Raw genomic sequence first — 72,089 nt, 5'->3', positions numbered from 1 at the left:
GCAGGGATGGAGTCTTGGATTCCCAGCTTGATTTTGATCAAGGATTTGTGTATGTAGTGGTAATTCATCCTGGGGGATGTTTGGAGGCATAATCAGTGCATTGGGTTTTCCCAACCCGAGGATTTTAGAACCAGTCCGGCAAGGGTATGAGATTGCGGAGGAGAACTCATGGGAGTTGCTCTGAGACTGAAGGATGTGTCCTTCTGTCAACCTGGAGTGGATAAAGTTGGACTCAGATCGGGATTCCGATGGTTCAGGGTATTTCTAGCTCATATGAGCCAAGTGATTGTTGTGTTGGATCGAGTGAAGTATCGTGGAGTGGTACTCGGTTGATAAGTGTGGTTACCAGAGGATAAGGCCGGTGGCCGGCTTGAAGCGGTGGTCAGGACACCGCAAGAGGGAAAGTTGGGTTTTGGGTTTCGATGGCTGTGTTTTGAGGAACCTGGTCTGGATAAAGCCAGGAGGTCCATTGCAAGAGTCGTTCTGGAGTTGTGTTGCTGCAGGCTTCGAGGACGAAGCCTAATTTAAGTGGGGAAGAATTGTAACCCGAGTTCAGGAGTGCAAGTTTAGGGTTCAAAGTGTAAATGTGAAAGGGCAACTCGACGAGTCCATAGGTGGACTCGGCGAGTAGGGTCGTGACTCTGGTCACGTGTTAAGTGGCCAACTCGGTGAGTCGGAGGCTGGACTCGGCGAGTAGGCGCTGAGTGGAGAAAACCCTAATTTCGGAGGATGAGCCCTATATAAAGGACATTATACCCTCTCCCCAACCTCTTTACCCTCTATTGAAGTCTAGAAAACCCTAAGACGTGATTGTGAGGGATTTGAGTGCCTTTGAGCCTTGGAGAAGAGATTTTGGAAGAGATCTTGGAGAATTAGGAGGCTTGGAGGAAGGGGCTTTTCTACGATTTGGATTTCTCTTCTGTTGGAGCTTCCTTTTGACATATTATTTAGTTGCTTGGGTTTTTATTTATTTAGATTCATCATTTTGGAGTATTTGGAAAGAATAACTTGTGATATTTTGAGTTAGGAGGTTAGATCTGGGGTTGCTACCTTAGATCTAGAATGGAGAAGGTCTAGAGTGCATTAAAGTCGCTGTTCTTGAGTGATTGGTGAAGCCATCTTGTCCCAAACCCTAACCCTAGAGTGTTATATGCTTAGATCTCTTTGGATTCACGTAGAGTTTGCCACTTTACGTGATGGATGGATTGTATAAGGGTAGATCTATGTTTTGGATCATCTGCATGGCCTGGAAAGCTTCTACATAGGTTAAGATCTAGAGGCACTCGGCGAGTCACAAAGGTGTACTTGGCGAGTTGCTTGAAGATGGACTGGCACTCGACGAGTTGGATGAACAACTCGGCGAGTAGGTTGAAGATGGCCTTGGACTCGGCGAGTCTGTTCTTGGACTCGACGAGTCAGGTCGTGAGGTCCAAACTTCGTCTGGTGGAGCCATGAATTAGTGAGTCAAGGGAGGACTCGGTGAGTGAGTTCAAGGGGACTCAGAGTCATGTGACTCCCTCGGGCTGACTTGACGAGTCGAGTCGTGGATTGGGGATGTTCTGAGCGTGAGGACTCAGCGAGTCATCAGGTTGACTCAGCGAGTAGAGTTAGTCAGGAGGTTGACTTTGACCAAGGGTTGACCAGTTGATTTCCAGGGGCGTTTTGGTAATTGTTGGCTTTTGTTTGAGTTCAGTGTTGGTGTTGGCTAGTGGTGGAGAACGTATCAGTGGTCGGAGCATCGTGGTCTTATCTTTCAGACGGCAGTTGCGAGGTGAGTTATCCTCACTATATCAACATGGTGTAAGGCACCATGGCCGGCCCTTTATCGGATTGTAATCCAGGTATTGTTGTTATCTTGTTGCTTTACTATGTTTGCATCCTAGTAGTTAGGATGGTATATGTTAGAGACCTGGTTAAGGTCGGTATCCTGGTATATAGGATGATGTTATGCTAGTGACTGGTTAGATCGGTATCCTGTTTGGAGTATGTCATGTTATGTGATCTGCTAGATCGGTTTGATTGGATGTGAATTGTTATATGATTGTATGTTTATGTGCACATGGTTGTTTGACTAGGGATGGGTTGAGGTGGGTCCTGCTTTGTGCTGTAGACCAACATACCCAGGGTGGACCAGATATCCAGAAGGCCCAGCGAGCCGTCCGGATAGGCTGTAGGCCCCATGAGGGCGAACCAGACGTGCCAATGATCGGAGATTGGACCAGGCCGACTGAAGGCCCGGTGCGGGCAGATCAGTCATACTGCAGACTCAGAGAGTGGACCAGGTGGGTTGAAGGCCCGGTGCAGGCGGACCAACAATACTATAGACTCGATGGATAAGGCTAGACTCGGAGGGTGGACCAGGTGGACTGAAGGCCCAGTGCGGCGGACCAGTCACACAGTAGACCTGAAGTGCATGGTTGTTCTGTTCGGTTATGATATGTTATGCGTGGTATATGTGGTTGGTATTTTGGGGGTATCATCAATAAGCTTTTGGGCTTACATTTGTGGTTTATTGTTTTTCAGGTTCTTCAGGAGACCGTGGCAAGGCAAAGGCGTGATCGTACCGCTCATCATGATTATGATTTATGATGTGGTTCTGGGAAGACTCTGATAATAATTGTATTGAAAACCTTTTTGTAATAACATTATGAAAATGGGTTGTTTTTGAAAAGTTAAAATTGATTGAAATTTTTTATGGTGGTTACACAGTTCTTGCAGTACAGGAATATTTATAGGGAAAAGTGGTACTTAGAGTACAGATAAGAAGGCTATTCCTTGAACCAAAAGAAAGGACAAGTAGAGCATCCCATATCGGTGATGGGAACCCCTTGGGTGAACCGTCAAACCAGCCAGCTGACGCTCCACATCAAGGAGGTGTCGTTCATAAATTGTCTGGCATGCTCGGAGTTCTATGACTTCAGCTCGGGTTGCAACTAGCTCTTGCTGCAAAGCCTCATTGTCTCTCATAGATCTCTTGTGAGCAACTTCCATATTGTCAATACGATCTGTATTGGCGATCGTATCTGCATCCAGCTCCAGGATTTGTTGAATGGTTGTCGTTCCATGCTCAACATTGCGAGCCACACAGCGAACCAGGGTGGGAAGAATTCTATCTGCAGATCCTCCCTCGCTTATGTTGTAGAAGCTTCGGTCTCCATTTTATGGTAAGGGTTGACCCTGCTCAAAGCTGCACCTTCCCACGTTCTCAACCCATAGAGGCGTCGGGCCTTGGAAAGTTGGAAAAGGGTTAGGATTTGGGATTGGGCCCACTAAGGGTTGATCATTAACTTCTGGCTCGGAGTTAGAATCCTCCAGGAAGTTTTCTGTGAAATCAACATCCAAAGGAATTGCATGATTCTCTTTTGGCTTTGCATCGAGCCATCCATCATTACCTTGATTGGGATAGTATGGGTCGCCGGGGAGATTGAATCCAACCAGGATTTCTACGCGAGAATACGGATAAAAGAGATAGTTAATAAACTTACTACATAATATAATGATAGGATGATCCTTACCAGTTACTTCAATACTTGCGTAGTTCATACCAGTCATATGTAACTAAAATAGGATAGACGTTCAAATAAGTGACCCTAACTCTAAGTCCACAACCAAACAAGGAATAGGAAGTAAAGCAAAGATCACAGATTCTAAGTCTATGACACCGCAGTCACATATAACCTTAGCGTATCCACTCAGTAACTGTTGACCTACAAATAACGACGTTTTAGTTCTCAAATAAGTAATTATAGTAACACAAAATACTCCTATACTATTTTAAGTTTATGTTATGTTCTAAAGTTTTCATTGTAGTAGTGTTGGTAAGTTATTAGACTTGCTGCAACACCACAACCATTACTACGCACATGCTAATCACTTCTCGGAAAGATATAGTTGATCAGACTATATCTCTCCCAGATCTGATTATATGTCCTAGAGCCTACTTGTGTTGTCCAACAACCGCAATACTTTGTTTCTGTCCTAGTATGACATTGATTTTAGTACGAATGCAGGTATGTATACTTTGGTTAAATATTTTTTTTATTTAAAAGTATAAACTCTAGTTTACTGTATTTTAATCCTGATGTGTTTATAGATGTATTTCTTTAATGGGTTGATATACTCAATTAACTATAAACAAAGCTTTGATACCAATCTGTCACACCCCCAAACCATAACGGCGGAAATGTTCGAGGGCGGAGGACGTCATGTACAGTTGATGTGTGTGAACTCAACTAGTTTTATTCCTACTTCTAAATTATAAATTAATCACACAAAAGGCAGTGGACACATCAATTGGTGGTATAGATCTAGTAAGCAGGGTATCGAACTCAAGGAACGGCAATTAAACTAATTACTAGAATTATCTAAAAACAAAATAGCAAATAATAAAAGAGGGGTTTTCTCTAGTTTCACAAGACTAAAAACTTACTAACAATTAAACTAAATAACTAACTAACAACTAATCAAGCAAAGATCAACTAAATTCAATATCTAAAGGGACTTATGTTTAGTTTCAACTCAATTGATCCTCTGGTTGATTTAATGGTAATAGTGCAATTAATTAAACTTTTATTGGCTACCGATTTAGGTGATTAGTTTTATATTCGCTATGCTAATCCTTAGAAAATAAACTAATGCAAGTAGTGACCAGTTGTCTAAATTAATTAATTCTCTAGGTTATTTATTCGGGTTAAATAAGACTTGTAATGGTTAATCAAATTGGTCAATTCAATTAGCCTCTTGTTGTGGGTTCATCAAACAAGCTCACACATTAACCTACCCATTCTCTAATTAATCCTAGTTTCATATTCACTAATCCTAGGCACATAATAAAGTGTTCACATAAATCACATGAGGTAAACAATTAAAAGATGTTCATGCAGCCTAATTGTCTTCCTATTAACAAAAAAATAGTTATGGTTAATGCATAAGGATATTTAACAAGTTTGATTCAACAAAATCACCAATTAAAAGTTAATCCTACCATTAATCAAACCATAGTCTCAAAATTGTCTTACCCAAACAGAAGCTAGCAAGTTTAGCTCCTAATTAAGACAGTAGAAAACTCAAAAACGAAATTCAATAACATAAACATGGTTTAAGTACTAGATCTAGTTAAGAGAAATCAAAGTATGCCTTAGTTATCCTTCAAAACTTAAATTAGGTTGAATCTTCACTCTTCCAGATGTCTTTTTTCGTTCTAAATCGCATCTTCTCCTCCTATGGTTGTCAGAAGTCTCTTTTATCGATCTGGAGGGTTTCTTTTATAGATTCAACTCGACTCATCAAGTCCAAGACCAACTCGTTGAGTCCCTTATTAAATTCCCATGTACAACAAGTCAAGGACTCACCTGCTTTAAGAATCTTCTTTGTAACTCGTCGAGTAGACATCCCTACTCACCGAGTCCTTTGTGTTTTTTGGTCCTTTCTTCATTTGTTCACTCCAAATCTTCCCGATAGTTGCTTCTGCTTCGTTTTGCTTCTGCGCACCTTCTTTGGGCTAAAAATATTATTCAAACATAATTAAGTACCTTTTGTCTATAGTACGCAATTAATTAGCTAATAAATGATAAGAATCCATACTAAATATAGGGCTAGCATGCACATATCAAAATACCCCACACTTGACTTTTGCTTGCCCCCAAGCAAAACCAAATTTTAAACATACTAGCATCACACAAGACAATCCCAATTGAACCCAACCAATATGCCAAGACCACAACACATGCATTTGTGTCTAAATTTTTCTTAAGGAACCCCCCCCCCCCCCCCCCCCCCCCCCCCCCAATTCTAAATACTAACAATCCTCATAAACACTTGCCCACTTCATCTGAACAATGCTCATTTTATGCATCCCTCCGAATCCATCCACATAAAACCTCAAGCTATTTTTGGTTGAGCAACCCAAGCATACACAAACTAAAAATTACAGTTCTTGATACCCTTATATAACTCTTTGGAATTCTTCATTCTTGATAATTTTGACTTTAATATATTTGAAATCACCATCTTATGATTTTTCGGCATCTTCAACTTTTGAACTTTTGGGATTTTGATCTTCGATCTTCATACTGTAATCGTGATAGCTCCAAAAATTCAAACAACTTTTTATTGTAATTCTTTTTTTTTTTCACATGTAACTCACTTTTTTCACTCACATCCTACATGGTTAAGCATGGGGGCTCAACTTCAACCCTTATTGGGTAAAGATAATAATTTTCATGGATACATTTCTGGTACACGATGCTAAACATATTTTGTCCCTCAAACTAAGCGAGGTTGTGCTTTTTTCCCATGATTTCACTAGAATAAAAGGGGCCACAAATGCATTATAACGTATATTGGCTAAATTAAACATTTGGGTCTTCATAAAATCATCAAACATAATACTAGCAAAACCCTAATTACTTTACCAAATTTTCTAGATTAAGATCCTAGCAATTTTAATGTAAAAATTTCAAAAATTTCAAAATTTAACTAATGTAATAAGCAACCCCCTACCCCACACTTAAATTATGCAATGTCCCCATTGCATGTCATGCATGATAAAGAACAATAAAATAAAGAGGGAATTGGAACAAACTCCCCTGGGATAGCAGTTTCGAGGTTGATCTTCTTCATTTAAAGCTCCATTTTCAATTGAATTTTGACATGGGAACAACGCATCCATGCCTTGGGTGTCAAGTCGCGTGTGGCAACAGCTCCAAAAAGGCAGGAAAAACACTCAGAAATCTCAAGAAATGACTCTTCTTATAAAAAAAACACTTATTGTGGGAATATAATCGTCAAGCCTGAAGCTAAGATGTGAAATTCCTAGACACTCGTCGAGTAGGTAACCGGACTCGTCGAGTTGAGTCGTGAAAGTGTAGAATTCGTGTTTTTACGATTGGACTTGTCGAGTCAGTAGATGCAGTGGGTGAGTCAGTCGCTGGGTGAAACAAAAAAACTGTTTTCTGCTCCAAGTCTTTTTGATAAATCCTATCCACTTCAGACTTATATTAAATCTAATATTTTTCTTCAGTAATTAAACTCAATTGAACGCTCCTCATGACCGGACTCGATATTTGAACTTCATTCTCACTTCCGCAGAGACTCGAACCTCCTATTACTCTCGAGACTCTTTGTAGGCAACTCATTTTCAAATTCTGAAAAGACACTAAACAAACCATGAGAAATTAAAATCCTAATTACTAGAAATTCCAACAAACAACTAAACAAAGAAAAAAATTTGTTCAACACAAAACCCAAATAAAATAAAATCAATCTTCATCTTCCTCCTCATCATTATCATCATGCATTGCCTCGCTCCCACTGGCTCCGCTTTGCCTTGCGTTCATCCTCTACTCCCATGTCGGTATATAAGGATATTAGACCCCGTCCACATGTTGGATGTTGACGTGGTTGAACATTTGGATAAAGGACCGATTTGCAAAATTCATGCCACTTCCCAAATCATCTTGCTATTGTCTTCCTTCATTAATATTAAACCATTCCGGGTGTATTTCATCTTCCACTAGAATAACCGGTGGATCGGGAGGTGCTTGCCCGCATCTTCTCCTAACTCTCCTACCCGGCTTCTTGGGTTTGATCACAACATCATCATCGGGAATAGAATAATGTCCCCCTCCATAATCCTCAATAATTCTAACCCTTCGAAAAAGAATAGGATTAAAGGGAGGGGTCAGAACTATTGTCATTAAGTTCCAATTGCCACAAGTCATCAACCCATAAGAGTGGGATAAACGTGTCACAAACATGCCACCACTTCAGCTAAATATGAAGCCACGCACCATGGAATGTTGCAAAAGGTGTTGGGTGTAATGATGCTCCAAAGATAAAATAGATCAAGGTTAGAAACCTTGTTATCATCTTTTCTTTGATTAATGGTGTTTAAAATAAGGCGGTGAATAAGGTGATGCGTAGGTGATCGTATGCACCTTCTTGAGATGATTTGGGAATGTAGACTTTGTTGGCAATAGTGTTCCACCAACTTGTGTTTGTGACACCATCCGGGAATACTTTGTGGCAATGCTCCAAGAAAGTATGAAATGCATTTGTGTAGATCAATTGTAGGTCATAAATTCCCAACCTCCAAGCTAATTCCACCATCGAACAATAACGAACCTTGCCCCCAAGAAAAAAAATAATATACTCAGGGTTAAAGTAATCGTCCCCGCCCCGGAAATGTATTGTGGAGAAAAATTCCAAGCACAACTCTTGATAGACCGACTCTTGGATACGAAAGATGCAACTCCATCCATCACACATGATGGACTCCCCATTATGCACAAATGTCTTGACTAAATAAGGAGCCAACTCCTCTTCGTAACGAACTCTCCCCAGCAAGTCCCAATTAATCGCATTAGGGACACAAATATCCTTGGTTGGAAAATTCAACCAAGGAAAATCTGTGACAACCCAAAATTTCTATTCCATACAACCCTTCAATACAATAGAAGCCAGAAAAGTTGTTGCTAAGCTTCAAACTTTTTGGAAGAAGTTTTAGTATTTTAGGATTTACACTTCGGGTGATATCAGGAGAGAGAATGCCCTATGGTTATTGTGCAGCACTGTTATTCCAATACTATAATAAATTAGGGTTTACTGCCTAAATAAAATATTTTCTGCCAAAAAACATAAATTTGGGAGTATATATATGAGAGTTAGTCATTATTTACACTTTTTTTTTCCAAATCTCAAGATCCAAACCCATTTCTCTCTCAAGTATCATCCAAAAGTTTTTCGGGATCTTCGATCTAGTAAGTGTTTCTAGCTTTCTTAAGTTATTATATGGCTTAATCTAGTGTTTTAACACACTTCTAACCATGAAATCATTCCAAAAGGGTCAATCTTCAATTTACACCAAGAACACCAAGAACACACACTTGTGTTCCTGGCCTTTTGGACCTTTTCAAGCTTCTAACTTGTATGTGATTATATCCTAGAGTTTTACAAGCTTTGCTACACTTCTATACCTCAAGAAATCATCCAAGAACACCAAGATCAAAGGTGTTTACGGTCCAAGAACACCTTGAACCGTAAACCCTATTTAGAGTGCCAATGTGGGCCCTAGCTTATCCTAAGCCTTGGTAAATAGTTTAGACCCCTTCCTTGGTGTGTTTAGCACATAAAAACCACCAAAATGACTCATTTATATGTGTTTACAATTTTTTTGACAACCCGAAATTTCCATTCTATACAAACAGTATCACTTCAATAGAAGTTATAACAGTCATACTCAATTTTCAGACTTTTCGTATAAGTTGGAGTAATTTAGGGTTTACACTTCAGTAAACATCAGGAGAGTGGATGCGCTACATTTTTGTGCAACACTGTTATTCCAACACTCGGATATATTAGAAATCATTTCCGGGATAAAAATATTTTCTGTCAAAATATTTCAGGACCTATAAATAGATTTCTGAACTAAATTCATTCATTATTCACATTTCCAACTAGAGAAAAGCCATTTTCTCTCTCACGGATCTTCGGGTTTTCTTCCCATATTGTGAGTCTACTTTCCTAGATGTGTTTTATTACTTGTTTTATGCTTTATAACATAGATTACATGTCTAAAGTACAAGATCCGGGAGCTTACGGCCCAAGAACGTTCTTGGGGTGTAAACTCCAAAACAAGGCCTAAAAGCTACCTAGTCTCATTTCCATGTTAGGTATCTAATTAAGGACAATATGTATGAACATTAGAGGCTAGAAATCAATTAACAACAAAAAGTTATATAAGTTTACGGCCAAGGATAGGCTTTTGTGCTGTAAACCCCTTTTTCAAGGGCTAAGAGTGCCCTAAACACCCTAAGGCTTTAAGACAATTACCCTTTGATACTTGTAACTTGAATGGGGAGAAAATGACATCAAAATCATACCTTAAAGGGAATTTACGGCCAAGGTACATCTGTTGGGCTGTAAACTCCAAGTGGAAGCACAATTGTGTGCCTAAAGTCCCCTTTAGCCTTAAACAAAAACATAGAAGCTATCCTACATGTGCAAGTGACTTAAAAAAATTAAAACCAACACCCCATAGGAGTTTACGGCCATAAACTCTAGGGGATATGGTCTTTAGGCCGTAAACTCCTCTATGGAGCATTCTAGGGCCTTAAACTACTTCAAGAATTATTCCACAAGTACTAGGCTTATTCTAGGATTTAGATAGCACCTTAAAACACCCAAAACCACCAAGAGTGGAGTTCATGGCCGTAAACTCAAGGAGTTTATGACCGTAAACTCCAAGGGTGGGGTTTGTTGGGTGGTAAACTCATATACAAGGTCCTTGGAAGCTTTTCAACCTTGTTGCCTTGTCCCATATCAACTTAGATGCAACCATTAGGACCTATAACACTTATACAAAGTGTTTACATGTTCCTAAGTGTCCCAACTTATTTTGTTAAGTTATTATTTGGCTAATTAGTTATATATATGCTCATTATATGATAACTAGGCTCGTGCATGTGAACAAGTCTCCGTTTGCCACCTAGCACGGTACCCGATACTTCAATCCAATCCACTCACCACAAGTGAGTTCATACCCCTTAAATTAACCTTTGAAATGCTTTTAAATGTTTTAAATACTTTATGGGGGGATACAAGTTAAATACTTACAGTTATTACATCAATCACATGTGATTACATTAATCACATGTGATTAATAACTAGAAAACCAATGATTTTATCACTGTTCAAACTATTTATCAAACCGTTTCACTCCAAAATGTTTTACAAACCTTTTTACTTATCAAATGCTTTTATTAAACTTTGTTTTACTTCTATTAAATTGCATGCCCATATATGTACAGATATATAAGAAATGTATAAAGGGCTTAGGAAGGCTATCCACCCTATTTCCTTTTCGCGCATTAAGATGTGGTCTGGTGGGATTTCGGGTGGTCATCCGAAGGTCGTTTCAATATTAGTTATATATCAAATATACATATATAGACATAAAAGTACTTCCATATTCATACTTATTAGTACATCATCAGTAAGTTACCATCGGGGTAACATAGGATCATACTACTACAATTTTTAGATAAATGAGTCAGTTCATTCATGAGTTAATACTTATTACTACGAGTACATATACAACAATACTAGAAAGAGAACATATACAACTATACTAGAAAGAGAACATATACAACTATACTAGACAGGGAACATATACAACTATACTAGAGAAAGAACATATACAACTATACTAGAACAGTTCATTTCATTACATATACAAGAATACGTTAACAATTGTGATCCACTGTATCGGAGCATGCCTTAATTGTCATGGCCCGAGTTGTAGCCAGAATTCTCTTGGAGGGAGAGCGTGAGTTTGCGTATAGATCTATACTGGATTGACTATCCTACACCTTGCTGCTAGCTACAGCCGGACCTGCAGGTCTGCGGGTGCCAAACGTCATTCCGTTATTACGACCATTCATTATGTCGTTGTTACTAGTCGATAGTATGGTGCAATTTATCACATGATACCTTAATATAAATCCGGTTTAAGGTAGTTAGTACAGCAGTAGTTCCTATAATACAAAACTACAGTACTGAAATGATATACCCATTACATATTTTAGTGATAACCTCACTTAAACATTAATGTACAAACTATATTTTGTTAAATGATAGTTACACTTGGTAAATTACACACTTTTACAACAAACGAGCATACAAAACAGTTAAGCCTTGGTAGAAGGCTACTTTAATAGAAAATATAGGTTTTTCTAAGAGATTCAAACTTTTACAAACACTTACAAATCTTTACATAGATTTTACAAACATATACTTGATACATGTTCAAACATTTTTGGATGACAAATACCGACACTAAAATACTTATGAACTCACCAGCTTAATGCTGATAAACTCTTTCAAAATAACTTGTATTCTCAGGTCATCAGTAGACAGGTACCGAGGCCAGCTTTTGAGAAGATGGAGCGCATCCAAGATTCATCTTATTATTTTGATATACATTATTTTTGGTGTCTATACTGTACAGAACACGCTTGTATTAAAATTATATATTTAATGCAATGGATGATGTTGTTTTCTTATTTACATTTACTGTGTTGTGATACTTTACATGACGTCCTCCGCCCCAGAACGTTTCCGCCGTTCTTGGTTTTGGGGTGTGACAGATTGGTATCAGAGCATTGTTTATAGTGAATCAAGTATATCAGCCCCTAAAAGATATACTAAACTATAAACCCATTTTGGATTAAAACACTCTGACCAAGAGTCTATACTTTAAATACTAAATTATTTAATTAAGTATACTAGTCTGCATTCATACTAAAACCAGTGTCACAACGACAAGAACAAAAGTATTACGATTGTTAAATATCACAGGTAAGCTAGGGGATGTATGGTCAGTCCTGGGAATGGCATAGCCTGATCAACTATGCTGGTCCGTGGAGTGATTAGCATATGCCCTAGAATGGTTGTGATGTGTTAACAAGTCTAAAAACTTACCAACAATAACACAAGAAGATCAGTAGAACCTAAACTTAAAATACTATATGTGTATTTTGTACTACTAACTACATATATACTATATATTTATACCTCTCTTCTCGCGTAGATTTAAATGGCGGGATTCCATCACGGCGACCCGTACTTTCCAAATGAAGGCAACGTAGGATGGCTCGAAGTGGAGTCTGATGATGAGCACCAAATTCCGTTGGATGATCATCAAGCTGAAGGCTTCTCGGATGGATCAGACTCTGAGCCCGAAGTCAACAACCTACCTCCAGTAGGTCAAGCCCCGAACAACAACCCTCAACCAGCTTTTCCAGGTCCCACTCCCTTGTGGGTAGACAACTTGAATCGCTGGAGTGATGAACAGGGTCAAACCTTACCATACATTGGGGACCAAAGATTTTACAACATCGGCGAAGGTGGTTCTGCTGACCGAGCGCTGCCCGTCATAATCCGCAGAATAGCTCGTAATGTTGAGCAAGGTCGAGCAGCCATCAACCGGGTCGTGGAGATTGATGCCAACTCTGGTGTTAACACAGTTCGCATTCGCCGTCTCGAAGAAGACATGGAACGGACCCGGAGAACTAATGAAACCCTACAGCAACATCTGGTTGCCTCTCAAGCAGAAGTCATGGAGCTTCGAGCTCGTCAAAGGGATCATGAGCGACACCTTCAAGAGGTGGTCCGTCAAATGAGAGACCTCAAGGTTCTCCCGAGGAATACTCATCGCCGTTAGATCATGTCTAGTACATCATTATCTTTTGGGTTAAGGATTAGCCTTTAACATCTGTGCTCTAAGTAGCACTTATCTGTAAAATATTCCTAACTTTCTGTACTCTAATTAGGAATCTAAGAATTGTCAAACTTTCTGTATGGTATGATGTAAGACCTACTGTTAGGTCAATTTTCATTGAACTCGTTACATTAGTAATACCAGTATTAGTGAAAACTACCTACTTTGTGGGAAGAATCTTTACACTTGTGTTTTCCTACAAATCTTCCTTGTTATAATCTCAAACAGACATACAATTGTTGGGCTATGGTTAGTTAGTCCATGTGTCGCTCTCACCTTACTTACAAATTGATTCTTACCACTTTTATCATCTTTATAAATTTATAGCTGAAAGATGCCTCCTCGCAAATCTCCCCGAAATAACCCTACACCTACACCACCTCCTCTACCTCCAGTCATCGATACAGTAGCCCGAAATGCTGCCGTAGCTGCAGCAGTGGCATTTGCCATGGCACAGTATCACTCTACTGATTCCAGCAGAGGTGGAACCCCTGTAAACTCTATTCCGGTTGAAACTCCTGTGCGCTCGAGAGAGTGCTCTTACAAGGATTTCAGCAACTGCAAGCCGAAGTCCTTTCATGGGACCGACGGAGTCATTGCTCTCTCGCAATGGTTCGAGAAGACTGAATCAGTCTTTGAAATTTGTTCATGCCCTGATCCGAGCAAAGTCAAATATGTCGCATGCACCTTTGAAGGAAAGACCCTGACATGGTGGAACAGCCACGTTAAAGCTCTAACTCTTGTCGTGGCCAACGACATAGGCTGGGAAACGATGAAAGACCTCATGATTGAGGAATACTGCCCGAGGGGCGAGATCCAGAAACTAGAGCAGGAGCTTTGGAGCCTGACCATGAAGGGCACTAACATTGTTACTTATACTGCCAGATTCAGTGAACTGGTGGCCCTCTGCCCTAATATGGTTCCCACTGAAGGGAAAAAGATCGAAAGGTACATATGGGGGCTAGTGCCTCCGTATCAGGGGAACGTCCTATCATCAAACCCCGCTACCTTCGACAGTGCCAAGCGACTGGCACAGCGACTCATTGACCATGGGGTCAAAACCCCTGCAACCACAACAACCCTAGCCACCCCGGAACCCTCTAAACCCGCTAGCACCAAGCGGAAGTTCTGGGATGACAAGAAGAAACAGCGACCTGCCAAAAAGCAACAAATTGTGGCAGTGCATGCCGCGGTAACCCCTGCTACTATTCCGATGAAGCAGTATGCTGGAAGTTTGCCAAAGTGCAACAAATACAACTTCCACCACAACGGCCCCTGCCGTGAAATGCAGTGCTCGAACTGCAACAGGAAAGGACACACCGTCCATTTCTGTAAATTCCCGGCACAACCGATCACACAAGTCCCTGGCTCCGGTGCAAGCCCGACCTGCTATGGATGTGGCGAAGCAGGCCACTTTAAGAGGGACTGCCCCAAGGCGAAGAATACTGGGGGAGCAGGGAGGGTACTAGCTATAGGCCACGGGGAAGCAGTTGCTGACCCGATAGTGGTGACTGGTACGTTCCTCCTCGATAACTCCTATGCATGCATTCTGTTCGATAGTGGAGCGAAGCGAAGCTTTGTGAACCTTAAATTTGCTCGCATGCTTAAACAACAACCACACGCACTTAAAGAACAATTCACAGTAGAAATGGCTAATGGAAAAACTGAAAGTACAAATAGCATATACTTAGGTTGTATCCTAACCCTAGATAACCATTCATTCCCAATCGACCTCATGCCGGTCTCAATAAAAAGCTTCGACGTTATCATCGGCATGGATTGGTTGACTCTTCATCGCGCCGACATCATGTGCTTCGAGAAAGCAGTCTGTTTAAACCTCCCGTCTACAAAACTCTTATCGTCTACGGTGAGAAACCTGGTGCGAGTCTTCGCATTATATCAAGTATTCAAGCACAGAAATATCTGCACAAAGAATACCACACATTCCTTGCTCACGTTGTCGACACGAGCCTCGAAACGAAAGAATTAAAGAACATTCCAGTAGTGAGCGACTTCCCCGACCTTTTCCCAGAAGAACTACCTGGATTACCTCCGCAACGACAGGTCGAGTTTAGAATCGAATTAGTCCCAGGAGCTACCCCAGTAGCCAAGTCGCCCTACTGCTTAGCACCAGCAGAGATGCATGAATTATCTGGTCAACTTAACGAACTGCTCAACAAGGGCTTCATAAGACCAAGTTTCTCACCTTGGGGAGCACCGGTCTTGTTCGTTAAGAAGAAATACGGATCATTCCGTATGTGTATCGACTACAGAGAACTCAGCAAACTGACGGTCACAAATCGTTACCCTCTGCCTCGCATAGACGATCTATTTGACCAACTGCAAGGGGCGAACTATTTTTCCAAAATTGATCTAAGATCCGGATTTCACCAGTTACGGGTGCTAGAGGAGGATGTTCCAAAGACAGCCTTCCGAACTCATTACGGACACTACGAGTTCGTGGTGATGCCATTCGGATTGACCAATGCGCCCGTAGTTTTCATGGACCTGATGAACAGAGTATGTCGACCTTACTTGGATCAGTTCGTCATCGTTTTCATTGACGACATCCTGATCTACTCCCGAAGTAAGGAAGAGCATGGCAATCACCTGCGACAAGTTTTAGGAACTTTACGAACGGAGAAACTCTATGCGAAGTTCTTGAAGTGTGAATTTTGAATCCGAAGAGTCGAATTCTTAGGACACATGGTAAGCGAAGAGGGAATCCACATGGACCCATCCAAAATTAAAGCCATTGAGAACTGGTCATCACCGAAGTCGCCTACTGAAATTCGTCAATTTCTAGGCCTCACTGGCTACTACCGCTGATGCATTCAAAACTTGTCCCGAATAGCGAAACCTCTTACAACCCTGACCCAGAAAGGCGTGACCTTTGATTGGGAAGAGAAACAAGAGAGAGTGTTCTAAATGCTCAAGCAAGCCTTGTGCACCACGCCAATACTATCTCTCCCTGAAGGGATAGAAGACTTCGTAGTCTATTGCGATGCATCGAACCAAGGGCTCGGGTGTATTCTGATGCAGCGAGGTATGGTCATCGCCTACGCCTCCAGACAGTTGAATACACAGGAAGTTAACTACACGACCCACGATCTTGAACTGGGAGCAGTGGTGTTTACTCTGAAGATCTGGAGATATTACTTGGATGGAACGAAAAGCACTATCTTTACCAACCACAAGAGTTTACAACACATATTCGATCAGAAGGAGCTCAACATGAGACAATGACGGTGGGTCAAGCTACTCAGTGATTACGAATGCGATATTCGTTATCACCCGGGTAAAGCCAACGTAGTAGCAGACGCCCTAAGTCAAAAGGAATATTCGGGTCACAGGGTCAAGTCATTGTCAATAACCATCCATTCACACTTGTCTAATCAAATTATGGTGACCCAACTTGAAGCCATGAAACCTGAAAATGTGATGAGTGAATCCCTCAGAGGAATGGACAAGAATTTAGAAGCCTAGGGTGACGGAGCCTTATATTTCATGGACCGGATCTGGACACCGAAACACGGTGGTTTCTGAGACATGGTCATGACCAAGGAGCACAACACTTGGTATTCCGTCCATCCAGGTTCAGATAAGATGTATCTGGATCTTAAAAAGCTATACTGGTGGCCTAATATGAAAGCAGAGATTGCTACCTTCGTAAGTAAATGCCTTACTTGCGCAAAGGTAAAGGTCGAGTACCAGAAGCTCTCCGGTTTACTGCAACAACCAGAGATTACAGAATGGAAGTGGGAGCGGATCACTATGGATTTCATAACCAAGTTGCCCAAGACAACGGGTGGACTTAATACCATATGGGTCATCATCGATAGATTGACCAAGTCTGCACACTTCCTACCTATCAAAGAAACCGACAAGATGGAGAAACTTACGAGAACATACATTAGGGAAATCGCGTACGGCTACATGGTGTGCCTATATCCATTATCTCCGATAGAGATAGTAGGTTCACCTCAAGATTCTGGCAATCACTACAACATTCCCTGGGAACAAGGCTAGACATGAGCACAGCCTACCATCCACAGACCGACAGACAGAGTGAGTGGACAATCCAGACTTTAGAAGATATGTTGCGTGCTTGTGTAATTGACTTTGGAAAAGCGTGGGATACCCATTTACCCCTCGTCGAATTTTCCTACAACAACAGTTATCACACGAGCATAAAGGCAGCACCATTCGAAGCTCTCTACGGCCGAAAGTGCAGATCCCCTCTGTGTTGGGCTGAGGTGGGTGATACCCAATTAGCCAGGGGGCAAGCTTCTGACAGTACTCTCACCGGTCCGGAGATCATTCGGGAAACGGCAGAGAAAATCGTTCAGATTCGTGAATGATCGAAAGCCTCTAGAGACCGAAAGAAGAGCTACGCTGATAAGCGAAGAAAACCTTTGGAATTTTAGGTGGGAGACCGAGTCCTTCTCAAAGTCTCACCCTGGAAGGGCTTGATACGTTTCGGTAAGCGTGGGAAGCTTAATCCGAGGTACATAGGGCCTTTCGAGATTCTCGCTAGAGTCGGCCCCGTAGCTTACAAACTCGATCTACCTGACACACTTCGTAACGTACATTCTACATTCCACGTATCTAACTTGAAAAAGTGTCTGTCCGACGTGACTCTCGTAATCCCACTCGACGAGATCGAGATCAACGAGAGCCTCAACTTCGTGGAAGAACCTATAGAGATCATGGACCGTGAGGTCAAGCAGACGAAACAAAGCCGTATCCCTATCGTGAAGGTTCGCTGGAATGCCAAGCGAGGACCGGAATTCACTTGGGAACGCGAGGATCAGATGAAACTAAAATACCCTCATCTTTTCGCTTAGTTATTTGTAACTTCTTATTTGCTTAAATTCTAATTTCGGGACGAAATTCCTTCTAACGGGGGGATGATGTGACAACCCGAAATTTCCATTCTATACAAACAGTATCACTTCAATAGAAGTTATAACAGTCATAGTCAATTTTCAGACTTTTCGTATAAGTTGGAGTAATTTAGGGTTTACACTTCAGTAAACATCAGGAGAGTGGATGCGCTACGGTTTTGTGCAACACTGTTATTCCAACACTCGGATATATTAGAAATCATTTCCGGGATAAAAATATTGTCTGTCAAAATATTTAAGGACTATAAATAGATTTCTGAACTAAATTCATTCATTATTCACATTTCCAACTAGAGAAAAGCCATTTTCTCTCTCACGGATCTTCGGGTTTTCATCCCAGGTTGTGAGTCTACTTTCCTAGATGTGTTTTATTACTTGTTTTATGCTTTATAACATAGATTACATGTCTAAAGTACAAGATCCGGGAGCTTACGGCCCAAGAACGTTCTTGGGGTGTAAACTCCAAAACAAGGCCTAAAAGCTACCTAGTCTCATTTCCATGTTAGGTATCTAATTAAGGACAATATGTATGAACATTAGAGGCTAGAAATCAATTAAGAACCACAAGTTATAGGAGTTTACGGCCAAGGATATGCTCTTGGGCCGTAAACCCCTTTTTCAAGGGCTAAGAGTGCCCTAAACACCCCTAAGGCTTTATGAAAATTACCCTTTGATACTTGTAACTTGAATGGGGAGAAAATGACATCAAAATCATCCCTTAAAGGGAGTTTACGGCCAAGGAACATCTCTTGGGCCGTAAACTCCAAGTGAAAGCACAATTGTGTGCCTAAAGTCCCCTTTAGCCTTAAACAAAAACATAGAAGCTATCCTACATGTGCAAGTGACTTAAAAGAATTAAAACCAACACCCCATAGGAGTTTACGGCCGTAAATTCTAGGGGATATGGTCTTTAGGCCGTAAACTCCTCTATGGAGCATTCTAGGGCCTTAAACTACTTCAAGAATTATTCCACAAGTACTAGGCTTATTCTAGGATTTAGATAGCACCTTAAAACACCCAAAACCACAAAGAGTGGAGTTCACGACCGTAAACTCAAGGATTTTATGACCGTAAACTCCAAGGGTGGGGTTTGTTGGGTGGTAAACTCATATACAAGGTCCTTGGAAGCTTTTCAACCCTTTTGCCTTGTCCTATATCAACTTAGATGCAACCATTAGGACCTATAACACTTATACAAAGTGTTTACATGTTCCTAAGTGTCCCAACTTATTATGTTAAGTTATTATTTGGCTAATTAGTTATATATATGCTCATTATATGATAACTAGGCTCGTGCGTGTGAACAAGTCTCTTTTTTTGCCACCTAGCACGGTACCCGATACTTCAATCCAATCCATTCACCACAAGTGAGTTCATACCCCTTAAATTAACCTTTGAAATGCTTTTAAGTGTTTTAAATACTTTATGGGGGGATACAAGTTAAATACTTACAGTTATTACATCAATCACATGTGATTACATTAATCACATGTGATTAATAACTAGAAAACCAATGATTTTATCACTGTTCAAACTATTTATCAAACTGTTTCACTCCAAAATGTTTTACAAACTCTTTTTACTTATCAAATGCTTTTATTAAACTTTGTTTTACTTCTATTAAATTGCATGGCCATATATGTATAGATATATAAGAAATATTTAAAGGGCTTAGGAAGGCTATCCACCCTATTTCCTTTTCGCGCATTGAGATGTGGTCTGGTGGGATTTCGGGTAGTCGTCCGAAGGTCGTTTCAATATTAGTTATATATCAAATATACATATATAGACATAAAAGTACTTCCATATTCATACTTATCAGTACATCATCAGTAAGTTACCATCGGGGTAACATAGGATCATACTACTACAATTTCTAGATAAATGAGTCAGTTCATTCATGAGTTAATACTTATTACTACGAGTACTTATACAACTATACTAGAAAGAGAACATATACAACTATACTAGAAAGAGAACATATACAACTATACTAGATAGGGAACATATACAACTATACTAGAGAAAGAACATATACAACTATACTAGAACAGTTCATTTCATTACATATACAAGAATACGTTAACAATTGTGATCCACTGTATCGGAGCATGCCTTAATTTTCATGGCCCGAGTTGTAGCCAAAATTCTCTTGGAGGGAGAGCGTGAGTTTGCATATAGATCTATACTGGATTGACTATCCTACACATTGCTGCTAGCTACAGCTGGACCTGCAGCTCTGCGGGTGCCAAACGTCATTCCGTTATTACGACCATTCATTATGTTGTTGTTACCAGTCGATAGTATGGTGCAATTTATCACATGATACCTTAATATAAATCCGGTTTAAGGTAGTTAGTACAGCAGTAGTTCCTATAATACAAAACTACAGTACTAAAATGATTTACCCATTACATATTTTAGTGATAACCTCACTTAAACATTAATGTACAAACTATATTTTGTTAAATGACAGTTACACTTGGTAAATTACACACTTTTACAACAAACGAGCATACAAAATAGTTAAGCCTTGGTAGAAGGCTACTTTAATAGAAAATATAGGTTTTTCTGAGAGATTCAAACTTTTACAAACACTTACAAATCTTTACATACATTTTACAAACATATACTTGATACATGTTCAAACATTTTTGGATGACAAATACCGACACTAAAATACTTATGAACTCACCACCTTAATGCTGATAAACTCTTTCAAAATAACTTGTATTCTCAGGTCATCAGTAGACAGGTACCGAGGCCAGCTTTTGAGAAGATGGAGCGCATCCAAGATTCATCTTATTATTTTGATATACATTATTTTTGGTGTCTATACTGTACAGAACATGCTTGTATTAAAATTATATATTTAATGCAATGGATGATGTTGTTTGCTTATTTACATTTACTGTGTTGTGATACTTTACATGACGTCCTCCGCCCCAGAACGTTTCTGCCGTTTTTGGTTTTGGGGTGTGACAGTTTGGGGATCTCCAAAAACCGTAAACACCTCAAAGGTATGTAAAAATGGCCCATGTTCCTTCCTTATGCCTTGAATCAAGCCTAGACTTTTAATGTGTTTGGGACATGAAAACATCAAAATACCTTAGTCCATAGGAGTTTACAGCAGCAAACTCATGGAGAAACAGTCCTTGGGCCGTAAACTCCATCAAGGAGTGTATTGATGCCACAAAACATTTCATAAGGCTTAAAAATGAAGTAGAAATGCTTGGAATGGCCTAGAAGACTTCAAACCATTAAATGGTCAAAAGATTATGAGCTTATGGCCGTAAACTCTAAGGTTTACGATCGTAAACTCCATGGGTTATGGTCTTTAGGGCGTAAACTCACATGAAGTGTTTGGGACTTTTACCATGAAGTGTTTGGGACTTGAAAACATCAAAATACCTTAGTCCATAGGAGTTTATGGTAGCAAACTCATGGAGAAACGGTCCATGGGCCGTAAACTCCATCAAGGAGTGTATTGATGCCACAAAAGATTTCCTAAGGCTTAAACATGAAGTAGGAATGCTTGGAATTGCCTAGAAGACTTCAAACCATCAAATGGTCAAAAGATTATGAGCTTATGACCGTAAACTCAAGGGTTTACGACCGTAAACTCCACAGGTTATGGTCTTTAGCGAGTAAACTCACAAAGAGGTTTCCCTTGAACCCTAAAACTCAATAGCCTTGTCCTACAACACTTAGATGAAATCCTTAGCACATATAACACTTATATAAAGTGTTTAACATGTTTTAGGATGTCTTAACCTTGTTAGTTAATTGTTTAAAGGCTAATTGGTTACATATATGTGATCTTATATGTTAACTAGGATCATAGAGTGTGTGCAAGTCTTTACTTGTCACCTAGCATCCTATACAGCCCGTTCAATCCCAACCACTCGCTACAGGTGAGTTCATACCCATTAATCTATCTTTAAAATGTTTTTAAATGCTTTTACAGGGGGGTTACAAGTTGAATCATGTTAGTTATTATATCAATCACATGTGATTGATAACTAGCATGCAAATAGATTTACAACACTTTTAGCTCTTTTACCAAATAGATTACTTCAAATGGCTTTCCAAAACATTTTTACTAGTTTACAATTGTTTATCAAACTGTCTTACATACTGAATGTTTCTTTTCAGATATTTGTTACGATTGTGTTTCCAAAACAAAGGTTTCATTATACTTTAAACTGTTCTTATCAAATAAACTGTTTTCAAATTGTTTTACAAACTGACATCAAGTCATCTTTTCCTAGTTATAAAAATTTTCAAGGGTTTTACAAAACTTCTTTTATACTTTTATATTGTTAATTGCATGCCTAGATATCTATAGTTATATAAGTAATGTTTCAAGGAATTAGGAAGGCTAACCTGCCTTATTTCCTTTTCCCCGTTAGGATGTGGTCTGGTAGGGTTTCGGGTATCCGTTCGAAGGTCATTTAACTATTAGTTATATAACATGTGTACATATATAGTAATAAAGGTTCTTCCCGTCAATTCAATACCCTTGGGTAGCAAGGGTATACTTCCATGTTCATACGTACAAGTTATATTACTAGTAAGCTACAATAGGCGTAGAATAGGGTTTTACTAATACTAATACTTGAACAATGAATCATACAAGAGTCAGTTCATCCATGAGTCCATACATGCTAGATAGAGAGAACAAACAATACAGCTAGTACACACAGAACATTACAATACTTGCTAGATAGATAGAACATACAATACAGCTAGTACACACAATACATTACAATACTATACAAAGAGAACATATAGGCTAGACAAAGGGAGAACATACAATACAAATAGCATACATTACATTCAATTATGTGAGTCATTAAACGAGTCATGGCACTACCTGCCATGATCGTTTTTGTATCCAAAATGTCCTTAATTGGGGAGTGTATGAGTTTGCGTATAGATCTATACTGGATTGACTATCCTACACCTTACTACTCGCTACAGTGGGAATTGCAAGTCTACGGATGCCAGATGTCATTTCTTACGACGTTTTACATCGTCGTTTTACTATTGAGTCGGTAGTAGGATACAGGCCGATTACATGTTACTTTAAATTTCATTTGGTTTATGGTAGTTAGTACAGAAGTGGTCACTTATTATAATACTACAATACATTATTATTTCCCCATTACATTCACTTCATGAACATTCACACGATGCACGGTATCGTAAATACTATATTTTTGGTTAATGATAGTGAGATTTGGGAAAATACACACTCTTGCAAGAGACACAGTCAGATACTAGATGCCTTGGTAGAAGGCTACTTTCAGTAAGAAGCATAGGGTTTTCTAGGTTATTCAAAACTTTTACATACTCATACTTACAAATACATTATTAGAAATACAGACACTAAAATACTTATGATCTCACCAGCTTTAAAGCTGATACTCTCTTTCAAAATAAATTATATCCTCACGTCAACAGTAGACAGGTACCGATGCAACGTTTAGAGAAGATGGAGCTCGTTCAAGACTCATCTTTCATTTTGATTCATACTTTAGTGTCTATTAAACATGTCAGAACATTTGTATCAAAATTTTATTATTAATGCAATGGATGATGTTGTTTTTTGTTTACTACTATTCATTATACTGATACTGTCTATGACGACCTCCGCCCCAGAACATTTTCATCGTTCCCGGTTTTGGGGTGTGACAGATTGGTATCAGAGCATTGTTTATAGTGAATTAAGTATATCAACCCTTAAAAGATATACAGACTATAAATACAATAGGATTAAAATACTCTGACCAAGAGTTTATACTTTAAATAATAAAATATTTAATTATATACATGTGCCTGCATTCATACGATTGTTGGACAACACAAGTGGACTTGGAGACATATAGTCAAAAGTAGGAAGATATAGCCTGATCAACTATATTATCCGAGGGTTGACTAGCATGTGCCTAAGTGTAGTTGTGAGGTTGCAACAAGTCTAAAATCTTACCAACAATACCAAAAAGAGAACAATACAACATAAACCTAAAATACTATAGGGGTATTTGGTGTTACTATTAGTACTTTATACTTGAGAACTAAAAAGGATCTTCATTACTAAGTGGATAGTTGCTAAGTAGATACACTAAGGCTATATGTAACTAGGACGTTATAGACTTAGAAACTGTGAAAATTTTGCTTTACCCCTATTCTTTGTGAATTTGGAGTTAAGATCGCTTATTCGAAGGCCTATCCTGTTGTGATTACTTATAACTTGTATGCACTTCACAAATAGTGATGTAACTGATGAAGATTTTCTAAATAATTATCTAGATAATTCGTCTAATAATTATTTTCTTACCCTAATTCTCGTGTAGATAACATGACTGGACTCCATCCCCATGACAACCCGTACCTTCCGAATAAGGTCATTGCTGGATGGTTTGGGGAAGAACCAGAGAATGATCAACCAATCCCTTTGAATGATCACCATGGTGAAGACCTTTCGGATGGTGCTAACTCCGAACCCGAGGTTGAGAACCTACCCCAGATAGCTCCCTTTCCAAATCCTGACCCTCTTCTAGCTTTTCATGGCCCGACGCCTCCTTGGGTCGAATGTTTGGAAACATGGAGCGAACATCAAGATCAACCTATGCCGTTTAATGGAGACCGAAGCTTCTACAACGTAAATGAAGGGAGCACAGTAGATAGAGTTCTACCAATCTTGATTCGTAGAGTTTCCCGAAACGAAATTCAAGGCAGGATAACTCTATGTTTTATCGCGGAACTTGACACCAATGGAGGGATGCATATCCTTCGCACCAACCACCTTGAACATGCTCGTGAGATATATGAGAGAGACCACGACACCCTGCTGCAAGCACTAGCTGAAACTCGAGCCGAAGTCATAGAGCTTTGAGTACGTCAGAGGGTATACGAAAGATACCTGCTTGATATGAAATGTCAACTAGCTGAACTAAGGGTTCACCATAGGGGTGACCGTTGCCAGTAGGATATACATTATTTCCCTTCTTTGTTTTTAAGAACCATGTTCCTATCCATGTTCTGTGTAGCACTTATCTATGTGACTACCTTGTACTGTAAGTACTTTAGTTAGGTCTTTATGCTGTCAAATTCTTGTCTACTTCTGATGTGATGTAAGACCTACTACCAGGTCAATTTTTTCCAAACTTATTACATCTTAAACGTCGATGATATTGACAGTCGACTAACTCCTGTGTCACTCTTTGTTCAAAAACTTTCGTCATACCTTCATTTGGATTCTATCTGAAACTTGCTTTAGTCAAGTCTTTGGACTATAGTAATTTAACTATGGGATCATCTTCAAGCCTCTTTCAAAGGTTGGATAATATTATCCACCAACCATTAGTACCTCGGCTTGAACGACAAACGTCTAGAGACCATTCTACGAACTTACTTCTACTCTTTCTAGGACTGCATCATAGGGATGTAGGTCAAACTTTCAAGAACATACTCTTACTCTTTACTTAAACGATCAAAGTACATTTAGGGTAAACCAGAATCGCTCACAAAATCCTTATCTTTCGTATTACAGAATCATGTCATCGTCCGGAAACAATCAGCTGAACAATGAGACCTCTGCTTTTCCTATGGACGCCGCTACTTTTCAAACCGCGGTTACAGCTGCCGTGACAGCTGTACTTGCACATCGAAGCGCTATCAGCGCAATCAATGATGACGAAGGGGTTGAATATCCTGATCGGAATATTAATCTAGGAAGTCGTCAAACGGTAACAGTTGCAGGCTTGCAAAGCCGAAAATCAGAGAACAAGAAACGAAAGCGCCAAGCCCAGAAAGAACGCAAGAAATCCCAAAAGCTTGCCATGCAACAACAACAAGTGGAAACCCCTTCCCTCCCCGTACCGAGCAGATCATACGAGGGAAAACTTCTGAAATGTGATAAGTGTAGTTTCCATTATCAGGGGGCTTGCCATGAGGTGCAATGTTTCAATTGCCTAAAAATAGGGCACCATGCTCGTAGCTGTGAAGCACTGGCACGACCCATCACTCAAGCCCCTGACATCATAGTCAACCGGGCTAACGATGGTGGTGTTAAAACTAGACCCTATGAAAGGAAAGTTTCAAAGGGGATGAACAAGTAGAACACTCGTGTCCACGTCACTCTAGCTCGACACATCATTTCCACCACCAATGTTGGTGTTGTCCAGATATGTCACTAATGCGGTGAAATTGGACACCTCAAGAAGGATTGCCCGATAGCGAAGAACTCGGGCGCTGATGGGAAGATTCTCAGGATCACAGTTGCATGAGAAACTATGACGGACCTTCGTTAGAATATCTAGGGCGTTCGTTGTAATAGACTTAAAAACCATCCAAAACTAGTGCAACTAGAGTTGTATCTTTTGTGAGATCCAGTCAGTAAAGGGATGCTTGTGCTGCGTATACTTGTCTTTTGTAGTATACCTTGTTCGTAGCAATAGTCTTGTAGTAAGTCTAAAGTACTGTAACTCTGTTAATGGTTGCACGATTGTGTTTTGTCTGTACTGCCTTATGCTCAAATCTAATGTCTTTAGTTCCCATATGATTCCGACATTATCATACAACTAGATTCAATTTGATATGCACAATACCAGCTCCTTACGTACATCTCTTTCTCCGAAATCGCCTTTCCAGCGAAGCCGTCATAACAGGCCACTGAAGTACTCGTGCATAGAGTACCTCATGCTTCTCTTCCTTTCCAAAGAAATACTCGAAGTATCACTCGTACACTACGTCAAGTTCAATCCAAAGACCCATACGGTTGATCTATCACTGAAGAATGTATGCAAAGGGGTGGTATATAATCAAGGTTCTACAGGTTAATAATTGATGATTCCACTTTATCCTCTTTTCCTCATTGGGATGTGAACGTAAAGAAGAATCATTTATTCAACAATCTTTTCAATCTTAATTATATACGACTCGTATACACGAGATTGTGATCGTTGAACCATGTATGAATTCTAATATGAACTTCAGGATGGAGACTGCCCAAGACTACGAGTAATCGCATCATCATGTGAGCAAACTTAGAACCCAGTACGATTACTGTAAACAGATCGCCCTACAGTCTAAACACCCACAGAGAGACAAGAATAGTCCAGAAAACTTAGCGAACTACCCATCATAAGAATAGAAAGATCCAGCTCCTCACCCTGGAGGGCTCCGATCTTATTCTTCCAGAGGTAGACGGGTGTATCTTATGTACCTCGACTATCGGGGATCCGTCAAGATTTCCTTTAGAAATTGTTATCTCTACCTCGCATAGAGGAATTGGTTGAGAAAACGCAAGAAATGAATTACTTTTCATAAATGGAATTTAGATCCGAATGTCACCAGTTTCGAGTATTAGAGAAGGATGTCCCGAAGACGACCTTCCGAACTCGATACGGACACTACGAGTCCGTAGTGATACCCCTCGGATAGAGTACGTCATTCTTACTTGGATCAGTTCTTCATTAACCTTGTAAATGACTTACTTATCTACCCTCGTAGTCAGAAGGAAATCATGAAGATCACCAACAACAAACCATGGAACCAATACGATCAGAGAAGCATTACGCAAAGTTCTCTAAATACGAGTTTTGGGATTGAAGAGTCAAAATTTCCTAAGACACACTATTAGTGATGTGGAAATTTTTGAGGACCCTTGCAATTTATCAAAACCGTTGAGAATTTGTCAGCACCGAAGACACCGTCGGGAATTCGTCAAATTTTAGGTCTTGCAGACCTACTATTGTAGTCCATTCAGAACTCCTCGCGAATTTCAGAACCCCTTACGACTTTGACCCAACAGAGGGTAGCCCCTGACTGGGAAGATAAGCAAGAAAAAGAAACCTTGGAATTCCAAGTGAGAGACCAAATTCTTTAGGAAGTCTCACTCTGGGAATGGCTTGATACGTTTCGGAAGGCGTGGAGAGCAAAATCCAAGATAATTAGGACCTCAGAGATTCTTACCAGAATCGGTCTTGTATATCACAAACTAAACCTACTACACGAGCTTAGTAACATACATTCTACCCTTCCCGTCTCGAACTCGTAAAAACTGTCGATCCGACGAGACTCTTGAAATCCCACTCGAAGAGATCGAGTCCCACAAGAACCTCACTTACGTGAAAGAACTATAGTGACCATGGACCGAGAGGTCATGCGAACGATTCATAGTCGTTTCCCCTTTAGTGAAGGTTCGCTGAGATGCCAACCAGGGACCCGAATTCACTTGGGAGCACGTGAATCAACCAATTAAGAAGTATCCCCATTTCTTGGCTCGATTATTCATGCCTACTTCCTTACCTAAATTCTAATTTCAGGTTGAAATTCCTTCTAACGCGGGGATGATGTGACAACCTAAAATTTCTATTCTGTACAACCCTTCAATACAATAGAATCCAGAAAAGTTGTTGCTAAGTTTCAAACTTTTTGGAACAAGTTTGAGTATTTTAGGATTTACACTTCGGGTGATATCAGGAGAGAGGATGCTATAACACCCCCTCTGGCACGTATCACAATATTGTCCGCTTTGGGCCACTCAGCACGAGGACTTCCCAGGGGGTCACCCATCCCGGTACTACTCCCGCCTGAGCACGCTTAACTGCAGAGTTCTTATGGGATCTGCTGCCCTCACGGCTTTAAAACGCGTTGTGACAAGGAAGGTATTCACACCCCTTTATAAGGAAATGTTTCGTTCTCCTTCCAAGCCGATGTAGGATCAGGTGCAACCCACCTTCACCCCCCATTATAGGGTTCGACGTCCCTGTCGAACACATCGACCCGTGCCCTAGCTCTGATACCATAATTGTAAGACCCCATTCACTAAAATTACCATAAAGCCAAACATGCTACATGCATATTCATAATTATAATTCACACTAGTGGTCTAAATACAAAAGCATGGATACAAACCAACTAAAAGGGTTTTTACAAAGTTTCATAACTAGTTGTATAAATACATAACTACCCAGGAATTTATAATCCATATACATATATGTATACCAAGTAAAAACGTAGTAGTGTCAACTACTCTAAGTCCTCCAACAAAGCGTGTTTACTCTGGATGCTTATCACCTGAAATAGTTAAACACTAAAAGGGATAAGTGGGCGTCACTTAGTGAGTTCAAAAATAGATACAATATAACGCTATGCCATATACATAACAATATGACAGGAACAAAAAGAAACAAAGGACAACAAAGGCTTATATGTGTATCAAATGAAGGACTTTCCAAATCAATAAACGGTTAGATTCAAAGGATTACAATAATTAAGACACAATAATTTAGGATCATAAGCATCATAAATTCCAGCCCAAGAGGCACATAAAACACAATCCCTTTTAATCATGTTGCTAGAATATACAGGCTTTCAGCCCTACCTAGCCCGAAGCCAATACCAAAGTGATACAAGTCATGCTCTACATGGTCAAAGGCACAAAGCCAATACCAAAGTGATACGAGTCATGCTCTACATGGCCAAAGGCATCAAAATCAATATCAAGTAATAACCACTTAGATCAATAACACAAGAAAGCACATTGCACATATAACACATAACATACAATTGTCCCTATATTGAACTCACTGTGCTGTAACCGAATGTTGCGATAAAATTCCTCTTTTTCTGATGAAATTACACCATCCTCAGGCCTCTAAAACCTTCAATTATACCCCTGGAGTTCATATTTCAAATTTCATAAGCAATTACTCAACTACTCTCAAGTTATGTTGTTTTCAATTTAGAAATTTTAGTTTTTGTTCTTTGTATAGCTGTCACTTGCAGATCTGTTTTACCCTTATTAAATGTCAAAATAACTAATAAATTATACATATTAATAAAATAGACTCTTATATCTTTCTAATGCCACTGACCTCACATTTTTATGATTTTTCTATAATTTACTATGAATTTTACAAAACAGCATCCTAAAGCTGTCAAAATGTTCCAAAGCTGTCAAAATTCAGCCTTACTGCACTGAACATATAGCTGTTTTCACCCCTTTTAAGTCCGGAATTAGATTTTGGTTTTAAAACAAAAATCAAAGTAGACATTCTCAGCTTTCCAGGGATATATAGCACATCTCCATACGATTTTTCTATAATTTTTGGTGATTTTTACAAAAACAGGACAATTATACCCTTTATAATTTCATTTTACCCTTTACATGATCAAACCTCATGATCAATATCACCAAGTTCTTCTTTTACAATGATAACACTGAATATTTTAGTAATCCATTCTAATTCAAGTATAAACCATGGGTTTCATTATTAATTTTCACTAATTACTCTTAAACCATATGATTAATTCTCAAGTTTACATGTAGTTACTTGATTTCCATTTAAGATTCTAGGTTAATAACATAAACTCATGCCTAATTTCATTAAATCAGTGGTAAACCCACTTTGATCAAACCCTAATCTCTTAATAACTCACTAATTACAAGGGTTAATCCAAAAATTAAGAGTTCATACCTTGATTACTAGACTTGATACTTCAAGAACACTCAAAATCTTGATTTAATCTTCAAAACTTGATCAAGATTGATCATGTATGTGAAAATCTCCCACAGGGATGGTGACGAACTGAAAATGGCAGGAAAATGACTCAAAATCGTGTTTCAATGGGTAAAAACCCGAGTTGGGTCGGGTTTGACCCGGTTTGGGTACCCGTTTTACCCCTAAACACTAAAAATTGCATAACTTTTCGCTCGAAACTCCGTTTTCGATGAGGTTTTCGCCTGTACGTTTCTAACGAGATAATTTACAACTTCCAATAAAAATATCCCAGAAAAGATCTTCCAATAAAATCAGATTTAATTATTTTTAACTTAGACGTTATACTTTCGTTAATTCCGATAGTTGACTTTTTGATCGGAATCACATAAGACTTCCCTATCACCTCTAATACATTCCAAATGATTCTAAACTTAGTTTAACTTCAAATATTATAAACCTATTTCATTAGAAATCAACGCTTAAAACCATACCGAAAATAATATATATATATATATATATATATATATATATATATATATATATATATATATATATATATATATATATATATATATATATTTTAAACGCTTACAATTCTATTTTACTATAACTACCTACTTTAAACGTTTAAAACAACATAATATATAATAATATTCATTTTTAAACTAACAATCATATGAAACATGATAATTAAACAAGGTTACTAAAGTGTATGTTACAAATACCTCCTCCTTTTGAGGATTTCGTCCCCGAAATCACGACGATTTAAACAAACGTGGATATTTTTCTCTTATGTCATTCTTATTTTCCCAAGTATAATTTGGGCCTCGATGATGTTTCCACTTGACAAGCACTAACTCCACTTCTTTATTACGCAGATCAACCGTTCTCTCATTTATAATCTCTTCAGGTTCTTCTATATATCTTAACTTATTATCCAATTTCACCTCTGATAATGGAACTGTCTCATCATAGATGCTCAAGCATTTGCGTAGATAGCTCACATGAAACACATCATGAATACCTGCCAAATCTTCCGGCAATTCCAAGCGGTATGCTTGTTTACCAACTCTCTGGATGATTTTGAAAGGACCAACAAATCTAGGACTTAGTTTTCCTTTCTTCCCAAATCGCATAATGCCTTTCCACGGGGATACTTTTAGCATTACGAAATCACCCACCTGGAATTCTATGGGTCGTCTCCTCTTTTCTGTATAGGACTTCTGTCGATCCTGGGCCGCTTTCATTCTTTCTCGTACAATTTGAATCTTGTCGGTGGTGTCTTGAATCATTTCAGGGCCTCCAAGGATCTTTTGTCCTATGTCTCGCCAACACAATGGTGTACGACATTTGCGACCATATAATGCTTCATATGGTGGCATTTTGATTGAAGCGTGGTAACTGTTATTATACGAAAATTCAACAAGAGGTAAGTATTTATCCCAGTTACCACCGAACTCCAAGACACATGCACGAAGCATATCTTCTACGGTTTGGATTGTTCTCTCTGTCTGACCATCTGTCTGGGGATGATAAGCTGTGCTGAGAGCAACTCGAGATCCCATTTCACGTTGCATACTTGCCCAAAAGTGAGAAGTGAAGCGAGTATCACGATCGGAAATGATCTTTAATGGCACACCGTGTCTTGCAACAATTTCATCCAAGTATACTTGTGCGTATTTCTCCATTGGATCCGTTTCACGCATGGCAAGAAAATGAGCGCTTTTAGTCAGGCGATCGACAATTACCCAAATGCTATCATGTTGTCTAGCAGTCTTTGGCAATTTGGTAATAAAATCCATGGACAGTTCTTCCCATTTCCATACAGGAACACTAAGACTTTCTGGGGTTCCATAAGGCTTTTGGTGCTCTGCTTTGACTTGTAAGCATACTAAGCATTCCTGTACATATCTTCCAATGTCTCTCTTTAATCCAGGCCACCAATAATCAGCTCTTACATCATAGTACATTTTACTTGTACCAGGATGTATTGAAAGTTTAGATTTATGGGCTTCATCTAAAATCTTCTGTCTTAATCCACCAATCTTTGAAATCCATAGCCGATTCTTGAATACTTTTAATCCTCGCGGATCATCAAGTAAAGCATCATTATAATGTATCATCCCTTCTTTCTTCACATTTTCTGGCTTTAGGGCCTCTTCTTGCCATTTCTTTAGTTCATCTAGAATAGTGAATTTTACTGTGGTATGAGTAATAGCATAACACATACTATTACGATAAATTTTTCTGCTAAGTGCATCGGCAACTACATTGGCTTTTCCAGGATGATATAGGATTTCACAGTCATAATCTTTGATCAGCTCCATGGCTCGTTGTTGTCTCATATTCAAAGTTTGCTGACTGAATATGTACTTGAGACTTTTGTGGTCAGTAAATAATTGGCATTTTGTACCAAAAAGATAATGCCTCCAAAGTTTTAGGGCAAATACCACTGCAGCGAGTTCGAGATCATGAGTGGGATAATTCTTTTCATAATCTTTCAGTTGTCTTGAGGCATAGGCTATCACTTTGCCATGTTGCATCAACACACAACCGAGTCCCAATCTTGAAGCATCGCTGTATACGGAGAAATCATCATCACCTTCTGGGAGTGATAAGATTAGAGCATGAGTCAAAAGATCTTTTAGAGTTGAGAAAGCTTTTTCTTGGGCTTCACCCCATTCAAACTTTACTTCCTTCCTTGTAAGACTCGTGAGCGGTATGGCTATACGAGAAAAGTCTTTAATGAATCTCCGGTAATATCCCGCGAGACCCAAGAAACTACGAATTTCGGAAGCGTTACGGGGCACTTCCCAATTTTGAATGGCTTCGATTTTGATAGGATCTACAGATACACCATCACTAGAAATAACATGGCCAAGAAATTGAACTTGGCGAAGCCAGAATTCACATTTCGAGAATTTAGCATATAGTTTCTCCTTTCGAAGAAGTTCTAACACCGCACGAATATGAATGGCATGATCAGATTCAGACTTGGAATAGATTAGAATATCGTCAATGAATACGATGACTGATTTATCGAGCATTGGGCGACATACCCGATTCATCATATCCATGAATACAGCAGGAGCATTTGTTAAACCAAACGGCATAACAAGGAATTCATAATGCCCATATCGAGTACGAAAAGCAGTCTTCGGCACATCCTGCTCGTGAACTTTCAACTGATGATATCCAGATCTCAAATCAATCTTCGAGAAAAAGCTAACACCCTGAAGTTGATCAAATAAATCATCAATGCGAGGTAGTGGGTACTTGTTTTTGATAGTCACCTTATTCAGCTCACGATAATCAATGCACATCCGCATCGATCCGTCCTTCTTCTTGACAAACAATACAGGAGCACCCCAGGGAGAAGTACTCGGTCGGATAAAGCCTTTGTCAAGTAATTCCTGCAGTTGGATCATCATTTCTTTCATCTCTGTTGGCGCGAGACGATAAGGAGTCTTTGCAATCGGAGCAGCACCAGGCACAAGGTCAATTCGGAATTCTACTTGCCTATCCAGAGGAAGGCCAGGAAAGTCATCAGGGAAAACATCAGGATATTCGTTAACAACATGAACATCATTTACCGTTTTCTTCTCCTCTTTTGAGACATCAACTGAGTAGGCCAGATAGATAGAACACCCCTTTGATATGAATTTACGAGCTTTAAGGAAAGAGATTATTTTGAAGATTCTTTGTTCACCATAGACATAAATAGGATTCTCCCCTTCAATAGGAATGCGTACTATCTTTTCATAGCACAAGAGTTCTGCACGGTTCTTTGACAACCAGTCCATGCCGAGAATGATATCAAAGTTGGGTAGGGAGATAGGAATCAAATTGGCAAGAAAATTATAACCTTCAATTTCTATGACACAATCTCTATAGACTTTATCAACAAGTAATGATACACTTCCCGCGGTATCTACATGAAATGGTTGGGCGAGTGCATAACATGCAATTTGAAAAGAACACGCAAATTCACGAGACACAAAAGAATCTGAGGCACCAGAATCAAATAAGATGTGAGCAGGTCTAGAATTGACGAGAAATGTACCAGTCACAACATTCGGGTCCTCGCGTGCCTCCTCTGGGGTAATCTGGAATGCACGGCCTTTAGCCTTTGGCACATCCTCCTTTTGGGTTGAAGTACCCACTGGTTGTTGAACGGAAGCTTGACTTCTCACCATTTGGCTGGTAAGAGTAGGGCAGAAACGCTTTCTGTGGCCAGTAACACCGCAAGCATAACATGTAACATTCCTCATCGGGCAAACGGGCTTCATATGACCTGTTTCTCCGCATCCATAGCAAATCACTGGTCCTTTTCCTACCCTGCATTGACCTTGGTGGCTCTTTCCACATTTCTGGCATGGTGGTGGAGCTCTCGACTGAAGAGAAAAAGATTGTGGTCGACCGCGACCACGAAAGGCGCTCTGAGATTGTACTTTTGTGCTAAGATCAGATTGAGCAGATCGACCCAATGGATTAGTTGAAACAGAAACAGTTCGATCAACACGTGGATGCTTCGGGATAGAAAGAGTGGCACCACGTATCTCTAAGTCATGCTCGCGCTTTCGGGCATACTCAACAGCTTTATCGAATGATAGAATATCCCGATTGATCACGAAATCACGGATTTCATACCGTAACCCTTCCATGAATAACTGACTTTTATCGTCTTCAGTCGGGATATACTTCGCAGCAAACCGTGCCTTTTGATTGAATTGAGTTTCATATTCGGTCACAGTCATTCCTCCTTGCTTAAGTTCGAGGAACTCCTTCTCCAGTCTTCTCCTCATATCTAGAGGACAATATTTTCCTAGAAAGCGGATTTTAAACATCTCCCAAGATAAATTCTCCTGGTCATACTCGTTAAGAGCTTCAAATGTCGCTTCCCACCAGACTAAGGCTTCTCCAATGAGCATTGCAGAAGCATAGTTAACCTTGTCTTCATTAACCACATGGGAGATACGAAATACTTTTTCTGTGTTCTGGATCCAGGTAAGAACAACAATGGGATCAAGGACACCTGAAAACTCTGTAGCACCACTACTCTTGAAAGTTTTGAATGAGGGACGTTTCGCTTTCTCTCTTGAAGACTCTCCGGTGGCTTTATCTTTACCCTTATCACTATCCCTTTTGTGTTGTTCGAGAGTTTGTCGAATAACACCAGTAAGTTTATCCAAAAGCCGCTCCTCACGAGGGGATATTGGAGTATCTCCCTCATTAAGATGAAGATCTCCACCCACATCTGGTGTATGACTACCCTCCTGCTCAGCCATTGCTCTGAAAAATTTAGAGTAACATAACACGTAAGAATATAAGGATTTATCATTACCCAACACCCCACTTAAGTCTTTCCTATGGTTTGTATCCATATACGGACAATAAATCTGTTCATATATTGAACTTCCAACAGTTTAAGTCTAAATACCAATTCGTGGTATTTAGTTCGCTTAAACCAGTGCTCTGATACCATTTATAACACCCCAATGCACCGGATCCCATCAGAACTCCGCAGTTAAGCGTGCTTGGGCGAGAGTAGTACTAGGATGGGTGACCCCCTGGGAAGTCCTCATGTCGAGTGGCCCAAAGCGGACAATATTGTGATACGTGCCAGAGGGGGGTGTTACAGATGCCCTAGGGTTATTTTGCAGAACTGTTATTCCGAAACTCTAAGAAACTAGGGTTTACTGCCTGAATAAAATATTTTTTTGCCAAAAACCCTAAATTTAGGAATATATATATGAGAGTTAGTCATTATTTACACTTTTATTTCCAAATCTCAAGATCTAAACCCATTTCTCTCTCAAGTATTATCCAAAAGTTTTTCAGGATCTTCGATCTAGTAAGTGTTTCTAGCCTTCTTAAGTTATTATATGCTTTAATCTAGTGTTTTAACACACTTCTAACTGTGAAATCATTCCAAAAGGGTCAATCTTCAATTTACACCAAGAACACACATTTGTGTTCTTGGCCTTTTGGACCTTTTTGAGCTTCTAACTTGTAAGTGCCTCTATCCTAGAGTCTTACAAGCTTTTTTACACTTCTGTACCTCAAGAAATCATCCTAGAAGACCAAGATCAAAGGTGTTTACGGTCCAAGAATACCTTGGACCGTAAACCCTATTTAGAGTGCCAATGTGTGCCCAAGCTTATCCTAAGCCTTGGTAACTAGTTTAGACCCCTTCCTTGATGTGTTTAGCACATAAAAACCACCAAAATGACTCATTTATATGTGTTTACGATTTGGGGATCTCCCAAAACCGTAAACACCCCAAAGGTGTGTAAAAATGGCCCATGTTCCTTCCTTATGCCTTGAATGAAGCCTAGACTTTTACCATGAAGTGTTTGGGACTTGAAAACATCAAAATACCTTAGTCCATAGGACTTTATGGCAGCAAACTCATGGAGAAACGGTCCATTGGCCGTAAACTCCATCAAGGAGTGTATTGATGCCACAAAACATTTCCTAAGCCTTAAACATGAAGTAGGAATGCTTGGAATGGCCTAGAAGACTTCAAACCATCAAATGGTCAAAAGATTATGAGCTTAAGACCGTAAACTCAAGGGTTTACGACCGTAAACTCCACGGGTTATGGTCTTTAGGGAGTAAACTCACAAAGAGGTTTCCCTTGAACCTTAAAACTCAATAACCTTGTCCTACAACACTTAGATGAAATCCTTAGCACATATAACACTTATATAAAGTGTTTAACATGTTTTAGGATGTCTTAAGCTTCTTAGTTAACTGTTTAAAGGCTAATTGGTTACATATATGTGATCTTATATGTTAACTAGGATCATAGAGTGTATGCAAGTCTTCACTTGCCACCTAGCATCCTATACAGCCCGTTCAATCCCAACCACTCGCTACAGGTGAGTTCATACCCCGTAATCTATCTTTTAATTGTTTTTCAATGATTTTATAGGGGGGATACTAGTTGAATTGTGTTAGTTATTATATCAATCACATGTGATTGATAACTAGCATGCAAATAAATTTACAACACTTTTAGCTCTTTTACCAAACAGATTACTTCAAATGGCTTTCCAAAACATTTTTACTAGTTTACAATTCCATATCAAACTGGCTTACATACTTAATGTTTCTTTTCAAATTTCTGTTACGATTGTGTTTGCAAAACAAAGGTTTCATTATACTTTAAACTGTTCTTATCAAATAAACTGTTTTCAAACTGTTTTACAAACTGACATCAAGTCATCTTTTCCTAGTTATAAAACCTTTCAAGGGTTTTACAAAACTTATTTTATACTTTTATATTGTCAATTGCATGACTAGATACGTATAGTTATATAAGTAATGTTTGAAGGACTTAGGAAGGCTAACCCGCCTTATTTCCTTTTCCCCATTAGGATGTGGTCTGGTAGGGTATCGGGTATCCGTCTGAAGGTCATTTAACTGTTAGTTATATATCATGTGTACATATATAGTCATAAAGGTTCTTCCATTCAATTCAATACCCTTGGGTAGCAATGGTATACTTCCACGTTCATACGTACAAGTTATCTTACTAGTAAGCTACAATAGGCGTAGTTTAGGGTTTTACTTATACTAATACTAGAGTAATGAATCATACAAGAGTCAGTTCATGCATGAGTCAATACTTGCTAGATAGAGAGAACACACAATACAACTAGTACACATACAACATTACAATACTTGCTAGATAGAGAGAACATACAATATAGCTAGTAGACACAATACATTACAATACTATACAGAGAGAACATACAGGCTAGACAGCGGGAGAACATACAATACAACTAGCATAAATTACATGTCCATCACATTCAGTTATGTGAGCCATTAAACGGGTCATGGCACTACCTGCCATGACCGTTTTTGTATCCAAAATCTCCTTAATTGGGGAGCCAATGAGTTTGCGTATAGATCTATACTGGATTGACTATCCTACACCTTTCTACTCGCTACAGTGGGACTTGCAAGTCTATGGGTGCCAAGTGTCATTTCTTACGGCGTCTTACATCGTCGTTTTACTATTGATTCGGTGGCAGGATACAGGCCGATCAGATGTTACATTAAATTTCATTTGGTGTAAGGTAGTTAGTACAGTAGTAGTCACTTATTATAATACTACAATACATTATTATTTCCCCATTACATTCACTTTGTGAACATTCACACGATGCACGGTGATGTAAATACTATATTTTTGGTTAATGATAGTTAGATTTGGGAAAATACACACTCTTACAAGAGACACACTCAGATACTAGATGCCTTGGTAGAAGGCTACTTTTAGTAGGAAGCATAGGGTTTTCTAGGTTATTCAAAACTTTTACATACTCATACTTACAAATACAGTCTTACAAATACATTCTTACAAATACCTTATTAGAAATACATACACTAAAATACTTATGATCTCACCAGCTTTAAAGATGATACTCTTTTTTAAAAATAACTTGTATCCTCACGTCAACAGTAGATAGGTACCGATGCAAGGTTTAGAGAAGATGGAGCTCGTTCAAGACTCCTCTTTCATTTTGATTCATAATTTAGTGTCTATTAAACATGTCATAACACTTGTATTAAAATTTTATTATTAATGCAATGGATGATGTTGTTGCTTGTTTACTACTATTCATTGTTGTGATATTGTGTATGACGTCCTCCGCCCCAGAACGTTTCCGCCGTTCCTAGTTTTGGGGTGTGACAAAATCCCCTTGGGTTCCTCTTGAGCTTGACCCTGTGAAAACATGTTTCTACATAAATAAGTAACACAAACAACCAGAAACGAACAGAAAAATTAGAAAATAAAATCTAAACTGCATTAGACATGACTTGTCGAGTCCGTAGACCGACTCGACTGTCACACCCCAAAACCAAGAATGGTGGAAACGTTCTGGGGCAGAGGATGTCATGTAAAGTATCACAACACAGTAAATGTAAATAAGCAAACAACATCATCCATTGCATTAAATATAAAATTTTAATACAAGCGTGTTCTGTACAGTTTTAGACACCAAAAATATAATGTAAATCAAAATAATATGATGAGTCTTGAATGCGCTTCATCTTCTCAAAAGCTGGCATCGGTACCTATCTACTAATGACCTGAGAATACAAGTTATTTTGAAAGAGTTTATCAGAATTAAGCCGGTGAGTTCATAAGTGTTTTGGTGTCGATGTTTATTATCAAAACGTTTGATCCTGTCGCAAGTATGAGTTGTAAATGTATGTAAGTGTTTGTAAAAGTTTGAATCTCTCAGAAAAACCTATATTTTCAGTTAAAGTAGCCTTCTACCAAGGATTAACTGTTTTGTATGCTCGTTTGATGTAAAAGTGTGTAATTTCCCAAGTTTAACTATCTTTTAACAAAATATAGTTTGTACATTAAAGTGTAAGTGAGGTTATCACCAAAATGTAATGGGTAAATCATTGTAATACTATAGTTTTGTTTTATAGGAACTACTGTTGTACTAACTACCTTAAACCGGATTTATATTAAGGTATCATGTGATAAATTTGCACCATACTATCGACTGGTAACGACGACAACGTATAGTCGAAAAATAAGGTATGACGTTTGGCACGCGCAGACCTGTCGGTCCCGCTGTAGCTAGCAGCGAGGTGTATGATAGTCAATCCACTATAGATCTATACGCAAACTCATGCTCTCCCTCCAAGAGACTCTAGCTACAACTCGGGTCATGACAATTAAGACATGCTCCCATACAATGGATCATAATTGTTAACGTATTCGTGTATATGTAATATAATGTTACTTGTTCTAGTAGCGTTGTATATGTTCTCTTAGTAATAAGTATTGACTCTTGAGTATGGAAGTACTTTTATGTCTATATATGTATAGTTGATATATAATTAATATTGAAACGACCTTCGGATGGTTACCCGAAATCCCACCAGACCACATCTCAATGCGCGAAAAGGAAATAGGGTGGATAGCCTTCCTAAGCCCTTTAAAAATTTCTTAAATATTTATACATATATGGGCATGCAATTTATAAGAAGTAAAACTAAGTTTAATCAAAGCATTTGATAAGTAGAAGAGTTTGTAAAACATTTTGAAGTGAAACAGTTTGATAAACAGTTTGAACAGTGATAAAATCATTGGTTTTCAAGTTATTAATCACATGTGATTGATGTAATAACTGTAAGTGTTTAACTTGTATCCCCCCCCCCCCCCCATAAATTATTTAAAACATTTAAAAGCATTTCAAAGGTTGATTAAAGGGGTATGAACTCACTTGGAAGTTTGAAGATAGCGAGATGGAAAACCGGGCAGAGTTTCGTCTTGGGAAACGGATTTTTCTCGGGATTCTAGGGAATCTCGGGAGTAAAATCGACCCTCGGGACTTGAGCAAAAAGACCAGAGCTTTGGGTTTGATCGGGCACGGAAATCGAGGCAAGATCGTGAGAGAAAGAGAGAGAATGAGCAAAATTTTCGGAAAGGCTCGCATCCCTTTTATAGGGGTGCTGAACCGCCTCCGTACGCGGGGCGTACGGGTGTACGCAGCGCGTACCCGTACGTCATCGCTTACGTACTTCGGACGGGACGGGTCAGATGGGGCGGGTCGGATGGGACGGGTCGGTAGCTTCGCATAGGGCGACGTGGACGATCCGAGGGCTTGGCCTTGAGTACGCGGGGCGTACGAGGGTACGTGGCGCGTACTTCGACCCTAGGCTGACTCCTTCGGATAATACCAACTTTTTAATAAAAATTATATATAAATTAATTATCAAACTTCAAAAATTCATATCTCCTTCATACGAACTCCGTTTTCGACGTTCTTTATATCCCCGCGAAGGTGAGACTACGATCTACAACTTTCAATTAGATTCCGTTGGCAAATTCCGAAATTATTTTTATTATTTATTTATTTAAATGACGTGATTAAGGAATTTCTTTAAAAATTCATAACTTCTTTATCTGACGTCGGTTTTTGCCAGACTTTTTTCCGTTGAAATACCATTGTCGAGACCTTCGATTCTCGTTTAGGTCATTCCGGCCAAAAGTTGTTCGATCTCCGATTCGAGTTTTTAGTTGTATGTTGCTAAGCCGAACTTGGAAAAATCATAACTTCAATATACTAAGTCGGATTTGGGCGTTCTTTTTTTTACGTACGATCATGGTTTAATGAAATTTAAACATAGAAGAATTTAAATAGAAACTTTTTGGTCATTTTATTATCAACATTAATTTTATTAACTCAAAAATGTTTACAATACTTGACCTATTAGGCCATTACAAAGAGTTGAAATATCGGGTTGTCACATCATCCCCCCGTTAGAGGGAATTTCGTCCCGAAATTCAAAGTAAGGAAACACTTGTGGATTAGGGAAACAGATGTAGGTACTTGCGTTGCATCTGATCTTCGCGTTCCCAGGTGAATTCAGGTCCTCGCTTTGCATTCCAGCGGACCTTCACGATAGGGTTGCGACTTTGCTTGGTTTGCTTGACCTCTCGGTCCTTGATTTCTACTAGTTCCTCCACGAAGTTGAGGCTCTCGTTGATCTCGATCTCATCGGGTGGGATTACGAGAGTCTCATCGGATTGACACTTTTTCAAGTTAGATATGTGGAATGTAGAATGTACGTTACGAAGTGTGTCAGGTAGATCGAGTTTGTAAGCTACGGGGCCGACTCTTGCGAGAATCTCGAAAGGCCCTATGTACCTAGGATTAAGCTTCCCACGCTTACCGAAGCGTATCAAGCCCTTCCAGGGTGAGACTTTGAGAAGGACTCGGTCTCCCACCTGAAATTCCAAAGGTTTTCTTCGTTTATCAGCGTAGCTCTTCTGTCGGTCTCTAGAGGCTTTCAATCGTTCACGGATCTGAACGATCTTCTCTGTCGTTTCCCGAATGATTACCGGACCGGTAAGAGTACTGTCGGAAGCTTGCCCCCTAGCTAATTGGGTATCACCCACCTCAGCCCAGCACAGAGGGGATCTGCACTTTCGGCCATAGAGAGCTTCAAATGGAGCAGCCTTGATGCTCGTGTGATAACTATTATTATAGGAAAACTCAACAAGGGGTAAATGAGTATCCCATGCCTTCCCAAAGTCAATCACACAGGCTCGCAACATATCTTCCAGTGTTTGGATGGTCCTCTCACTCTGTCCGTCGGTCTGAGGATGGTAGGTTGTGCTCATGTCCAACCTTGTTCCTAGGGAATGTTGTAGTGATTGCCAAAATCTTGAGGTGAACCTACTATCTCTATCGGAGATAATGGACATAGGTACACCATGTAGCCGTACGATTTCCCTAATGTATGATCTCGTAAGTTTCTCCGTCTTGTCGGTTTCTTTGATAGGCAGGAAGTGTGCAGACTTGGTCAATCTATCAACGATGACCCATATGGTGTCAAGTCCACCCGTTGTTTTGGGCAACTTGGTTATGAAATCCATAGTGATCCGCTCCCACTTTCATTCCGGGATCTCTGGTTGTTGTAATAAACCAGAGGGCTTCTGCTACTCGACCTTAACCTTTGCGCAAGTAAGGCATTTACTCACGAAGGTAGCAATCTCTACTTTCATATTAGGCCACCAGTATAGCTTTTTAAGATCCAGATACATCTTATCTGAACCTGGGTGGATGGAATACCGAGTGTTGTGCACCTCGGTCATGACCAAGTCTCGGAAACCACTGTGTTTCGGTGTCCAGATCCGGTTCATGAAATATAAGGCTCCGTCACCCTTGGCTTCTAAATTCTTTTCCATTCCTCTAAGTGATTCATTCGTCACATTTTCAGGATTCATGGCTTCGAGTTGAGCCTCCTGAATTTGCTTAGACAAGCGTGAATGGATGGTTATTGACAATGACTTGATTTTGCGACCAAAATATTCCTTCCGACTTAGGGCGTCTGCTACTACGTTGGCTTTACCCGGATGATAACGAATATAGCATTCGTAATCACTGAGTAGCTCGACCCACCATCATTGTCTCATGTTGAGCTCCTTTTGATCGAAAATGTGTTGTAAACTCTTGTGGTCGGTAAAGATAGTGCTCTTCGTTCCATACAAATAATGTCTCCAGATCTTCAGAGCTAACACCACTGCTCCTAGTTCAAGATCGTGGGTCATGTAGTTAACCTCGTGTGTCTTCAACTGTCTCGAGGTGTAGGCGATGACCTTACCTCGCTGCATCAGGACACATCCGAGCCCTTGATTCGATGCATCGCAATAGACTACGAAGTCTTCTATTCCTTCGGGAAGGGATAGTATTGGTGCGGTGCACAAGGCTCGTTTGAGTGTTTGGAACGCTCTTTCTTGTTTCTCTTCCCAGTCAAAGGCCACGCCTTTCTGGGTTAGGGTTGTAAGAGGTTTTGCTATTCGAGAGAAGTTCTGAATGAAGATGCGGTAGTAGCCAGCGAGACCTAGAAATTGACGAATTTCTGTAGGCGTCTTAGGTGCCGACCAGTTCTCAATGGCTTTAATTTTGGATGGGTCCACGTGGATTCCCTCTTCGCTTACCACGTGTCCTAAGAATTCGACTCTCCGGATCCAAAATTCACATTTTGAGAACTTCGCATAAAGCTTCTCCTTTCGTAATGTCTCTAGAACTTGTCGCAGGTGATCGCCATGCTCTTTCTTACTTCGGGAGTAGATCAGGATGTCGTCAATGAAAACGATGTCGAACTGATCCAAGTAAGGTCGGCATACTCTATTCATCAGATCCATGAATACTGCGGGCGCATTGGTCAATCCGAATGGCATCACCACGAACTCGTAATGTCCTTAATGAGTTCGGAAGGCTGTCTTTGGCACATCCTCCTCTAGCACTCGTAACTGGTGATATCCGGATCTCAGATCAATCTTAGAAAAATAGTTCGCCCCTTGTAGTTGGTCAAATAGATCATCTATGCGAGGCAGAGGGTAACGATTCTTGACCGTCAGTTTGTTGAGTTCTCTGTAGTCAATACACATACAGAATGATCCGTCTTTCTTCTTAACGCACAAGACCGGTGCTCCCCAAGGTGAAAAGCTTGGTCTCATGAAGCCCTTGCTGAGCAGTTCGTTAAGTTGACCAGAGAGTTCCTGCATCTCAGCCGGTGCTAAGCGGTAGGGCGACTTGGCTACTGGGGTAGCTCCTGGGACTAAGTCGATTCTGAACTCGACCTATCGTTGCGGAGGTAACCCGGGTAGTTCTTCTGGGAAAATGTCGGGGAAGTCGCTCACTACAGGGATGTTCTTTAGTTCCTTTGTTTCGAGGCTCGTGTCGACGACGTGAGCAAGGAATGCATGGTATTCCTTACGCAGATACTTCTGTGCTTGAATACTTGATATGATGCGAAGACTTGCACCGGGTTTGTCGTCGTAGACTAAAAGAGTTTCGTTAGATGGAAGGTTTAGACGGACTGCCTTCTCGTAGCACATGATGTCGGCGCGATGAAGGCTTAACCAATCCATGCCAATGATAACGTCGAAACTTTTTATTGAGACTGGCATGAGGTCGATTAGGAATGAATGGTTATCTAGAGTTAGGTTACAACCTAAATATATGCTACTCGTACTTTCAGTTTTTCCATTAGCCATTTCTACTGTGAATAGTTCTTTGAGTGCGTGCGGCGGTTGATTAAGCATGCGAGCAAATTTATGGTTTACGAAGCTTCGCTCCGCTCCACTATCGAATAGAATGCATGCATAGGAGTCATCGAGGAGGAACATACGAGTCACCACTGTCGGGTCAGCAACTACTTCCCTGTGGCCTATAGCTAGTACCCTCCCTGCTCCTCCAACATTTTTTGCCTTGGGGCAGTCCCTCTTATAGTGGCCTGCTTCGCCACATCCATAGCAGGTCGGGCTCCCGCCAGAGCCGGGGACTTGGGCGATCGGTCTCACCGAAGATTTACAGAAACGGATTGTGTGTCCTCTCCTGTGGCAGTTAGAGCACTGCATTTCATGGCAGGGGCCATTGTGGTGGTAGTTGCATTTGTTGCACTTGGGCAAACCTCCAGCATATTGTCCTATTGGAGCAGTAGTAGCAGCAGCAACAGGGGTTATTGCAGCATGTACCGCCACAATTTGCTGCTTTTTGGAAGCTCGTTTCGTATTCTTCCTTTCCTCCCAGAGTTTCCGCTTTGTGTCAGCGGGTTTGGAGGGTTCTGAGATGGCTAGCGTTGTTGTTGTTGTAGGGGTTTTGTCCCCATGGTCAATGAGTCGTTGTGCCAGTCGTTTGGCACTGTCGAAGGTAGCGGGGTTTGATGATAGGACGTTCCCCTGATATGGAGGCACTAGCCCCCATATGTACCTTTCGATCTTTTTCCCTTCAGTGGGAACCATATTAGGGCAGAGGGCCACCAGTTCGCTGAATCTGGCGGTATAAGCAACAATATTGGTGCCCTTCATGGTCAGGCTCCAAAGCTCCTGCTCTAGTTTCTAGATCTCGCCCCTCGGGCAGTATTCCTCAATCATGAGGTCTTTCATCGTTTCCCAGCCTATATCGTTGGCTACGACGAGAGTTAGAGATTTAACGTGGCCGTTCCACCACATCAGGGCCTTTCCTTCAAAGGTGCATGCGGCATATTTCACTTTGCTCGCAGCAGGGCATGAACAAATTTCGAAGACCGATTCAGTCTTCTCGAACCATTGTGAGAGGGAAATGACTCTGCCGGTCCCATGAAAGGACTTCGGCTTGCTGAACCTGAGGTCGCAAGTTCGAGCTTCGCGTCCCCTTTTTATATGGTAAGGGTTGACCTTGATCAGCACTCCAACGATTTAAGTTGTTTGCCCACAAGGGAGCAGGACCTGGAAAAACTGGCCGAGGGTTGTTGTTCGGGGCTTGACCTACGAGCGGTAGGTTGTTGACTTTAGGCTCTGAGTCGGATCCATTAGAAAAGCCTTCTGCTAGGTGATCATCCAAAGGGATTAGATGCTCCTCTTTGGGTTGTTCATCGATCCACCCGGCATTTCCTTCATTTGGAAAGTACGGGTCGCCGTGATGGAATCCAACCATTTAGATCTACGTGAGAAGAGAGGTATAAGAATATAGTATACGTGTAACTAGTAGTACAAAATGCACCTATAGTATTTAAAGTTTAAATTGTACTGATCTTCCTGTGGTATTGTTGGTAACTTTTTATACTTGTTAACCTATCATAACCATTCTAGGGCATATGCTAATCACTCCTCGGACCAGCATAGTTGATCAGGCTATGCCATTCCCAGGACTGACCATACATCCCCTAGCTTACCTGTGATATTTAACAATCGTAATACTTTTGTTCTTGTCGTTGTGACACTGGTTTTAGTATGCATGCAGACTAGTATACTTAATTAACTATTTTAGTATTTAAAGTATAGACTCTTGGTCAGAGTGTTTTAATCCCAAATGGGTTTATAGTTTAGTGTATCTTTTATGGGTTGATATACTTGCTTCACTATAAACAATGCTCTGATACCAATCTGTCACACCCCAAAACCAAGAATGGCGGAAACGTTCTGGGGCGGAGGACGTCATGTAAAGTATCACAACACAGTAACTGTAAATAAGCAAACAACATCATCCATTGCATAATACAAGCGTGTTCTGTACGGTTTTAGACACCAAAAATATAATGTAAATCAAAATAATATGATGAGTCTTGAATGCGCTTCATCTTCTCAAAAGCTGGCATCGGTACCTGTCTACTGATGACCTGAGAATACAAGTTATTTTGAAAGAGTTTATCAGCATTAAGCTGGTGAGTTCATAAGTGTTTTGGTGTCGATGTTTATTATGAAAACGTTTGATGCTGTCGCAAGTATGAGTTGTAAATGTATGTAAGTGTTTGTAAAAGTTTGAATCTCTCAGAAAAACCTATATTTTCTGTTAAAGTAGCCTTCTACCAAGGCTTAACTGTTTTGTATGCTCGTTTGATGTAAAAGTGTGTAATTTCCCAAGTGTAACTATCTTTTAACAAAATATAGTTTGTACATTAAAGTGTAACTGAGGTTATCACCAAAATGTAATGGGTAAATCATTGTAGTACTGTAGTTTTGTTTTATAGGAACTACTATTGTACTAACTACCTTAAACCGGATTTATATTAAGGTATCATGTGATAAATTTGCACCATACTATCGACTAGTAACGACGGCAACGTATAGTCGAAAAATAAGGTATGACGTTTGGCACGCGCAGACCTGTCGGTCCCGCTGTAGCTAGCAGCGAGGTGTAGGATAGTCAATCCAGTATAGATCTATACGCAAACTCATGCTCTCCCTCCAAGAGACTCTAGCTACAACTCGGGTCATGACAATTAAGACATGCTCCTATACAGTGGATCACAATTGTTAATGTATTCGTGTATATGTAATATAATGTTACTTGTTCTAGTAGCGTTGTATATGTTCTCTTAGTAATAAGTATTGACTCTTGAATGAACTGACTCGTTGATCTAGAAATTGTAGTAGTATGATCCTGTGTTACCCCGACGGTAACTTACTAATGATGTGCTGATGAGTATGAGTATGGAAGTACTTTTATGTCTATATATGTATAGTTGATATATAATTAATATTGAAATGACCTTCGGATGGATACCCGAAATCCCACCAGACCACATCTCAATGCGCGAAAAGGAAATAGGGTGGATAGCCTTCCTAAGCCCTTTAAACATTTCTTATATATTTATACATATATGGGCATGCAATTTATCAGAAGTAAAACTAAGTTTAATAAAAGCATTTGATAAGTAGAAGAGTTTGTAAAACATTTTGAAGTGACACAGTTTGATAAATAGTTTGAACAGTGATAAAATCATTGGTTTTCTAGTTATTAATCACATGTGATTAAATCAATCACATGTGATTGATGTAATAACTGTAAGTGTTTAACTTGTATCCCCACCCTAAAGTATTTAAAATATTTAAAAGCATTTCAAAGGTTGATTAAAGGGGTATGAACTCACTTGGAAGTTTGAAGATAGCGAGATGGAAAACCGGGCAGAGTTTCGTCTCGGGAAACGGATTTTTCTCGGGATTCTCGGGAATCTCGGGAGTAAAATCGACCCTCGGGACTTGAGCAAAAAGACCAGAGCTTCGGGTTTGATCGGGCACGGAAATCGAGGCAAGATCGTGAGAGAAAGAGAGAGAATGAGCAAAATTTTCGGAAAGGCTCGCATCCCTTTTATAGGGGTGCTGAACCGCCTCCGTACGCGGGGCGTACGGGCGTACGCAGCGTGTACCCATACGTCATTGCTTACGTACTTCGGACGGGACGGGTCGGATGGGGCAGCTCGGATGGGACGGGTCGGTAGCTTCGCATAGGGCGACGTGGACGATCAGAGGCCTTAGCCTTGAGTACGCGGGGCGTACGAGGGTACGCGGCGCGTACTTCAGCCCTAGGCTGACTCCTTCGGATAATACCAACTTTTTAATAAAAATTATATATAAATTACTTATCAAACTTCAAAAATTCATATCTCCTTCATACAAACTCCGTTTTCGACGTTCTTTATATCCCCGCGAAGGTAAGACTACGATCTACAACTTTCATTGGCAAATTCCGAAATTATTTTTATTATTTATTTATTAAAATGACGTGATTAAGGAATTTCTTTAAAAATTCATAACTTCTTTATCTAACGTCGGTTTTTGCCAGACTTTTTTCCGCTGAAATACTATTGTCGAGACCTTCGATTCTCGTTTAGGTCATTCCGGCCAAAAGTCGTTCAATCTCCGGCTGAAATACTAAGCCGAACTTGGAAAAATCATAACTTCAATATACTAAGTCGGATTTGGGCGTTCTTTTTTTTACGTACGATCATGGTTTAATGACATTTAAACATAGAAAAATTTAAATAGAAATTTTTTGGACATTTTATTATCAAAGTTAATTTTATTAACTCAAAAATGTTTACAATACTTGACCTATTAGGCCATTACAAAGAGTTGAAATATCGGGTTGTCACATCGACGAGTTGTACGAACTGCATGAGTATGTTGACGAGTCTGTCGAATTTCATCCATAAAAATCAAAATTTACTGCAAGGGTTTGTCCAGGGATGTATTTAGAGCATAGTAGTATAAGAAATTCCGCCCATAACATTCTAATTGGGTCAAAATTGAAACCCTATCAATTCTAAAACTTTAAAAATAGGTTTTCTTACCAATTAACACTTCCAATCTCCTAAAAATCAAAGCTTTTACAGAAATAAAGAAGAAATTGAGTACCTTTCTTGCTTGATAGACAAATAGAGAGAAAGAGAGGGAGAAAGAGGGAGGCGCACGTTGAGTGTCGGTTGGATGTGTGTGGAATGGATACCAATTAGGGTAAAAAGCCCTAATTTTACTGATATAATTTTTTTTCAGTAAAAATAAACCGACTCGGTGAGTCTAGTTGCAATTTTGCAATTTCGACTTTTGAGTCAACTCGTCGAGTAAGCTACCCAACTCGCCGAGTCACTTGTTAGTTTTGAAAAATTTATATATATTTCGACTTTTGAGTCAACTCGTCGAGTAAACTTTTATTCCTATTTATTTCCAACCCACCCTGAACTCAGACCATGCTTGCCCTCAAGTAATCATTTTGGACAAATAAGAAGATGAAAATAGATAAATCCTAAAAACAACAAAAATAAATAAATAAAAAGGTAAAAGAAAGCAAACTCTAGCAACGGGTTGCCTCCTGTTAAGCGCTTCTTTTTGAGGAGTCGTTAGCTGGACTGCTACCCGCTCTACGTTTCTTCGTTTTCCTTCATCAGGAATTGATGCTTAATCTTTTGATGTTTAAACTTTGTCTTGTAAGCATGTATCTTTTTTATATGCCTGATGCAATTCCTCTTTCCTTTTCCTTGTAGCATCTTCTTGTATTTCATAATCGATCCATTTCCCAACCTTCTTCATCTTCACCCCATTCTTTGGACCCATCTTTTGTACTCCTTCTTTGTTAGTCTCGATGTCCCATAAAATTTCCACTTCATCATCACTTGATATTAAGGAGTCTTCCTTACTTTTGTCAACTTCTAAAGAATCTGGTGGTTCAAATGAAAATACTTCATAATTAGTAGAAACTCGGGCTCGAGGTTTGGTCCTTTTGAGTGTATTTGACTCAATCTCTCGATTATCCATGAGTGACTCCATGGATGAGTTATTCAAATCATCATTCCAAGCCCTTGAATTCTCCTTTACTCCCAAACTTACCCTCTAATCAAGTTGAATTGCTTCTTCTTCCATGATCGTGTCAAGGCAAGCCAATTGTGCGTGTTGGAAGTTAAAATTTTCAACAAATTCAGCCTCTTCTATTGGACCTTCCACAATATTAGGTGAAGTATGCACGTCAAAGCCAGAAAGGGAACCTGTAAGCAGCAAGACAAGATCTTCATGATTTTCAAGTTTCTCAATTGGACTCGTCGAGTCAGTTGATGCTACTCGGTGAGTCGGTGAGGTTTCCACAATTTTTGTTGTTTCTTTTGAATCAGCTTCCTGTAGCAACCTTTCTATCTCCTTTAAATCTTCTCCAGCATCGAAATTTCCTTCAGAAGGTAATAGAAATTTGTTTGGATTTTCTTCTTGTAAAAGTGCAAGCTCTCTTTCTAACACTTCATCATCCAAGTCCGCTAAGGAAACTTCTCCGTTTTTCATCCCTTCATTATTTTTCTCTTGTTCCGCTTTAAACACCACTAAATCGTTCCCTACCCTTAGTGTTTGTGTATATTCTCACACATCGATTATTACACAAGCGGTATTCAAAAATGGCCTCCCAAGAATGATTGGAACTTTAGGGTCTTCTTCCATTTCAAGCACTACAAACTCCATGGGAAACACAAATTTATCGACTTTGATGAGAAGATCTTCGCACACTCCTTTTGGATGTATTACTCTTTTATCAGCTAGATGGATCTTCATAAGAATCGGCTTGGCTCCAGCAAATTTAGCTTCATGAGGAAAGAATATGGAATTAGATTAATACTTGCACCCGAATCGGTCAACGCATGAGTAGAAATTATGTTCCCAAATTAACAAGGTATGGACATGTCTCCCGGATCACCCCTCTTTTCTGGAAGTTCATTCAGCAATACTTTAGCGACTTCTTCCATATTTTGTCTAGTGGTAAAGAGGTTTTTAAGCAAAGTTGCATACTTAGGCATATGAAGTATCGTTTCAACAAATGGAATGTTCACTTGGAGGGTCTTTACTTTCTCCATAAGTCTTTTATACCGTTGAATCTGCTCATATGGTATGGCTCAGATTGGAAATGGCAAAGGTGGCCTGTAAGGTTTCAAAATAGAATAATTTTTCTCATCAAACCTCGGACTCGTCGAGTCCATGATGCCTACTCGGCGAGTCGAGTCGGGTTTACTTGAATTGCATTCAATTGTCTCTTCTGTTTGCTCCTTATTGGGTTTCTTCTAAATAACGGTCAAAGGAGTGAAAATTTTGTCAGTAATAGTAGTTATCACATTTAGATGCGCAATTTTTGGATTTTTTCGGTATTGGTGGGAAGTTCACCGAGTGTTCTTTGATTGATTTGTTGCGCAAGCTGTCCTATCTGTTTTTCAATGTTATGAATGGAGGCTTACTGATTCCTAAGCAAATTTTATTGATCTTTCATCATAACTTGATGATCTTTAAGCATCACTCGTTTCTCCTTCAATTCAATGTCGGTATCATTGTGCCTCTTCTCGGATGCGGCTACAAACATTTTGAACATCTCTTCCAAATCAGATCTCTTTTCCATAACTGGCTCCTCCTTTTGATAGAAACCCCATTCTTTTTCTTTGTATTTTCTCCTCCTTCACCTTTTTGTACTCGTCATATGGGATCCATTCCTTCTTCGATTTTCGCCAATTATCATCAAATCTATCGCCAATTGAATAAAATACTTGGGCTTTCTTGTTTCCATTCTCATCCAAATCAAAATCTTTAGTGAGATGAGGTCTGTTACCATTCTCACATCCAACCCAAATAGCATGGATTGTTTGATCCATCTTAGTCATCCTCCGATCTAAACTATCTACTTTAGCCAGTTTTTTCGCCATGCTATCGTTAACAGTGTTCACCACCCCCTACTTACTTCATTTTGTGGGTTATGATATTCTCTAGAGTGTTTACAGAATTCCTCTTTTAATTCCTTGATCACCAGGGGTGGTTTCTTTGTGAGCAGTCCTTGTGAGTCAAGATGCTTCCTTGTAGTCACATTTACCCCATCATAAAAAATAGATACTTCTTGTTGGCTATTAAGATCGTGATGTGGGCAATTCCTTAGTAAGCCCATGTATCTCTCCAATGCCTTGTATAAGGATTCTCCAACTTGTTGTTCAAAGTTGGCAATGGCTTTCTTCAATTTGGATATCTTTGAAGGGGGACAAAATTAATCAATGAACTCTTCTTTCATTTTAGCCCACGTAGTGATAGATCCTAGAGGTAATGATTTGAGCCAATCCTTTGCAGTACCTTTGAATGTAACTAGAAACATATGAAGCAGCTGGGTCTCTCGAGGCACATTTAGAACATGAAAATAATCAGCTACATCATCGACCTCATCCAAGTGTTTATACGCATCTTCGTGATCTTTACCATAGAAGGGAATCTCCTTTAGTTGAGCAAGTATGTGACCTTTAAGCTCAAAGGTGGCAGTTTCGGCAATTGCGGTTGCACAAGTCCCGGGCCAGTATCGTCACGTATTCTCTTCTTCCATTCCCCCATGGGAACTTCATCAATGTTAGCCATGAGGTTAGCTAGTTCGCCTTCAAAGTCTCTTTCTTCCTCGGTCTCGGATTCGGAGTCGTATTCGAATTCGAGCTCTTTTGGATTGTCTTCAATATTCTCTAACTTTCATTCCTTGCTCTTTTGACTGATGGTCTCTCCTGCCTTCTTGTTCTTTTTCTTCCCAAAAACCATTTTCAAGCTCTTGAAGGGAGAATTCGTCGGTGTATTATAGCTTTCAACCTCCTTGCCTTTGTTTTACCTTTAAGCGGATTCTAGGTCATCAAATGGAGGAACCAGGGGTGTGTTGGATCCCCTGGTCATGTAATGCATGCAAAAAAAACAAGAAAAACGTGTAAGAGGAATAAAAATAGAAAACTAGAAACGAAATAGTTGTTCAATGATGGACGCGTCGAGTCTGGTCGAAGGGACTCGGCGAGTTCGATGCAAAAACAGCAAAAAAAATTAAACAAACTTCCTATAAGCTAAAAACTGAAATTAAATTCTAACCCTAAATCTAGTAAAAGTTGTAACTTTGTGCAAGATAAATCTCACACAAAGGATCGATAACAATAGTAATCAATTTAAATTTAGAACCGTTCCCCGACAACGGTGCCAAAAACTTGATGTGTGTGAACTCAACTTGTTTTATTCCTACTTCTAAATTATAAATTAATCAAACAAAAGGCAGTGGACGTGTAAATTGGTGGTATAGATCTAGTAAGCGGGATATCGAACTCAGGGACCGACAATTAAACTAATTACTAAAATTATCAAAAAACAAAATAGAAAATAAAACGAGAGGGGTTTTTTCTAGTTTTACAAGACTAGAAACTTACTAACAGTTAAACTAAAAAACTAACTAACAACTAAGCAAGCAAAGATCAACTAAATTCAATATCTAAAGGGGCTTCTGTTCAGGTTCGACTCGATTGATCCTATGGTTGATTTAATGGTAATAGTGCAATGGATTAAACTTTTATTGGCTGCCGATTTAGGTGATTAGTTTCACATTCGCTATGCTAATCCTTAGAAAATAAACAAATTCAAGCATTGGCCAGTTGTCTAAATTAATTAATTCTCTAGGTTATTTATTCGGCATAAATAAGACTTGTAATGGTCAATCAAATTAGTCAATTCAATTAGCCTCTTGTTGCTGGTTTATCAAAAAAGCTTACACATTAACTTACCCATTCTCAACTTAATCCTAGTTTCATATTCACTAATCCTAGGCACATAATAAAGTGTTCATATAAATCACATGAGGTAAACAATTAAGAGATGTTCATGCAGCCTAATTGTCTTCCTATTAACAAAAAAACAGTTATGGTTAATGCATAAGGATTTTTCACAAGCTTGATTCAACAAAATCACCAATTAAAAGTTAATCCTACCATTAATCAAACCATGGTCTCAAAATTGTCTTACCCAAACAGAAGCTAGCAAGTTTAGCTCATAATTAAGACAGTAGAAAACTCAAAAACAAAGTTCAATAACATAAACATGGTTTAAGTATTAGATCTAGTTAAGAGAAATCAATGTATGCCTTAGTTATCCTTCAAAACTTGAATTGGGTTGAATCTTCACTTGCTCACTTCTTCTGAACAATGCTCATTTTATGCATCCCTCCGAATCCATCCGCAGAAAACCTCCTAACCTCAAGGTATTTTTGGTTGAGCAACCCAAGCATACATAAACTAAAAATTACAATTCTTGATACCCTTATATAACTCTCTGGAATTCTTCATTCTTGATAATTTTGACTTTAATATATTTGAATTCACCATATTTTGATTTTTCGATATCTTCAACTTTTGAACTTTGGGGATTTTGATCTTCGATCTTCATTCTGTAATCTTGATAGCTCAAAAAATTCTAACAACTTTTAAGCATGGGCGCTCAACTTCAGCCCTTCTTAGTTAAAGATAATAATTTTCCTAGATACATTTCTGGTATACAATGCTAAACATATTGCATCCCTCAAACTAAGCGAGGTTGTGTTTTTGTCTCATGATTTGAGTCTTCATAAAATCATCAAACTTAATACTAGCACGAACCCTAATTGCTTTACCAAAATTTTCTAGATTAAGACCCTAGCAATATTAATGCAAAAATTTCAAAATTTTCAAAATTTAACTAATGTAATAACCAACCCCCTACCCCACACTTAAATTATGAATGTTCTCATTGCATGTCATCCATGATAAAGAACAATAAAATAAAGAGAGAATTAGAATAAACTCCCATGGGATAGCAGTTGCGAGGTTGATCTTCTTCATTTAAAGCTCCATTTTAAATTGACTTTTGACATGGGAATAGCTCATCCATGCCTTGGGTGTCAAGTCTCGTGTGGCAACAACTACAAAAATGCAGGAAAAACTCTCGAAAATATCCAGGAATGACTCTTCTTTATAAAAAAGACTTATTGTGGGAATATAATCATCAAGCGTGAAGCTAGGATATGAAATTCATAGACACTCGTCAAGTAGGTAATCTGACTCGCCAGTTGAGTCTTGAAAGTGCAGAATTCGTGTTTTTACGCTTGGACTCGTCGAGTCAATAGATGCACTCGCCGAGTCAGTCGCTGGGTGAAAAAAAAATTATTTTCTGCTCCAATTCTTTTTGATCAATCCTATCCACTTGAATTATATTAAATCTAATATTTTTCTTCAGTAATTAAACTCAATTTAACGCTCCTCATGGGCGGACTCGATATTTGAACTTCACTCTCACTTCCGCCTAGACTCGAAACTTCTATTACTCTTGAGACTCTTTGTAGCCAACCCATTTTCAAATTCTAAAAAGACAATAAACAAACCATGAGAAATTAAAATCCTAATTACTAGAAGTTCCAACAAACAACTAAACAAATAAAAAAAATTGTTCAACACAAAACACAAATAAAATAAAAGCAATCTTCATCTTCCTCCTCATCCTTATCATCATGCATTGCCCCGCTACCACCAGCTCAACTTTTCCTAGCGTTCATCCTCTCCTCCCAAGTTGGTATATAAGGATATTGGCCCTCGTCCACATGTTGGATGTTCAAGAGGTTGAACATTTGGATAAAGGACTGGTTTGCAAAATTCACACCCCTTCCCAAATCATCTTGATATTGTCTTCCCTTAATATTAAACCATTTCGGGGGTATTTCGTCTTCCACCGAAATAACTGGTGGATCGGGTAGTGATTGACCACGTCTTTGCCTAACTCTCCTACCCGGCTCCTCGGGTCCGATCACAACATCATCATCCGGAATAGAATAATGTCCCCCTCCATAATCCTCAATAATTCTAGCCCTTCGAAAAAGAATAGGATTAATGGGAGGGTTCGGAACTATTGTCATTAAGTTCCAAGCACCATGAGTCATCAACCCATAAGAGTGGGCTAAACGTGTCACAAACATGCCACCATTAATTTTTGAATTTTTGCGGTCCTAGACCGTCCCTTCAGCTAAATATGAAGCCATGCACCATGGAATGTTGCAAAAGGTTTTGGGTGTAATGATGCTCCATAGATAAAACACATCAAGGTTAGAAACCTTATCATCATCTTTTCTTTGATTAATGGTGCTTGAAATAAGGCCGTGAATAAGGCGATGATTAGTTGATCGTATGCTCCCTTCTTGAGCCGATTTGGGAATGTAGACTTTGTTGGGAATAGTGTTCCACCAACTTGTGCTTGTGACACCATCTAGGAATACTTTGTGGCAATGCTCAAAGAAAGTACGAAATGCATCAGTGTAGATCAATTGTAGGTCATAAACTCCCAACCTCCAAGCTAATTCCACCATGGAACAATGACGAACCTCGCCCCCAAGATATGATACTTTACATATAGGACTAGCATGCACATATCAGCAATATCATAACAATGCACAATAGTAAACAAGCAACAACATCATCCATTACATTCAGTAATTAAACACCAAAATATGAATCAAAATAAAAGACGAGTCTTGAATGTGCTCCGTCTTTTTAAAACCTGGTCCAGAGTACCTATCTACTGGTGACCTGAGAATACAAGTTATTTTGAAAGAGCAGATTAGCATTTAAGCTAGTGAGTTTAGAAGTATTTTAGTGCCAATTTTTCTATAAGTTCGATGAAAGTATTTGTAAATGTTTGATGTAAATGTTTGTAAGTTGTTTGATCTAAATGTTTGTATCTCCTAGAAAATTCTATATTTTCCACTTATAATGCAAAGTAGTCTTCTACCAAGACCCGACTATTCTGCATGGTTGTTCTTTTGTAAAAGTGAGTGTTTTTCCCAAGTATGACTATCATTAGCAAAAATATAATTTACATTACCGTTTATATGAGAAGATCACAATGTGAATGTAATAGGAAAATAAAGATGTACTGTAGTATTGTATATATTAACTACCATTGTACTAACTACCTTAAACCAATTGTTTAATTAAGGTAAAATGTGATGAGATTATAACCATACATGATTGACTAGTAAAACACGATGATCAAAGACATCGAAATGGTATGACATTCATCACCCTTAGACCTGCAGGTCCCACTGTAGCTAGCAACAAGGCGTAGGATGGTCAATCCCGTATAGATCTATACACAAATTTACGCTCTCCCTCTAAGAGACTCTGGTTAAAAAATGTGACACATAAGTATATTACCAAGCCATGAAGTAGTGGCTCACATTAATGTTATAGTATCCTTGTATTTGTATAGTATGTTCTATCTGTTCTAGTGTATTGTATGTTCTTTTTGTATAGTATGTTCCTCCCTGTTTCTCATTATAGTATGTTTTAACAAAGTCATGTATGAACTGACTCTTGTATGTTTCATTATACTAGAAATAGTGAGTAGTAGTCCTCTAAACTATACCTATTATAATTTACTAGTAATGTTGTTTGAATGACTAAGTATGTTTGTACACCTTTGCTACCCAAAGGTGTTGAACTTATGTAAGAAATGTTATATCTATACACATATACATAATATATAACTAAGAATGAAACGACACTCGTACAAACAACCGATACCCTAAGTCCACAACCAAACAAGGAACAAGAAACTAAAGGAGTTATCAGTCCTAAGCCCTTTCAACCTTATTTATATAACTATATCTATATAGACATGATTTTGACAATATATAAGTTTAAAAGAGTTAATAAAGATTTCAGCATATAAAAGAGTTTGATAAAATGTTTTGAAATATTTTGTTTGATAACACAGTTTGAAGTATAAGAAATCCACTTGTTTGATAGTTATTAATCACATGTGATTGATACAATAACTATAATGTTTTCTACCTGTATTCCCCCTATAAAGGCATTTAATATCATTTAAAAGAAAATTTAGGGGTATGAACTCACCTGTAGTGAGTCATTCGAATGTAACATCAATATAGGATGCCAAGTGTCAAGTGAAGTCTCGAGCACAAACGGATCGTATTAAGCATATAATGACACATATATGAATATAAGTAGTGTATATAACAACTAATCATGTTAGGGAACCACCTTAGAGACTAGGAAACACTTGGAATGAGTTGTTAAAATCAAATATGATTGTTCTAAAGGTGTTTATGGCCACACAGGTGTGTTTACAACCAAGAACACTTGAAGTGTTCACGGCCCAAGCTTGGTCTAAGAAGGGTTTACGACCCTATAAAGATCACTTGAAGGGTTCACGGCTATCAACTCTTGAAGATAATGCCTAAAAGGAGTTTGTTTCATGGGGATTCAAGAGATTCTAATGGATAACAAGTATATGGAAAGGATACTTACGTTTTGAAAGTTGAAGGCGTGTTCACGGCCCAAAGAACTAGTGTGTGTCCTTGGTGTTCTTGAAGATCTAACCAAAAAGAGATGATTTCACGGATGAAATCATAGGGTTTTACTAGATTAAGAAAGGTATCAACTAATAAATGGAAGAAACACTTACAAATTTGTCGAGAATTAGAAGTGTTCTTGATGATACTTGAGAGAGAAATGAGTGTTCTTGAGTTGGAATTGTGAGAAATGATGAAAAATGAAGGAATATCATATTTAAGAGGCTATTCACGGCCAAGCAAGAGTTTACGACCGTGAACTCTAGTTTGCGGCCGTAAACTCCACATGATGGAGTTTTCCGGCTTGAATGATGCACAATGAACTCTAACAGATACTTCCTAACACCTAGTCCTTGAATGTACTAGGCTTAGAACACTCAAGCAGCCCCTAAATAATGCTAAACGATAGTAGAAACAAGTCTAGCTTTGATTAAATTAAATGGCTGTACAATATAGAAATTTCTGGTTGTCACAGAAGGTGAAGGTTCTGAGGAACAAAGAGGTGCCTCTGGTTCGAGTGTAGTGGCAACATCGTAGAGGGTCCGAGTGGACTTGGGAGCCGGAGTCAAAAATATGAGAGCAATATCCCGATTTATTTTCGGATCATGACTTTGAGGACTGAGTCTGATCCTAGTGGGGGAGAATTGTAACATCCTAAGATCAGGTATACCTTGTAACCCTTGGTCTTTTGAGTATTTAACCATTTTATTCCCTTTATGGGAAATGGTGGTGAATGAGTACGCGGGGCGTACGCGAGTGTACGCTCAGCTTACTCATATGCGTGTTATTGACGAGGAAGCCATCTAGTACGTTGGGCGTACTAGGCTAAGACTGAAAACCCTACTTTAGGGTGAGACCCCCTATTTAAAGGATATGATGGCCTCATTCCTGGACACCATTCTCAATAACCAACCCTCCTAAACCCTAGTTTTCGTTCTTAGAGCTTGTGTGTGCATTAGAGAGCCTTGGAAGCATTCTTGAGTTTCTCTGGAGTGAAGAAGGAGTAGGATTTCAGGCCTCTGATCTGGGCTTATATTAGTGTGGAGCTTCATTTTGAAGTATAAAGCTCAAAGCTTTCTCACTCTTTTGGTTTTTCCATTTTAGTAGAGTATTCTAGGGTTTTCTCCCAAAATATGGAGACTTTATTGTTGGATTAGTGTCTAAGTCCATAACTATTTTGGTGTATACTTGACCCGATGGTGCACTGTCCTTTTAGGTTGCCTTCACCAAAGCAACTTGATAGGATGAATTATGGAGAGAAAGGATTAAATATGTTTTATTAATATGTTATGAGAATAATATAGTAAAGGGGAAATCATATTGTTTAATTAATATTAGTCAAGAATTAATAAGAATTAAGTTTGTGGCTAAAAGTGATTAATTAAACTTAACAGACTGGAATTGTAATTGTAAGATAATTGAAATTAGGCTATGGATTACTTTATAAGGTTGGATGAATTCTATGGGGAAACCCATTAGAAATCGTCCTAGGGCCTTTAAGGAAGGAGTCCATGGGTTGCTTAGGGCTTAAGCATCCAAATTAGGGTTTCCTTGTTTAATAACCCTAATAGCCTTACTATTTACGGACCCCTTAAGCCCCAAAAACATGGTGAACTAATTGGTTAGGGTTTCCACACTTTTTGGGCAGCCTCCTTCTCTTCTCCTCTTCATCCTCTTGCTCTTGGTGTTTGTGAACCATTAGAGGAGTGACATTTGTGACTTTAAGCTTTCTAAAGTCATTACAAGGAGGATTTGAGATTTTATTGCTACATAACAATCAAGGTATGATCTAAACCCTAATTTATATGTTATATTGATTATCATATACTAGATCTAGGGTTTATAGTCTTGGATGAATTGCATGTACAATAGAGAAACCTATATCCAAGCATTAGGGTTGCATGAGCACATAGGATGTTCTTATGGCTAAAACCCATCATTTATGTGACACTTGTGACTCTAAGCCTTCCAAAGTCAAATCAAGGAGATTTGGGATTGTTATTGCTACATAACAATTAAGGTAACATCTTAAACCTAATTATGTTAATATCGATTTCCATATGCTAGAATTAGGGTTTATAGTCTTGGATTTAAAGCATGTACAATAGAGAAACCTAGATCCAAGCATTAGGGTTTGTATGAGCACATAGGATGTCTTATGACCAAAACCCATCAGTGGTATCAGAGCCTAGATTGGTTTCTATTGTATTGATGCATATTTGATCGAAATCAGCACTGGAAATCAAATTTTTTTTGCTTCTGAGTGTTTGAGTCGACGAGTCACTTGGTGAACTCACCGAGTCAGCTGTACTCGACGAGTCCAGGTCCAGACTCGACGAGTCAAAGCGTCTGACAGCTCATATTCGCAATTTTCTTCCTGTTTTGGCTTTGGATAATTACCATAAACATGTTTTTGTTAAAAAAATCCGACTTTTATCAATATTTGGTAATTATCCTCACCTAAATAGAAGATAATTGTCAAATTTTAGATAATCATTTGTTTTATTAGATAAACTTTGATTATTTGTAATTTAGATTTAAATTATCTTGTGAAAAAGTTTTAATTTTTTCCCTTTAGGTTTTATAGTTTAAATTTGAACTTAATAGTTTTTTTTTTTTGAAATTTAAATAGTTAAAACCCAAATGTTTTGAAAAGGTTTCAAAACTTGCCCTCAAGTTTTGGAATTTAAATTTTGATTAAAAAGTTTGATTTTGAAATATTTAAATTCTAAACTCTAATGTTTTGAAATGTTTCAAAACTTGCCCTCATGTTTTGGAATTTAAAAGTTGATTAAAGGTTTAATTTAGGAATGTTAAATTCTAAAACCCTAGTATTGTTTTTGAAAAGTTGATATCACACACATATGGTTTTATTAATTAATTAAGGTGTATAATTATAAGAGATTTAATAAATCCATATAGTTTTTGGTTTACATTTAATTAAATTAAGGGTATAATTTTTAAATTAGACCAACTAGTATTTTAAAAGTGTAAAATACACCTTATACTATATATAACATTAAAAGTCTAACATTATATATATGTATGAGTAAATGTCAGTCTTACCGTTAGTAGGCCTCATTCACGAAGCTGGTCTATAAGGGGTGTTTAAGGAAATTGCCTATAAAATGGCGATTAAATGGGTATCCACTCTTACCCACTGCACTCTTGACTAGTGGAGGGTCGTTAGCCGAACGGGTAGGATAGGATAGAACTTTCCATTATAAGTATAATGAAGTACAAAAGTAACTAAATGTTTTACACATTCTCAATCTTAGTTACTTTAGGCAAAAGTGAATTGATGTAATTCCATGAAATTACACTTTGTACCCTTGCAAAGACGTTAGTGGAGCGTGTATGGTTTACCGGCACACTAAATGCTTCTAAGTAAAGGTAGCAAAGGGTGACTCAATGGTTGTCATAGTTCGGTGGAGCGTGTGTGGTTTACCGGCACATCGAATAAGTGACTGTAACATGTGGGGGCACCATGTAAGTTTGCATGGTTATTCACACCCGCTTTGTGATCCTCGGCATTCCAGTCACAAACTAGATGAGCATATCGAGATTTAAACATGCCATTGAAAAGTTCAATGAATCTCAAAAAAAATCTAGGAATTTTCAATAGATTTAAAATTTAAACTGTTTTTCGTTTTTCATGGTGGAAAATTAGTGAATTGTCATTCACCTAACTTCAAATATTCTGCAACTAGATTATGGCATCCCTTTTCTAGGTTGTAGTGTATTGTGTTGGGTCCTAGCCTTAATATCTTATTTGGGTGATTTATTAAGGACTCAATCTATCAACTAACTTGAATTTATTTTTCTCCCGTTCTGTAGATGTCAAAGTACGACAACTATGGTCTTCCCAAATCCTATGGAAAAAGCTTTCCACATGAAGATGATATTCCACGATTCGATCGAGGAACAAGAGATCATGCTTCACTTCCTCCTCATCCTCCCGTTGTTCTCCCTAACCCACAGGATCAAAGAATTGGAAGGTTCAATGTCACTAAAGCCCTAGTGGAAATGAAACATGAAGATGGTAAACCCGTGTGTGCCGACATTCTAGGCATGAAATCACACATCGATACGTTGACAATGTTGGGTACGTCATTCCCTGATAAGTTGGCTGTGAACTGGGTTCTGCAGTCACTTCCTGAATCATATAATGATTTCAAAAGAATGTATTATATGATGGATCATGACGAAAACCTCATTGACCTAACTTACATGTTCATTGTTGCTGAATCAGAAATGATTTCGCAAAGCAATGGAGCGTATTTATTGGGAAAGTCAACCAACCATGCTTCCGAGGACGTTCTAGGAGAACCGACCTGCGTTTGCTGCCAAGAGAAAGGGCGTTGGATACAAGTCCGCCCTAAGAGCCTGAAGAGTCCAGAAGATGGGAGAGTCAAAGAGTATGGCTATGCTTCAGGTAAAATCCACTATCTATCTCAATTAAGTTCCTATTAGTTGATTCTTAATACATAATGTGATAAGATTGCATTTGAATGTTTTGCAGGATCAATGAAAATAGAGGAAGCTTGATGAAAGAGCAAGATGAATCTAATCACAAAGAAATGGATTCAAAGATTAGATTTTGAGCTTAGAAAGTTATGATAGAGTAATTAGGAATATTTGATTACATAGTTTTTCAGTTGATTTTGCATTGTAAGGACAAATGTTTTCCGCTGCTTTTATAAATAAAATAAATTTTGTTTGACGTATTTATTTATTTATTTCCTTGCAATGAAATCATTATGAAAAATCGGTGTTTGCATATTTCTACAACGAATAGATGTGATTCTTAATTATGTTATTTGTGAAATGGTCAAGAATTTACCAAAAAAGGGAAAGTTTCTCATCACCCAAGTTTCAATTGGATAGAGATTTGGAATCATACAACCAGTATTGCATGATGAATGAGAAGTTTCACCAATTTATTGACAAAGTGTCAAGTGAAGGACTAGGAGATCGAGTACACAAATTTGTGTGTTGATCAAGTCCACCGCAAGGGTAAAAAAGATATTCATCATGATTTACTAAAGGTTTAGTAAATATGATTATACTTATAAGATTAAGTGTAATTCTGAATTGATTGAAAATGTTTAAATCAATAGCAGAACGAATAAGAAGAATCAAGTAGGCAGAAAGATAAAAGGTTCTATATTCTAACAAGAAGGGAGAGTATATTTTATGATGAGTCTTAATGATTAAGAACCATATCTCAGTTGATCCTCTAAGTAAATCTTAGTACAATTGTATATCTGAGAAGAGGAATCGAGAATTGAAGAAATGGTTAAATCAAGAAGTTAATCATACTTCGTTCCAAAATAAGTCTTAAAGTTAAGATTGTGACATTGAGTGACAAGTCTTAAAAAGGTTTATAACACTCATCAAATGTAGAATAGGGAAAAAGTTTTCTTATTCTTGCACATTTGAAATTGGAAAGTTGTGATGTCTTGGATAAGACAAAGATCAACTAGGGCCAATTTTGTGAAGTGTTTTGTCTTGATAAAAACTACACTAACTCTTGAATATTTGTTTGTCAAGAATTGTTTTATTGACAAACAATCTTATATGTCAAGGAGTCAGTGGGAGTCTTAATGGTCTTGAAAGGTTTCAAGAACAGATCAAAATAACCTTATCGAACATCAGTAGCACACGACTTGAGATTTACAACCTATCATGTTGACATTATCTTGTTTCTGCGCCGTTCAAATCGAGTTAATTATGCATGTGAGTTCTCATTTGAATGCATAAAAGGAAAGGACCTTAATCAATAAAAAGTACATTGATAGGAAAGGGTGAGTTGCTTAACTACTTGGAAGACATGGTGGGCAGCCGTGTTACCGTAAGGCAAGAAATCATGATTAAGAAAGTTCGGTCCATATGAGTTTCAATTTGTCGCAAACCTTAGTTTTGACAAATTCACATGGATAGAAACACATATACCATTAAAATCTAAGTGTCATAAGATTCCCTCCTTCATGAAAATGACTGTGAGGAAATGCTTTCACTAAAAAGAGATTTTGAGAAGATAGTGATTGTGAAAATTGGATTCTCGAATTCGATTATGGTTACGGTATCCCTTTCCATGATTCGAATTGTGAGATTTAGCAATCAGTCTTAATTGTTTAGACACACATATGAGCTATCTAAAGGAAAGGTGTATAACCTTGATAAAAGATTATCAAAGCATTAGGTATTAGAAACATGAACTCAAGAAATTCAATAGGTATTGCTTTTCTGAAAGTTAAGTTGTTTTTGAATACATGTCAAAGCTAGTGGGAGCATAAGTGTTATGTTTATAATAATCATCTTGATAGTGGGAGCATAAATGTTATGATTGTATGATTATTAAGGCAAGTATTGCAAGTTAGCAATATTAATTATAGAAAACAAGAGTCATACTTTGCAAAGTTGTAAGGGTTGAATAATTGTTTTGCTATAATTAAGGGAGAGAATATTATACTTCATTTCAAATCTAAAGGCTTAGGTTGTGGAATGGTAAAAGATACATAGATGTGTTCTTAAATTTTGATTATGATTACGGAATTCCTCTTCATAATTTGAATTGTGAGAACATAGTACATAAAATATTATGGCAGAAGATTGATAAAGAATCAAATCTTTATGTAAGACATTATGAATCGTGTCCTATACGCTTCGGGTATAGGATCGATTGCAAATGCTATAATATTTGACCATTCTAAAATTTTCAAAATTTCTAGCACATTTAGAGGGAAAAGTACAAGAATCAGTTTTGACTGAGATAATTAAACAACTATCAAAGGATATTCCAAAGTTCACCAAGGATTGGTCGCTTGTGAGTAGTTGAAAGTGTAGTATTGGATGGACCATATCGACATTATTATGAATAGAAAAGATTCTATTAAGAATGAGTTGTCATATGGAAAATATGGAAACATTTCTATATTGGGAGTTAGATATTGAGAATCTATTAGAAACTTTTATGCAAAAGGATGTTCAAAGGAATGTACTTTGAGTGAGAGACATCACATCTATGGAATTGTCCTGTAACAATTTCCGATAGAGGACTTTGTAATTTCATTGGCAATAGTCCTTCTGACTTTAGTGCAGTGATATTACGCAAGGATCATTGCATAAAATGTTAGAATCTAGCATATTCTATAAGTGGCAAGAATTTGATATTCTTTCACTTGTAGAAAGGATTGGGAGTTGTGAAATGAGTATGATTGGTAATGTGTTCATTTGATTTATTTCACAAAGTAAGAACCATAGGTAAACATTGTGTGCATTCTAAGAGCATGGGACAAGTGTGGTAATAATTCAAGTAAGAAGTTGATTACTCGAAACGACAAATAATGAGTAATCGATATAGTGATAAATAAAATGTGTTTTATTTATACTCAAAGGTTTGAGGCCATATGGGATTAGTATTATTCTTGTGTTTCACTTTGCACGTTTTAACTTCCTGAATAATTTAATTGGTTAAGAACAGTCAAAATTTTCAAACGGGCCACAGTCGTTCATATGTTGGAAGTAGATATGAAAGAAGACTGTCATGAATTAGTGTGTGGATTGTCTAAAGAGTATTAGACATAAGCAAATGTTTGTTGCAATGTTCATGAGTGCTTATGAATATGATTTGAGCATTGGATTAAACCCACGCTCACTTGGATCACTTCATGGATTTTATCACGAGTGATTGGTGAGACGATAATATCTTATATTCTTGAAACCGAGATGTGTGAGTTGTATCTTGCAACTCGGTTGCACATTGATAATATGTAAACGCACCAGTAACTTGGTGTTATAAAACATATTGTTGTGTGTGATTTGGTGAGTGAGTGCAAGCGAGCATTGAGTCAAAGTTTATCCGTTCCTTTTATCCAAACTAGGATGAAAGCAATATCTGTGGGCCCCTCGATGATTTAGTGATGGCACCTAAGCGCTTGGCCAAGCCGGGACTAAATTGATGTGTTCAATTGTAGTCTGTTGTCAGTCGTCATAAATCTGAATTTGGGAAACAGCACATAGACAAAGAGAATGATTTAGATCCATGTCTCAGTCTATACGATATCTAGAATGGAGGAATATATGATCCCTTATCTAAAGGACACGCGTATCTGATAAGATCAGAGTTGACAGCGGCTTTAGAAAGCTATGATTGCATATCAGGATCTGAAGTCATACGCAAAATAGTTATTAGACTTATCCAAGTGGGAGACTGTTGGATTAGTGTCTAAGACCATAACTGTTTTGGTATATACTTGACCCGATGGTGCATGGTCCTTTTGGGTTGCCTTCACCAAAGCAACTTGATAGGATGAATTATGGAGAGAAAGGATTAAATATGATTTATTAATATATTATGAGAATAATATATTAAAGGAGAAATCATATTGTTTAATTAATATTAGTCAAGATTTAATAAGAATTAAGTTTGTGGCTAAAAGTGATTAATTAAACTTAAGGGATTGGAATTGTAATTGTAAGATAGTTGAAATTAGGCTATGGATTACTTTATAAGGTTGGACGAATTATATGGGGAAACCCATTAGAAATCGTCCTAGGGCCTTTAAGGAAGGAGTCCATGGGTTGCTTAGGGCTTAAGCATCCCAATTAGGGTTTCCTTGCTTGATAACCCTAATAGCCTCACTATTTAAGGACCCTTAATCCCCAAAAACGTGGTGAACTAATTGGTTAGGGTTTCCACACATTTTGGGCAGCCTCCTTCTCTTCTCCTCTTCATCCTCTTGCTCTTGGTGTTTGTGAACCATTAGAGGAGTGACATTTGTGACTCTAAGCTTTCTAAAGTCATTACAAGGAGGATTTGAGATTGTTATTGCTACATAACAATTAAGGTATGATCTAAACCCTAATTCATATGTTATATTGATTATCATATACTAGATCTAGGGTTTATAGTATTGGATGAATTGCATGTACAATAGAGAAACCTAGATCCAAGCATTAGGGTTGCATGAGCACATAGGATGTTCTTATGGCTAAAACCCATCATTTATGTGATATTGTATTCCAGAGACCATGATCCACCCCCTTTGAATATATTCAGTGGTGTAAAGTCATAAAAATCCTATCTTGGACGTTGGGATCAAGCCATGCATGAGATATGTGCTTTTTGTCATAAGAGGGTGAGTGTTTTGTGTGTTTGGCACCATTCCAGCCATGCAAAGGCTTAAAGTCCCTGACTTTATGTGTTAAGAGATATTGGAGATTCTAGATTTGAGATATGAGCCAAGGTCTTAACTGTTTAAGACCCAACAAGTGAGAAGGGTGAAACTGGAGCGTACGTCAGGCGTAATGCCAGTAAGCGCATCGTAGGGGTCGCGCATCCCCGATATCTTCATGGCAGCCGAGTATGCCCAACGTAAGGAGCTGGTACTCCCTACTGTTGACTTTTGTTGACTTTTAGGGTTTGGGTCACATTATGGACATTTAGGGTCATTGAGGAGTAAAATCATCTTTTTCCCTTCTGTGAGATAGTGTAGCCTCTTGAGAACCATGATTAATTAGGGATAATGGTTGTGTATGTTAGACGGAGGCTAGATCGGTGGCTTGAGTTCAAGTTTTGTTGACTTCTTGCAAGGTGAGTCTTCTCACTATACTTGCCTTGAGTGGTACCTTGTGTGATTGAGCTGTTTATTGTGATTGTTTATGTATTTGATATTCTGCATTATGTTTTTGTGATTTATGCTCAGTATTTTTATTAGGAGCTTGCTGAGTTGGGACCGAAGGGTCCCACTGAGACACATTGACCGGAGGGTCTTATCGAGTTATAGCCTAGAGTAGCTAATGAGTTGTATGTGGTATTTTGGGGAGCTCACTAAGCCTCGTGCTTACCGTATTATGTGTTATGTGTTTCAGCTAGTTCTGATGATCACGACAATACCCCGACTTGATTCTACACACACTCGCATTGGAGATATGTCTTGGAAGATCCTGGTTTATCCTATCAGGTATAAATAGGACCCCTTGGGTACCTTATTTTCGTTCACCATCTTTACCTTAGAAGAGTCGAATTTTGCACCTCTCTCCTCTCTCCTCTTATGTGTTCTTGTTGCTAGGGTTTGAGTACAAACCATTAGAGACACTAAACGACTAATGCTAGCTTCTCAAGTCTACAAAAGGAATGAATCAAGTAACTTGTTTACTATAATAAGTTTAAGGTATGTATCTCTAGTTTATGATTTTCGATATTACGAGGATGCATATTAATTTTGGTAATTCAAAGTATGTTGCCTTAATGTGAATACATACTTTCTTTTAGGTTGCATATATCTTTCTTAATTGTTAAGTGATTTTCCGCATTGAGCACTTTGTTGTAATCTAATAAACTCATCAACAACATGGGTGGCAATGAAAGAAACGTTGGGTACAACGATGGTAATGGCGGAAATCCAAACCATAACAGTGGTTATGGGTGAAATCAAGATGGTCAATGTGGAAACGAGAATTACAATTAGAATGATGAAAATTTCAACGATGACGGAAACCAAGACTATAACGGTGGTTTTGGAAACCAATGCAAGAACATGTATATTATGAACCCGGACGATGAATTCAATAATATTGGGACTCAAGGCTTACTACGAATGTAATTTTAACCAATTTCCTAATTTTATTTTTCCACAACCAAATAGATAGTCAATGGCATCTCACTTTCGGTCCGGAGAATGTCAGTCGTCGTCTTTTCGGAAGGAAATGAGCACCATATGGATATTAAACCATAACTAATAGATTTTAGAAGGAACAAAACCGATGATGTTTAAAATCATTTTTATAAGTTCCTAATTATACTCTTTCCGTTTACGGTAAATAAGAAAAATATTGGTTCACTGCAGAAAAAAGTTCGAACTCCCCTCATAAGTGAAAAGGACCGTTAAAATATCTTCTATAGGTTCACGAATTCTTAATTTATAGGTTATTATTTTGCATTCCTTTTGAATTTGAAATCACCAAACTAAATGATATTGCATTGAGTTGCTATGAATTATTGATGTTACTTTTCCTCATAAGAAAAAACGTCACCCATAATTTGAAATGTGCTTTTTGGACATTATCACAATTAAATGTGGCTCAGTTTTTTCCAGTCAAACCAATTATGTTAATAAAAGAGTCACCTAAATTATATCCATTTATTATTACCCGTCTTGTTTAGGTATAAAAGTTTTATAAATAATAGGAAATAGTATATGGATTTTCTGTATTAATTTTAAACAATTTTTCTTCACCCATATATTGTTTTTTTTTTTTTTTTTTTTAATTTTTGAAAGAGACATCTATCATCATTTTCGGCTTCCGGTATAAAAATAAAATTAAGTCGTCACTGAAATTAGCATACAACTAAGGTTGATGGGTACAAACCGTTCATCAAGCATGTGCAATGCATCACAAAAGATACCCTAGTAGGATCAACGATAAAGTTTTGGTTGTTAAATGAATGTTGTTTGAAACATAAAAGAAGAGAAATATAGTAAACTCAATGGCATATTTCTTCATTAATTTCCTTTTTACACGGATTTTGCCACCTTATAACTATTATTGTGAAAATAATCACAATTCTCAAATTTAAGCAACAGTACAACTAGATTCATTCATACATCACATTAAATGTAACCTCTTTTGGTAAACACATTTATTACTACTTTGTTTATTTTTGGAGATCTAATAAAAGTGATGTTGATATGGAAAATTCGAATGTGATATTGTTGCAATTAGTATGTTACTTTGTTATACATAAATTAAAGGCAGGGGAGAACACACTAGGTGTCCCGGAGTAGGTGTCTCGAGGTGTACGGAAAGTCATTCAAATTTCACCGTTAAGTGCAAAATTTAGTTTAAATTTGTTAAAATCCATCACAATCCGTCGGAATCCATTGGAAATTCGTCATAAAGTCTTAATAAATGTAAATTTAGTTTATATTTGTCGATATAACCCTTTTGGTGACACATTTTCTGATTAAAACTACCGTAAAATTTTGTTTTTTTTTTCTACTAATGCAACCTTTAAAAAAAATTGTGCTTGAGATATTTTTTATTTGGGTTTGTATTAATTAATGGAATCAAGCTATATATATATATATATATATATATATATATATATATATATATATATATATATATATATATATATAAAGGAAAAAGGAATATACATTACAGCCCCACCTAAGCTTAGGTACTATACCTCTTGAAAATACATTGTTTTACTATATAAAGATTACGGTTAATGGATTCACGAAGGAAAAAGGAATATACATTACAGCCCCACCTAAGCTTAGGTACTATACCTCTTGAAAATACATTGTTTTACTATATAAAGATTACGGTTAATGGATTCACGATTAATACTTCAAGATGTAAATTCAAGATCGACACAATAGGGTTTAGGGTTTAGGGTTTAGGTTTAGGGTTTAGGGTTTAGGTTTAGGTTTTAGGGTTTAGATTTAGGGTTTAGGGTTTAAGTTTAGGTTTTAGGGTTTAGGGTTAGGGTTTAGAGTTTAGGGTTAGGGTTTAGGGTTTAAGGTTTAGGGTTTAGGGATTAGATTTAGGGTTTAGGGTTAGGATTTAGGGTTTAAGGTTTAGTAATGTTCACTTGGGTGAAGTAATAAACGATAATTGAGGAAAGAAAACAAAGATGGTAAAACAATAATGAAAGAAAGAAATGTTATGGAGGATGATATATTTACCAAGTGAAACTAAACCGGACATATTTAGCACGCTAAAACGACATAGTTTAGAGGATTAGTACCTAAACTTAGGTGGGGTTGTAATGTATATTTCCTATGCCCTATATATATATATATATATATATATATATATATATATATATATATATATGATCAAGTAGGGACTCAAAAAATGGTAGGAACCGCGAGAAGACAATTTTTGGCCTTAAGATTGAAAAAATGAATGATAAGGATTTGATTTTATTTAT

At 38.4% G+C, this 72,089-nt stretch overlaps 2 protein-coding genes, 1 non-coding gene and 1 pseudogene across 3 annotated transcripts; 2 read left to right on the top strand and 2 right to left on the bottom strand.

Annotated features, from left to right (window-relative positions):
• Window positions 1-29,167: 29,167 nt before the first annotated feature.
• Window positions 29,168-35,989, bottom strand: LOC145016981 (uncharacterized). Its single transcript, XM_078975114.1, has 2 exons — window positions 34,765-35,989; window positions 29,168-29,274 (listed from the first exon to the last, which is right to left on the bottom strand). The coding sequence occupies exons 1-2, from the start codon at window positions 35,987-35,989 to the stop codon at window positions 29,255-29,257; spliced, it is 1,245 nt and encodes a 414-aa protein (XP_078831240.1). The 3' UTR covers window positions 29,168-29,254.
• Window positions 35,990-36,182: 193 nt separating this feature from the next.
• LOC145018929 (5S ribosomal RNA) lies at window positions 36,183-36,296 on the top strand (annotated as a pseudogene).
• A 15,058-nt stretch (window positions 36,297-51,354) lies between these two features.
• LOC145016980 (uncharacterized) lies at window positions 51,355-51,842 on the bottom strand. Its single transcript, XM_078975113.1, has 2 exons — window positions 51,659-51,842; window positions 51,355-51,572 (listed from the first exon to the last, which is right to left on the bottom strand). Exons 1-2 carry the CDS (start codon window positions 51,840-51,842, stop codon window positions 51,355-51,357), a joined length of 402 nt encoding a protein of 133 aa, XP_078831239.1.
• A 1,035-nt stretch (window positions 51,843-52,877) lies between these two features.
• LOC145019078 (small nucleolar RNA R71) lies at window positions 52,878-52,984 on the top strand. Its single transcript, XR_013667398.1, has one exon. It is a non-coding gene; the product is annotated as a small nucleolar RNA R71 (small nucleolar RNA).
• The last annotated feature ends 19,105 nt before the right edge of the window (window positions 52,985-72,089 follow it).

This window comes from Lactuca saligna, chromosome 9, assembly GCF_052625555.1.
Source record: "Lactuca saligna cultivar CGN05327 chromosome 9, ASM5262555v1, whole genome shotgun sequence".
NCBI classification, from domain to species: domain Eukaryota; kingdom Viridiplantae; phylum Streptophyta; class Magnoliopsida; order Asterales; family Asteraceae; genus Lactuca; species Lactuca saligna.
This window is presented reverse-complemented; position numbering and strand designations above follow the sequence as displayed.

Bases quoted from the DNA above. Each gene is read 5' to 3' on its own strand.
- LOC145016981 (XM_078975114.1), bottom strand. From the start codon at position 35,989: ATGGCTGAGCAGGAGGGTAGTCATACACCAGATGTGGGTGGAGATCTT. The intron at 29,275-34,764 runs GTACATTTCTCG...TAACTATTTCAG, and splicing joins GGACCCGAATGTTGTGACTG to GTGATAAGCATCCAGAGTAA.
- LOC145016980 (XM_078975113.1), bottom strand. From the start codon at position 51,842: ATGGAGAAAGTAAAGACCCTCCAAGTGAACATTCCATTTGTTGAAACG. The intron at 51,573-51,658 runs GTTAATTTGGGA...TTCCTCATGAAG, and splicing joins GGGAGACATGTCCATACCTT to CTAAATTTGCTGGAGCCAAG.